Source organism: Rissa tridactyla, chromosome 2, assembly GCF_028500815.1.
Source record: "Rissa tridactyla isolate bRisTri1 chromosome 2, bRisTri1.patW.cur.20221130, whole genome shotgun sequence".
NCBI classification, from domain to species: Eukaryota; Metazoa; Chordata; class Aves; order Charadriiformes; family Laridae; genus Rissa; species Rissa tridactyla.
This window is the reverse complement of record NC_071467.1, coordinates 69,136,368-69,208,456: the sequence shown is the minus strand read 5'-3', so window position 1 is coordinate 69,208,456 and position 72,089 is coordinate 69,136,368.

Here is a 72,089-nt window from a genome sequence, read left to right as displayed (position 1 = left end):
AAGCTGCAGACAGTTTCCTACTAATTAATCTTATTCAATTTTGCTACCACGTACAGGTCTGGGGGAATTAAACTGGTACTGCTGTACTAATGACACACAAGTGTGCATGTAAGTCTGGGACAAATCTGCTACATTATGTTCCGCGGTTAAAGACATCTCCTGAAATTTGGAATGCATAAGTTTGTTCCAAAAGGGTTTACAATACTTTTTTTTTCTCTGAACACTGTTGTCACCCTTTAACGCCTGATTTTGCTTTGCTAATTAGAAAAGCTCCTGATTGCATCCCTTTTGGTGGTTTGCAGTGCTCATTGAGAAGTTGAGGAAAATATTCTTATTGTCCATTTAAATTTTTTAGAACAATGTGAAAGTTGCCATAGAAAGGATGGAAAATGCTTCATAAAGCATACTGCTTCATAAAGCAAAGAGATCTCAAACAGGAAAACTGAGTAAAAAAATGAGAACTCAGAGCCTCAGGAGTGTCAGAGTTTTTTCCTGGCTTTGCTGGAAGCTGCTTTGACAGGTTCAGATGTTGATTACGACCTTGGTCAGAACTGTCAAGCCACCTTTTTTTTAGGACTTTGAGTCAAGTACATGTTTATAAAGTAAAAACATAAAGTGTTTTGGATAGTCTGAATAAAAATCACTTACCTTCTCAAAGTTCTGTTTACATACTTTTCCTGTTACTGTAATCTTTCCAGTTCAGTTTATTGCTATGAACATTATCTTTAGCAGTCTTGTAGAATGGTTGAATATATTATTTAGATTGTTCTGAATCTGATTTTTCACTAACAAAAAAGTACTCCAAAAGTGTAAGAAATAGGGATAACTACTATGATTCAGACAGCTTTATAAGTCAATTGCAACTATTCCAAGAGCAGCTGCTGAGAAACTTCTTTGAATTCTTTTGATACAATATCCTGACATTAGAAAATCTGTCATTGTGATGTATCTTGAAGTGTGGAGTAAAATATAGTACAGGCTGCTTGCATGGTATGAAAAGTTTCAGTTTTATGACTATACTGTTATTCAGCCTTTCATCTGCAGTGCAGATCAACATTTCTGAATTTATTACATACATCTGTCTGAACTCTTGCTGCTCAGTGGGGAAAAACAACAGTTGAACATAGGAAACTAGAATTCCAGTTCTGGCAGGTTTTATTCTAAGTAATCAGAAAATATCATAATCTTGTTTGAGACAGATGAGCTAAAACAAAATGGAGCAAAATGAAACTAACAAACAAACAAACAAACAAAACAGCCATGTTTTCCCTTCTATAAAATTAACAGTAAAGGTCTTTCTTTTTCTCCCTTGGAAAGAGTTTGAGTTTGCATGATTTTGGTTCTAAGCTCCATGACCTTATGCTCATGATCTTATTTTTAATCATTTTCCCTTGCATGTCTGAAAATCATCCAAAAAATTGGCATTGCCATCTTCTATTTTTAACCTCTTTTAAAAGGTAACAAGACTAAGGAAAGATGAATTAGGTAATTAGGTAATTGCAGTAGAACTTTAAAAAGTAGAATTTTCTGCTTTAGTTTATTCTCCAAACCTCAATGTCTTTCTGTGAGGTTGGTTAAAATACCCTAGATAGCTTATAGTCTACATAGACAAAACAGGCAGTGGTGTAAAGGAACGGGATGTTGCATAGAAACAAAAGCAAAAAGTTGTTCTTTCGTCAACTTAATAAGGATGTTGGATGAGAATAAGAAGGCAGAGGTGCAGCAGGGGGGCAAATGGGGAGATGAGCCAGAATCAACAACTGAACTACAAGGAGTGAAAACAAGCAGCTTCTAAAGCAAAGCCTGCTGAGTCACTTGTACCCAGAGACGCCTTTGCACCTAGATCTTTTCCTTCTGCTGTTGTACTGGCTTCAGCTCTTAATGGAAAGCAGAGTGTGTGTGTTCGTGTTAAATATCACTCCAGAACTCTCTTTCTTCCACAGCCTGTATAAACGGGGAAGAGCATAAAAGACGGAGCATAACACAAATCTCTAAAAAGGCAGGCAGTTTGGATGGCAGGGACATTTGCTTCAGGTTGCCTCTGTTTAGTCCATCATGAATGATATTTCCCGATGCAAGATTTTCCTATTAAAGAAAATTGTTTTCTGTCTATCTCTCCCTCCACACAGATATGACGCCAATCATCCAATATGAAAAGCTGCATAACACATTTCTTCAGAGGTCCCTTTGCAGTCCTCTTTTTGAGGGTTTTCCTTTTCATTCTTCACATCTGGTCTCTAACAACCCACTTCTATATTAATTTTATTATCACCTGCTGTGTATTCAGTCCCATAACTGAAATGCTTCCTCTTATTCCTCTCCTTCTTTCACTGAATGTTCTGGTTTCGACAAGAGTATAGCAAATTCTTTTTTTCTCTTTTCTTCTAGATCACCCTGGTCTTCTTTCTCCACCACAACAGGTGAATCTACCATACCTTCCTTCTAGATCCAGATTTCTCTTCCTTGTCCTTGCATGATATTTCTCTTCTTCACATACAACATACAGATTATATCCAGGAAATGAACCTTATTTATTTTTTAATATAACACTGATGCTGCTGCCTGAGCTGTCATGGAGTAGTTTCCTGCCTAATTACTGATCTCTTTTTTTTTCTAAATGATCATTCCTATCTGAAATATTCATTCCATACTTATCTCTGTCTTCTGGTACTCACATTACACTTTACAAAGTCCACCTGTCACATCTCTCCGCATCAAATTGAGTTGTCATCATGGTCAGGACTCTGTAATTTAATTCTATATTGTCTTTCCAGTGTTCATCTAAGCACCATCATAAATTCACTTTCTTCATTATCCATTTCAAACATTGAAACACCATTTCCCATTAAACTCCACCTCTTTCACATTCTGTAACAATATGTAATAGAATAATTATAAATCTGACATTTGGTATATTAGATGAGGATTTCTGCAAACTAAAACATGGCATAGTTATATATTCATCACAAGCAGAAATACAGTGACTTAAAAATGTTTAAAAGTTAGATATTAGTCTGTATGTGAAAGCTCACTAGTAGTATGTATAAATACATTTTATCTTTTTGATTTAAGTATTGTCTATGAATCCTAGCAGACTAATTTATAAACACGTTTTTATTTCCCTCTAAAATAGGACAAATTAGTTAGTTTTCTTTCTTCAGAAATACAAATCTAGTCTAAAAGTTTTAGAAATTGCTACCTTTATTTTGAATGCGAATGTTTTTTTTTTATTTATTTTTGTACGCATCATCTTTTCAAGGACATTATCAGGGACTAGCTAATAATCTAAGGCAAAAGATGTCGAGCTTTGTTTAATTCACATTTTTGCAGTCAACTTACAAGCCACAGTGCCCTCAGCCTGTGAGCAGGACTCGAGAATGCTAAATGCTGAACACGTATGAAATATAATCCCAGGAGCCTAGGTTTGTCCCCACTAGGAAAAGGTGACCGTCTTTTACAGTTTAAATAGTGATTCCTGAATTTGTGTCCTGCATAATTTCCTACAGTTATTTTTAAAAGAACAGATAAATATACCCTCGTCTTATCGCTTTATTGCACTTTTATATTTGTTGATGGAAGGAGATCCAGATGAATTTATATGGACATCATCAGACTTGAACAGGGTTAATCTACTTAGGCTCAGGTGAGTTCATTTTAGTCTTGATTCACTTCATTGCACATCTATAATGGTTATTAACAAGCTTAAGGACCTTTGGGAGCTTATGGATAACAATGCAGCACCATGGAAGGTGGGAAATCATTATCCTAATAAGGCTGGTGTAATAATTTGCAGTCACACACAGTTTCCATACTAATCCTTGGGGTTGGGATAGGTCACTAGGTCTGTAAACCTTTCATCAACTTTATACATTTTTTGCTCTTGCTCTTTAATTAATGAATATATAGTAACATAAAAGTAGATGTAAAGAATTTAACATATAAGGTCTTTTTTTCATGCATCACTGGCAAATTTTACTGCCTGTATGTGTGTATTCATTTTAAATACAAGGCTTATGATGAATTTTTTTACGCCATCATATTTATTCACTGCCTATCCCATGGTAATTGATACATAATATTTAAGAATGGCAAAAAGCTCTACTGACAATCTTAAAATTAATGATAATTTTGGATCTTATGTCTTACCATATTTATTTAGTTCAAACTTCTTAATGTATTTGGATAATAACAGGTGTCAGAATAATTCTATATGTAAAAAAGATGTTTACTCTGCAAAAATTATTTTAATATGCAAGTACTAATGCTGAAAATAAATCTATATATTAATTTTATAATAAATTGTGATTATCTAATGTTCAAAACATGTACGTATTGAATACCGTGTTTCTCCACGTATTTTCAAATAATAGGTCATGATAGGAGGATATTGTGTGCTTTCTAAGACAGCAGAAGTTCTGTAAGGTTGAAATTCTGAGAGTGAATTTTAATTTCTGTATCTGTCATGCAAACAGCAAATACAGCTTTGCATACTTTCATAATGTTAAATTTTGTAATGTAGCACATTTTTTCCCCCAGATTTATGATATTCTTATTCCTTTTAGTCTGAGCAGGAATGCCATGAAACATGATTTAGTAAAATAATCAGCTCAGGTGTTTTATAGTCACCAGCTTCTGGAAGACAGGGAAGTTGGAAGAGCTATACATTTCTACCATTTTTGTCCTTTTGGCAAATTTTTACACATTGGATCCATAACTCAATCTGAAACAACATGCTATAGAGGAAGTAGCATCGGAGACTGTATCCAAAGCAGCCAAAATGTTGAGAAGGGAACTGTTCAGAGCTACTTAGGAAGCTAATCACAACTTGAGCAACTCCCCTATGACTCTCAGGCTCACAGACCACACCATTTCAGAAGAAATGAAGATGACCCACTCATTTCTTCCTCACTCAGAAAGTGGAAAAAGTCAGACTATTTTCACTTCCCATCTTTTATGGTGTAGTCTAGTAGTTAGAAATTTGTTAAGGAAGACATTAATCAATATTCTACTCTGCTTAAGTGCTCCAAACCAACTGTTCCATATTGTGCTTCTCTGGAAAGTGTCTTTTAGCTTCTTCTAGGTTGCATGTTAATTAGGGAAGACAGAGACAGATGTTACGCTCCTTTTGAGGCTGTATCCTAAAGTAACAAAGAAGTCAGGGGTCAGAAAGAGAACATGCGAGAGAGGAGAATCACCCGGTAGTAATTAGAAGATGCAGGAAAGAGAAGGGAAACAACACGGTTCCTAAATTTCGGTGCTGACTCTCAAAACTCAACTTTATGTTGGATAAAGTGTGCTACATCAAAACGAATATAGAGACATTTCTCAGAAAGTTTCCAGAACCTTACAAACTGTTACTAGTAGGCAACAAAATTTTTGGCTAGAGAAAGCCACACACCTTCTCATGGAAATAATCAGGGACTATAGCCTCTGCCCTCTCATATGATTGGACCTATGCCAGGACACTGTCCAAAATGAAGATATTCCGCATCATTGTAATGGATGCATGTTTGATTAGTCAAAGGGACATGGTAGCAGCCTCCAGTGATATGACCTGATGCATATGCAGTCTTCTATTACCTAATCAGACATGATTTTGTCATATGAAGGGAGATGCCTGAATTTTGGATGATCAGATATGCAGTTAGGAAAGAAGGTACAAGACCGAAGGCTGTCATTGAGCTAGAGTCTTTGGGTATAATTTCCAACTCAGTCTTTCATTGAGTACAACCTTTTATAATTATTTGTATGCTAATACATTTTTTAGACTGCTTGGCAGCTACTAGACAATCTGAACTAAGGCAAAGTTTTGCATCTTATTTTCAAAAAGGAAGCCAACAATTTCTGGTGAAGAAACAGTAACATGCTGCCTTTGGGGGCTGGTGTGTGTAGCATAACCTATTGTTTCACTGGAAATTAGAAAGCGTGGGTATCTCTCCTGGCTACACTCCAGTGAAATGTGTTAGTTTGGACAAATCACTTAGCTTCCGTGTGCTTCACTTACTCCATCTGTAAAATGGAGATAATTATGGTATATGCCTCTCAAGGATGTTACAGTACTTAATTAGTGAATTTTTAATTCCTTGGAGGTCTTCAGAGGAAAGATATTATATGTTAAATACGTCTAAAGCATATTCAAATAATTTAAAAATTATTATAATAATTCCCTATTTAAAACTTTTTTTTTTCTTTGAAGTTATCGAGCTTTGGGACAAAGAATGAGAGCTTCTTAAGAAGGTAAGAAAAAATATTTTTACCTGTTTCTCAAATGCTTGTTGGTCACCTGAGTACTTGAAAGGCTTTCTTCATTCACTCTAGCAAAGAGAAGGCTAAGTAAGGTTAGAACTGCTCATATCTTCCAATCTGTTGCAGAAAAATATTAGACGGGGGGGAAACAAGTAATGCCAAAGAACAATGTTTGTACAATAACAAAAGGCTATGGACTGGCCATGAATTAGTGTAGGCCAGAAACTGAAAGCAGGTTTCTTAGCACAATCAAGTTCCAGAAGCAATGGGATTTGAACCAATGTTAGCAAAAATCATAACAAAAAAACTTTAGATGATGATCAGGCGGTAACTGAAAAGTGTTATACATTGCAGTGACTGAAGTAATAGGAGGCCATACTCAAACCCTGAGAAACTACAGGTTACTACAAGCTGAGTAAGCTTTGCAGTACCTAGCAAATACAAATGTTATAGTATGTCATGGACACAGCGGCAGAGCAGCAGCCCCTAGACAGGCTAGTCACATCTCTGTTATGCGAGTGGAACCCGTATAAGCAACTCTGTCAGATCTGATATACAGCAAGGAAATAGTGCCACATGAAGGAAGTTGTTCATACTGCTCTGTGACATTCACAAAAAGATGATCATATGTTTTATCAGCTTTAAGTTCCTCATGACATTCAGTTTCTGCCCAAGACATATGTAATATTGCATTTTTTAATTTTAGGACTGAGCAAATGAAGGAATCATCTGCCTTTTTCAACTACTGAAGTGATAATTAATCTATGCAATATAAAGTGTAGTTAGAATAACAGCCCATACAACCATACATTGACCTAAATGCTTGATGTGTAGAATTAAATCTCCCTGAGCACCCTCTTCTCAGTAGCATTTGGGGCATCTGTTTTAGATTGAACCTGGTTTCAGGTTGAGCAGATGTAACAAAGAGCTAATAATGTTTGCTAAACTGTGGGAAATTAATTTTCTCTTTTGCTTTTCTTCAATAAGTTAATAATAGAGATAGATACATAGTAGATCTAATTCTCATCTTTGATGCATCATATACTTCATTAGAGAAAAAAAGATTCTAAAATGTCAATTAAAATATAAGAAATAAACTAACTGAAACATTCTGTAACAAGAGCTTTCAATATGACAACATATTGTCAATGATTGTGTGTAGATTTGCATTTTGTTTGAGAACAACACTGCAGCTTGGAAGCAAATTCCCTGACCAAAGCATTTGCTGCAGGTTGATTTTGCTGCATGCAACTGGATTTTTTTCAGAGGAAAAAAGTTCTGCACCTGTTGCACACCAAATGCAACTCCAAAGCCCAGTAAAGGCTTAAGCATCCATACTTATGACTTATACTTCAGATAGCTAGGAACCAATTACACAGTGAGGACAGGTCAGTGCAGGGAACCAAACCAAATTCATCACAGAGTTAGACCCTGACTGAAATACCATTAAGGTGTAGGAACCACAGCAGCAACTGCTTTCATCTGCTAACTCCTCCCATTGCACCAAATCACTTGTTAGCATAGACATGGCCAATATTATCCTGACCACAAATAATTTTTCATGTAGAATGTAATTTTTTCACGTAATTTTTCACCTATTCATTTTAACTTGATATGTGATTTTATGTATATATAAACACACACACATATACAAGCATGTATATAAGAAAATATGTCCTGTATGCTTTAAGGTAGAACTGTCTGGATTTTTTGGGAATAAAAATACACAGGAAAAAATCTGAAGTTTTTTTCTCATTTTAGTGACAACACGGTTAGAGTTAAAGTTCTTATTCAGAAAATGCAACTTAGGCAGAAAAGTTCAGTTGTACAAGGTTGTCCAAGATTCTCATCAGCTGGAAACTTCTGTAAAATGGATTACAGAAGTAAATTACTGGTGAGTGGTAAACCAGCTCGTATTCAACTGGTGTGTTATCAGGATGTTGATTTGCAATAACCCTATGAACACTAAGGACATTCCAGAGGACTGGACGAAAGATAATACCATGCTTAAAAAGACTAAATGAACCAACCCACATAATTATAGGGTTGTCAGCATGACACCGATCCTAGGCGAAATAATAGAGTGACTGATATGGGACTCTGTTACCAAAGAATTAAAGGAGGAAAATAGAATGGATGCCAATCAACATAAGCATATGGAAAGTAGATCCTGTCAAAATAACTTTCTTTTGTGTATAACTACTTTGGTTTCAAAATGGAATTGTGTTGATATAAGGTACCTAGGTTTCTATAAGACATGTCATGTCTTATAGACATGTATATATGATAAGTACATAGTTATATACATAATTTTGGTTCAAAAAATAGCAATTCAGGATTAACAAGGTACACAGTGAAAGAAGTTATCTTACAGGTCCTAACTTGTAAACAGAGTTATCGCTGAACATGTGAGGTTTGAGCTGAATCTTGCAGGTACTTTTTTCATTGTCCTAATCTATTTAATACTTTGTATTAGTGACCAGAAACAAAAGTATTAAGAATTGCTGTATTTCCATTATTTCCAATGGTGATAAAGTTTGGAGAGATAGCTAAGGAACAGGGTAGGTTTCTGCAGCAGAATAATCTGTTTATTGTGGTTATGTGAGTGCAAGCAAATCATAGGATTTATTGTGGTGAGTTAGAGAGTAGAACACCAAGGACCAATGCTATGTGACAGGGTTATACGTTTGGTTGTTTTCATCACATCCAGACCACAAGGAACAATGGGATTGTTTTTTGTTTTCCAGACATTTAGAAGGGATGGGATGAGGAGAAACATGGGAAGCAGTGAAGCTATGCTCACTGACTACCAGGAACCAACCCAGGAGACGTTACAGTTTCCATACTTTTCTACAGCCAGAACCTGCTGGCAACATCTTCCATTCCCATCCTCTGTGACAGGGCTCTTCAAGAGATATTTTATCACTCACAGCCTTCCATTGTGGCCTCCCTTCTTTGGCCTCCAGAAGTCCTAGGACTTTTGTGTTCTTTCTCCCCTTAGAGTGTCCCATAAGTGACATTTTGTAGTTTTGTGTGACAGCAATGAGCAGAACTCAGTTGCTCAGGAACTACCTGTGTATCGCATGCTCTTAACACTAAAGATGATAACTACATTCAAAATCATGGAGGTAAATGGAGTTCGATAGGGCCCTATAGCAAATCACAAAATATTGTACGTGCCTATACATTAAGTGTGTAGCCTGGGTCTTGGACTATGACTCTGAGTTAGCCAAGTACCTCACACACTCTCCAGGGAGAGTTACTTGCCTTACAGTGGGATCTGGAAGAAACAGAATACTGTTATCAGCCTGTGAAACACAGAAATCCCTGGAAAACAGTACCGTGCAAATAATTGACGGTGGGAAGCATACTTCTTTACTTTCCTTCTTAACCTCTATTTGAACATTTTAATTTTCTGTGGCTGCAGCCAACAGAAATGTGTCTCAGGGGCTGCATGCAGCCACTGAGTTAGAGGAAAAGCAACTTTGATTTTTTTTTATTCTTAAGTAAGACAATATTAGAGGTAAATTGAGCCTTACCTCATAACTTCTTGGCCTGTTCCACAAAGCACACAGACATTTGATAAAGGAAAGAGCAAGTTAGTAGTTTTCAGAGGAATTCAGTGCTGCTGCTGTTTTCAATTAGTGAGATAAAACATAAAATTTAGAAAATATAAAATTTAGGTTCAGATTTGCTCAGGCATGTGGATCAGATTCTCAACTGATGTAAAGCAACATAATTTTCTGTAGTTACAGTTGAATAACTTTCTTTAAAATCAGCTGAGAATCTGGCAGCTATTATTTATTTTAACTTTCAGTAAGACATGAAACTATTCTGAGATACTTCTCTCTTCTCATTCAACCATAATCCAACATCCAGAGTACAAATGTTTGGTGATAAATTTTTCTTACCACTGGAATTTAGACTAGATACAAATGTAATTTAGCTGGTACTTTATTTTACAGCTCAGGGGATTTGTTGGGTACTTACTATGGGCAAAAGTGTTTAGTTTAGATATTGACACCAGCAATACTGTCATCTGGCAAACACTGTAGCACATATAGTACTTAGGAGAATTATATTTAGTAAATAAAAAAGAAGTGTAAGTGTAAAATATGTTGATTGCAGTATAGGCTGATATTTTAAACAATCACAGATGGTGATGTACTAGCCGGTTATTGACAGCAATATCAGCTTTAGAAAGGGTTTTGACAGGTCTCATTGTACAATGATTAATTACTGCAAGGCACTCCAATTTCCTCCCTTGTTCAGCTCATGGCTCAGGGTAAAATCTGTTGCTCTTATTACACTCTACAACACAGGAAATATCTTCTCACTACTGTATCCAAGGACCAATCAAAAGTGCAAAAGTCAGTCAAATAAGACCCACAGTCAATGCTGGAAAGGCTTTTCCTCAAGGGATCAAGGAAGGAAGGAAGCTAATGTGGCTTTGCTCTCTGTGTTTTAATTTCTTTTAAATGACCAATGCGTAGGACAGATGAATAAATTTTCTGAGGAGAGCAGGTGGGTACTAGTCAGGTCAGTTATGTATAAAATGATATAGGTGAAAAAGGAACAACTGTGAGATGAAGCAAAAGGTATTAGTGCCCATGCTTAAATTGTATGCACTTTCCACTAAAAAAGAACAAGAAGGACAATAATGGAAACAAACAAGACCTACCTCTTTTCCTGAGACCGTTCTTAAAGAAGAGACATTGCCTATTTGAAGGGTTGGTCCTGTGTTCCTGGTGTTGAATACACAGCAATACTGTATGTAAACTGGTCATTGAGATTTCCTAGAAAAGGTCAGGATTCAGTCCTGCCCTTTCAGTGTTCAGGAAAATATCCAGCAAGTAGCTGTTGTCAAGAAGGGGTACAGCGGTTTTTAATAATGCAAAGGAGATGCTACGTTGCCAGATACTGAATGTGTTTAATGTCTAAAAGTTGTTCCTTGCGTGACCTGAAACAATAGGAAGCATGTATGAGGGGTGAGCCGCCTTACAGTGGGAATTCTGTTTAAGATTTTCATGCTAGCTCCAGATGAGGTGGTAGATCTACACATCTGTACAATGCTGAACAGAAATTGTACTCTGGGCCCTGGAAGCAACGCAGACACATCATTGCTGCGCTGCATTATGCTTTGGCTAGCGTAGTTATGCTGACGTGGCTATGCTGCTTCCAGTCTTAGCCTTATCCTGAGCTAGCTTAGATCTCCCTGCCCTGTAATGCAAACTTATCTACAGTCTTCATCTTTACCAGAATCTAGAAATGTTGATGCTTCAAATATACCATCTGTTGTACCTGCAAAACAGGATGGCAGCTCTCAGGGATATGTCCAGCTGTAATTAGCAAGCTCTACTTTGAGGTGGGCATCCTCTTTATTTTTCCTGGCCTTCCTCATGTCAGAGATCGACTACAACTAGACATAGGACAATAGGTCACTCAGAACTGTACTTCGAGTTAGCAAAGACAAACCGCTTTCTTTAGTTCCTGGTGGCTGTGGTTTGCTTCAAGGTTAAGTATTGGGCTGATTGTCTGAAGAGGGTCAAACCTGATTTAGATTGACAGGGATCTAGATGGGGCTGGGGGTGGAGGTGGGTGGTGCGCCAAGGGGGGAAAGGTGTTTTTGACTTCCTCTGCAACATAGGATGTGGTTCAGCTTTTGGGAATCATCAGGGCAGCTCTCACTTCGTCAGTTTTCTAACATCAAAGGATCCTTTGGCATTACTAATGCCTTGATCTCCTCTTCTCTGTCTGTAGCACAGCGTTTATTCTGAAACTCTTTGGTCTAATTAAATCCTTAGGTTTTGTATGAAACTGAGTGACATATAAGGTTTGTGATATAAAAAAGGGAGAAGAGAAGACCATATGATCATCAGGTTTTGTGATTTGGTGATCTTTGCTGACATTATGGTCTACAGGTCTTCGTCTGCTCCCTGTGGAACAAAACAAGGTAAGAATATTATAGATATCCAAGAGCTTTAAAACTATAAAGAAGCCTGCCTTGAATTTATTTTAAAAGCTTGGTAGCTCTGAGGAGTTTTTAACTTCACCTGGGTGTAGGTGGCTTACTCAGTATACTTCTTCAGCATAGTTTCTGATTGAGTCAGTATGCTTTCTGCTTTTTACCCTTTTATCTGTTTGGTAAAGTAACTGGTGAGAAACTTCCTGATTATTTTGGCAGGTTTCTTTAGTGTGGAAGTGTTTCAGTGAATGGTTGCAGGGATAAATGTGAAGCCTGAATGCTATTCTCACCTAAATGCTATTCACTGATCAAAAGTGAAACAGCTTTAGTTTAGTGTTGCCTTTTAGAGCTGATTACCATTGTTGAATTGTGAGTGTGATCACATTGCAACAGTAAAACAGATAGACAGTAGTTTGACGTGTCTTAATTGTCGAGAGCATGGGAGCACCCCACAAAATTACTTCACCCGAGTGCAGTTGATGCAGTTATGAAGACAGGCCTGCAGAGACGGAAGAGCACAGAGGCAGGTGCTGTCACTTGCACAGTCTTTTGCTTGGCATGATTTGTTTCTAACACGTAAAAAAGAGTACACAGCCAGGAGTCACTAAAGAGAAAAAACGAACCTTAGAAACAGATGCAAAATTTCCCACTATTGAAGGGAAATGAAGAGACCAGGAAAAAAGTCAGATTAACAGAAATAGTATAAAAGGGAAAAAAGTTTGAACAGAAAGAACAATAAAGGATCAAATTAGTTTCCATAAAAGTCAGATGCCTGAACTCTGGATATTTACCATTTTTCTAGAATGGAGTGCCCTGGGTGACAAAAAATTTGCTTTTTTTTTTTTAACACTTAGGAATACCATAGTTTTAACAGAGTCCTCCTTACTCAGCGCCTAACTTGTTAGGCCCCCAAGACGCACAGTAGTGGCTGACACACTTCCTTGGAACACTAAAGGAAGACTTTTTTCCCTGTCTTCCATATATAGTCCGTAATACAATCACTCATACTGACCATGTCAGAAAGCACTTTAATATACCAAAGGAAACACAGCCTTTTGATCCTCAGAGGAATGTTATAAATATGACTCTTGATTCTTTGGGGAGAAAGTTGAATTCAGTACTATTCCAGGGCAACCTTATCCATGGTATTGGAAAAAAAATCAATATTCCTTGGGTAGGGGTACAAAGGCGAATACGAGATAACTTACTACATTCCTAATGAGGGGATATTAGAAATCTTTTTTGTTTTCCTCAGGTCTAAAGGTGGCAAGATTTCTCTCTTTTTAAATAAGCTCTGGCTGTGGCAGACCATGGTACAGGTAGTACACTTATTAGGTGATTTGGTCTTGGAAGACAAAGACCTATTGGTAGGCTGTGACAGATACCCATTGGTTAAGAACTTAATATAGAGGAAAGGTAAAAGAAGGAACTGGGAAATGTAGGGATGGTTGCTGACTTTGTGTTGTCTATACTCGTTCCTGATGAAACCATCCAGTGCATCTCAGAAGTATGCATCAAACTAAGGCCCATTTTTCTACACAAGCACAAACCCAGTAACTGTCCACACTCCGTGTCCCTGTGTCCACTCCAGCTGCAGTGAGTTTCAGAGAAGAGTAAGGGGAAATCTAAGCCAATGTGCTTCCCTGTCCTACTATATTGCCTACACATGTGGGCCAGAAACAAATGTGTGTCCTGACATGCCTGACTTTGTAGCCTGTCTGGTCACAGATACCCAATGTCACTGAAGTCAGGCTAACGAGATATCACCTCACGTGATGATAAGTGGGATTTGTAGGCTCAGACTCCACCCGTATAATGCAGTTGCAGGAAGCCTGAATCCCAGGTGGAACACACACAGCACTGGAGTCTCACAGAGCTCTGCTCAGCAGTGTGCAGGGCAAAGACTTGCTTTTTGGCCTGGTCTTCTAAAGGCAGTGTAGATATTCTTTACAACTCCTTTCATTGCCTGGACAGATTTGTTTGGTTGTATAACTACCATACCTAGACATCTAAATAGACATCTAAATTTGTTCACAAGTACCTTGCATTTGTCTAGTGGTTGCTTGCATTCATGCAGTAGGACTGTTAGCTACCTGTGATGTGATGTAGCATCCTTGCTTAGTGTAAATAAGACTCCTTACTATGAGAATAGTTTTCCTTCCTTGATCAGTTTGCAAATTGTTGCTAATCAATATCAAATTTGCAAAATCAGTTTGAAAATTCAATCCAGTATCACTCCCCACGCAAACTTCACCTGATAACATTTTCCAGTGTGCTTGCTTTTACTGAGCATTTAAGATGTTTTTTCTGTTGTTTATTATTACTATTAACAATACAGCTAAATGTAGTAAATCAGTTTAGATCATTGATCTAATACCTCAACATAAATATGGTAATAGCATATCTGGTGGTTTTCATCTGCAGGGTCTTAAGAGCTTCTGGATATTCTAAAGTTACATCAAACTTTCTCTTTTCATTTAGAAATATCTATGGCATCTTATTCCTTTGTCCTTCAGCCTTCAGGTAGCAGTAATCTTTTATCTGGCCTTACTGGTTGTATATAACTACAATTGTATAAGGAAAAGGACTGACCAAAAGTAATATACTCATGGAAATGATATGAGTATCACCACTGTATTTACAAGATAGTGTGTGTGTATATATATATATTTATAAAATAACCACATATCATATTTACCGGATACCTAGCTAGATATTTGTTATATCAACTTTTATATCTGAATTTTATCCATAATTCTTATTGAATTTTAAAATTAACATTTTATAGTTCTAGTAGTCTTAATACCCTTGTTCTCCAACTGAAAATGTTTTATACTAACATTTTTTTCTTAAAGTTGAGGTCATATAAAACCAGACCTAAACCATGTTAAATAATGAAAGCAAATCAATATAGTTTCGAAGACTAGAAACCACCTGCTGTTTAACTTATCTATCAATAAGCTGCTGTTTAATCACTTGCTGTCTAACGGATTATCATCTCCTTTCTCTTTACAGGCAATGGGCGAAAAATCTGTGTTGCTGTTTTTCAAAACTTAAAACATAGTGGACAGCACATCAAAGAAAATTCGTTCTTCTAGTGGGATTCTTAGGAACCACTCAACCACATTTTCAAGAAAAATATGCATAGATGACTTTACACGCTGCTTAGCAGCTGGAAGTAGGTGTTGAGAAGCTCTCCCAAGGTGTTACTATATATTGATAGATAACAGCAAGAAATATTTTGTTGAAAGCTTTATGATACCCAGGACATGGAGGGAAAGATAGACAGCACTTTTGCTTCAATCCCCAGTTTATTTTTATTATTTACAATATGGAGTCTACTGAATGAACATGAACACTGAAGTCAATGCCATGCTCTCTATTGAATAGGATTTCTCAATCCTGTAGCAAAGGAAACATTTGTGCCTACAAAGCACTTAAAGAGTTAACATTTTTGTCCAATTACATTGTAACTTCAGACTATGAAACTGCTGCAGTTTTAAGACAGTGGCTGCTAGAATTATCACGTGTTTCTCTGGTCTCTCTGCCTTAGTTTCAGACATAACTTGAGGTGGGATCAGAAGCGGATCCTGTCTCCAATAAAAGGGAAGAATAGTGAGAAGAAGGGAAGAGTCAATTACATTGCTTGGTAACAACAGATTGTTCTTGTACATGGGCACAGTCCTCAGAACAGAGGATCTCAAAAAGCAGGGGCAACTAAAGTGTTTCTTATTGTACCTCTGCAAGTATTTACATCTGCGGAGTTAAATCTTTCTGTGGATACCATCATGGAGCTACAGCGTGACAGGTTCTTGAACCCATGGCTATTGCACAGCTTTGGTGAACAGCACTGATGCAATATTAAGGCTACATGTCTGCATCAGAACTACAAGACTTGAAAGGAAAAACAACATTCACTTTCATGTTGTCTGCAGAGACTATCAGATTTGTGTAGAAATTGGAAAGCTGGAGATGGTGGAAGAAGAAAGCATTTAATATAAAGAATGACTCACAGGGCTGTTGGAAAGAGAAGGGAAGGAAAAGAGAAAAGAAGCAAAAAAGAAGCCTAAAAAGTGAAAGATGTTAACCACATGGCAGCTCACCAGCATAATTTATAAATATATGATAACAAAAGACAGTAGAGCTTGGTATATTTTCTTTTTACTACCCTAAATAACACCCATCCTACTTGGCAACAAGCTGTTTATCAAAAAAAAAAAAAAGAAAAACAAATAAACCCCTTCCTCCTTTTTAACAAATATTTAATAGCAACCACTTTTTAAGATCCAGGAAATATGTTTTGAGGGGTGCTATCAGTTCTTTGGTTTTTAAAGAACTTTTTTGTATTAATATTATTTCCTCATATGCTAAACCCAAAATTTTCAATGTCTGTTGGTCATTGAATGTAAAATGCAAAACACAAAACATTTAAGTTTTTCTCTATGGCTCAGAAGCTAGTGGCACAGAATAAAACACAGCCAAAGCCATTCTAGAAACAGCATATGAACAAAAAGGTAGGTAAAAAGAAGACATAATGTTTAGCTTGTGACCTGGTAAGAGCATTAAAACAGAGCTCAGTAATAAAAGAGAGCTCCTTTATACAATATATTACCCCTTGCTGAGGGTAGGCAGAGCTGGTGGACAACCTGTTTCTGCCAGCAGTGATGCAAGATCAAGCTCATGCCCAATCCTAGCCTCCACAAGGGAGCTTCAAGTACAAAATATCAGAATTTCTTCATATTGGACTAAATTTTCACCTTTTTAAGGCTTCCTTACTCCCTGCTGCAACTTCCTTCAACTGCTCGTGTTACCTATGACATTATTTAATGCTTTCCATACCAGGACATCATTGAATATGATTTTATCCCTTGTCTGGTCAACAGTGGAAATAACATGCATCGATTTTTGGTAATATGACTAAGAACTGGGTTTTAGTAAAGTAAAAAATCATAAAGTTTTACATGAAGACTCAGACATATTATCATATTTTCCCCACTATTATTTTTTGGTTCTTTTTGCTGTTCTGCCTGTTCTGTGACAAACATGACTGGATAAATTGCCTGAATTTTGGAGCTAACTAGGTAATGTCTCTAATACATTTCCTCCCTAGAAAATATTTATTTGTGCAATAAGAGAAAGAATATTAAGATTCTTTGAAAATATAGGTAAAAAGATACTGACTTTTCAGAAAGAAACTAGACCATGCACACATGCATTTGATTAAAAAGAGAGAAAAGTTGTTAGCTGAGGTGTTTTATTGCTTGAAACCTGTTTTAGACTAGGAAGAGATGGTAATGTCCCTGGGTACAATCACATATTTTGAAGAACAAGACAAAATGATAGTTTTATTAATAACAGTAGAGTGAACCTGGTGGAGTTTCATATGTATGGTTATTCCTGACATATTGTTATTTGGTGGTGTTTTTTTTCCACATTCTGTAAATTCCACATGGGAAGATTTCTGCTAAGTATAGCTGTCACAGGGAGACCTGGTGAGGAGATGATGCTGTATGCAAGGTTTAGCAGCCAGTGGGAAATCAGCAATGAATATGAGTGGAGACTTCAGAGGACAGGTAGCGTAGTGTTCAATGAGAGCAGGACTGTTGAGTAAAAGGTGTCAGCTGGGGCTCTGACCTCTAGAGATCATGGAATTTGGCTGACGGAATTTAGAGTTAGTTTATGTAAAAAGGCAGTGATGCTTTGAAACAGGAGGATTTGCAAGACAGAGGTCTAGCAGAAATACATCTTTCGCCAGGAAGAATGAGGGAAGTTGGGTTTGAAGGTCCCTGAAGTGTGAAGGGATTTTTGGCATGAAATTTTGGGGTGTCACCATTAGCCATTCTTATCCCTTATTCTCCCTTTGTAGGTGTAGTGACCCACACTCAGGCTGTTATAAGTGTGGTAGGCTTTACTGTGCCCTCTGAACCCTTAGGTTTGAGAAGGTTAGCATAACCTTCCCAGTCATGCAAGGGAAAATGTGGGGAAAGTATGTTGTACTTCTGTATGTCTTTCATACTAGAGAATGAGGAATATGTGGAACGTTCCCTTTGTTACCCAAAAGAGGTGAGTTAGAATGATAATGTGCAACCTGTGTAACTAATCTTGTGTGTTGGAAAAATACACTGTGGTGTGTAAGCAGTGACAGACAATTATTTTCATAGCTAGAAAAAAGAGGACCAGAAAACCCCAACTTCTCTGCATTAGATCAGTAATTTAGGCTTATCTTATATTGAGTTATTATGCTTGATCAAAGGCATATTGCAAAGGCATAGTCATGCCTGGAAGTAATATGGTGTCTACACATCCTTCCATGCCCTATTCCTGGACAGTCAAAGACCTCCTGCTACTGGAAATACTTGTTATCACCTTTTATAGCCGAGGAGATTTCCCTCCTTAGTACATAGTACTGAACATGAATGCAACCCTACTACTTTTTCCAACTCAGCACAGCATTTCTGGCACTGAAAGAGATTTAGGGAAATTCTGAGTGGTGCGATGGGCAGCATCTTTTCATCTAACCAACAAAATAAGTGAAACGCACACCAGAGTTTCATGCATTGCACAAAAGCACAGCTAGACCCTCTCTCAGTAAAATGATGGGGAACAGGCTGATTACCATCTAGGGTGTGGGTAATTCCTGTGCTCTCTGAAGAGTGATAGGACATCAGAGTATCAGGCATAATAGTACTGTCTTATAAAGCTACTGCATAATGCAACCAGTAGAGTAGCCCATAAAGGGCAGCATGATTTTAAAGTCAATCTGTTGCTCTGTGATGAACTAAGGATGTTTCAAGATGAATAGGTCAATGCAAAATCTGGTTCTAGTATGCATGCTTGCTGCAACATGCATTTAATACACATGCAGGACTACATGTGTTCCTGTATAAAGATGTAAGAAAGATGTGGGGAGACAGCTGGAGACGTTCCAGTCTGAAGTGGCAAAGACAGGCATTTTGCATCTTCTATGACCAGGAAGCAGTGCAGGTATCGTGCTAGTAAATACATTCAAGCGATGCTAAGAAAGCTTGATGGAACAATTGTTATCTTTAAAGGAAAGCTTTAAATAAAGGACTCCAAAAACCTCGGCATGTCTTGACAATCAAAAGGAATTTTCATTGGCAACAACAGAAAAGAGAACAGTTGACAAGAGAAATGAATAATATTTTGGCTGTTTTGTTGTTTGCTGTTTTTTTTTTTTTAATTTTATTTCAATGGCAGATCAGAAAATCATTTTTACAGAGAACTTTGGCTGGATTGAATAAAGAAAAATGTACAAATGATACACTCCCATGTGCATATGATGTCACTTACATTGCATGTAGATCAGATCCCTGCTTACACTAATTTTGGCTCATACTATATTGAGCTATTACAGCTTGATCCCCTCCCCCCTTCCAAGTTTGTGCCAAGTGAAAACCATTATAAAACAGACATGAATCTAACCCAAGACAGAGACCCCTCCAACCTCAGACTGCAATTTGGAAGCATTATATGCAAGACAATACCTGACTGTAATTCACCATTCATATCATTTGCTGAGAGATGTTTCTGAAGCTGAATGGTAAACACTCCCTTACTGACCCTTGACAAGTAAGGTGTTGGGATACGAGGGGAAAAATAACGAGGCTTTTATTAGAGATGCTAGAGTTCTTAAAGGTTAAGTGGACTGCTACTTATTTAGGTAAACTAGGAGAGTACACTGATCAGCAATACTGGTGATAATAGAGCTTACAGCACTCAGTCTTTAAGGAAGAAGAGTTTTTCTGGCAAAATGTCAAGCGAAAAGTTGGTACTCAGTAGCTCAAGGATGACATCCACAATCTGTGCAATAGTTAATAAAGAACCAGGTGTCTTTGGTAAAAGAGTACTAGGAAGGAAGGAGGGGGTGGAGGGAAGGGTGACTAATGGAACATAATTGCGTATGGATATTGGATATGGATTTTGTTCACTCTACACAGCAACTAGGGATATTTTCATACATGTTTGAAAAATTGTCCTAGGGGACAAATGTCTGCTCCTCAGGATTTAAAAGAAAATACGGCTGTACAAAAACAATTTTGCACAACTGGTGAAACCAATGAAAATCCTATTTCTGTGGGGAAGCAAATTCCTCCATCGCCTAGTTTCTTATCTCACCCACTTTGCTGTAAGAGAAAGATACATAATTATGTGGCTGCTTGTCCATACAGTTGTGGTAAATTGTATGCCTTTACTTCTAGTGTATATAAGAGAGTGCTGCTTGTCAGTTATTATAGGCAGGATTGTAGCATCATGTCATTAGTAATATTAAAATTAATATTATCAATAATTTTCACTATCAGTCCCCATTATAAGTCCCTATTATTCAGTTGCTTATAACTTGGCACAACTTCAGTCCTTTGGGTGGAAATTTCTCCATGTTTTGTGTCAGCCTCAGGCTAAGATGTTTTATTTTTGCATTTTATTTTAATTTTGAACAAAGTAGTTCAGCAATACATTATTTTTGTCATGTTTCTTTGAACAGCGGCCCCCTCCTTTCCAACAGAGACTTGAAATATGGGTCAGGGATGTGTTTTTTGCTGGCCCCTTCAAAATCTGTTGAAATTTGGCCAAATAATAAACATTTGATATATATGCTCAGCCAACTTCCTTCATATTAAAAAGCTAAAATTTCAAACGACTCTTCCTCCCCAAGCATGTGCTATCCTTTCACAGTGTCTACTGCTAGTTGAATGGTATGTGGCCTCTTTCAGAGAAGGTGAGTCAATATCCTGGATCCTATCACTGGTCAGAGAGTCTTCCCTTTTACTTGCTGCCTCATGCATGCCAAGTGTAGGGTAGGAACCAATGTCAGAATTAAGGTCAAGTTGTCCTGTGTTTTCTGTGTTGTGAGTGTCCCCCAGCTACCACTCAAGCAACCTGGAGAAAGGAGGGGTTCAAAAGGCAGATCTGGGGAAAGACAAGGATTCAGCCAACAAGTCTTGTGAGAGGGAATCTGGAGTGTGAATCAGAGTCTCTCTCAAGGTATTATAAGAAGGAAAGACTTGCAATGAAGTGAGGCGTGGAAATGTGATGAAGGTCCAGTGAGAGGAAAGGATTGGGATGAAGGGAAGCAGATTACGATTGGGTGAAAGACGATTGGTAATTAGCAAAACTAGAACCAGGATTAGGACAGGTTAGTAAAAGATTAGGTTAAGAATATTACTGAACAGAAGCTGGGATACAAAGACAATCGTGGTTAAACAAGGAGTAACATGGAAACAAGACAGAAATAAATGGGTGACAGGTTGGAGCAAGTACATTTGAGTGCACTCTGAAGTAAAGAGAAAATGCAGCTCTATCTCCACACCTATCCCTTCTTTGATCTTGTGGCAAATATTAATAAATCAAATCTAATGTAACTTGGCTGTGGACAAAACTCTTGGTTGTCAATATATCAATTTTTTCGCTTGGTCTTCAAAATAAAAACCTTTAGGGCTGCATATAACTGGAAAAAATGGTTAAAAGAATGCATTTAAAGATGCAAGGATAACATTTATGTGACAGGAAATAATAGATAACATTTTCAATATGACATTAGCCTGAGTGATTGAGTTCATCATTTCCAGCTTAGTCTTTAATGATTCTTTTTTCTTTTTTCTTTTTTTTTTCTTTTTGTGTGAGATTAGCCTGACCTGAGAATGAGGTAGAGCTTTTTTGTTGTAGGCAATTTTAAGTTATTGAAACTACAATTTCAACGCAAGATTTCTGTTGTAGGTAAACTCAGTTGGAGATACTGGCTTTGCAAGAGATTGCTTAGATTGCCTGTATTTTTATACTAGATTTTAGGAAGTATCAGATGGAAGGTTCTGTGATACTAGGAAGATACCTTTAAGCCACAGCTTCCTTTCCTTTTTCATCTACAGCAATTTCTTTTTGAGGTGTTCTTTTAGTCACTAACTCCACCACAAATTTAGTTGTCTGATCTATGGTACAAATGCATTTATCATGTGTGTTATATTCTTTTTTGAAGAACACTGGTTAACTGACCTGTGATTTCTAACCTGTTCTGCACAGGTTATCATCACACTGCAAGAGCAGGGTAAACTCTAAATCCTATGAAGATTATTTCTTGTCTGCAGTCATTTCTGCACTCTCACTCAATCGTGTATTAATTGCTATATTGTATGTTGCATTTTTTATACTCAAACTTTTGTCAGATTTTCATAAAACACTATGAAGTCTGACTATGTCACATCATTTACCTTTATTAATCATATTTTTAATTATGTAAACAAATCATATTGAGTTGATTTGTACATGAGCTGTTCTGGATGAAATTATGGAGTGTTACTATCCTCCCATATTTCCCAGATGACCAGGATAACCAGCTTTTATTTATTCATCCTTTTTGCCCTTTTGAAAGATTGGCACACTAGATTTTTTCCCACTCTTATGAAATTTCCCCAGTACTTACTTGAGGTCAGCATTAAAGATTCAAAAGAGTCTCTTCATTGCTGTAACTTTAAGACCTTTACCTAAATGGTAAAGGCTGACTCAGAGTCTGTGAGAATATACCTGAAATAAGGGTTATCACTTTTCCATATGCATCTTTACGTATATATACACCTTCAATGAATTTTGTCTACCATTTTATTGCCCAGTCCCTGAAGGTACAATACAGTTCCAGGTTAAGAGTAAGAAGTGTCTGCAGTATCTGAATTCCAGGAGCACTATCTGCACTTCTTCACAGTCAGCCCTTTTTTCTGCTGCCTAAAATAGCTTAGTATCATAAGGAAATGTTGACACTTTATATTCACCCTCTCTGCCTTCCTGTTATTTAGAAATGCGTTGAGCAGTACGAGACCCAAAAACATGGCTGTAGAGCTCCACAGGGATCCTCTTTCTACATTGAGAACGGACTCCTAATCTCTGTTTCCAATCTTTTAACCAATTATTTATACATGCAAGAATCTTTAATCTTCTGGCTTCTCAGATTCTTTAAGAGCCCTTGGTAAGGGATCTTGTCAAATGCCTTCTGGAAATCCAAATAATCTGTATCATCAGGGTGAATCTTATTCATTCTCTTGTGTTTCTTGTATTGATTTGTGAGACATTATTTCTCTTTATAGAAGTAGTTGTAACTCCTTTCTATTATATGTTATTTATTAATATGTCCATTCATTCTATTCTTTATAATAGTTCCTGCTGAATTGCCCTATACAGATATTGGAGTAACTGGTCTGTAGTTCCTTCAATATCCATAAGAAGCCTTTAAAAAAAAAAAATTGTTTCCACCGTTACCTAGTTAATAAATTATTTCAAACTGAAATTGTGCATCACAATTCAGATAGTTCATTCAGGTAGGTACTGTCTCATGCTAGTGACTTGGTACAGTTAATTTTATCTTTTTGTCTGACAAACTGTTTTAGAAACATTTCATTTTGAGGTGGACTTTCTGTTGACCCATTATTAAGAAGAATTGTAGATTATGAATATCTCCAGGTTTTTTCATATAAAACACTAATAAGGAGAATTTTATTTTATTATTTTATTTTATTTTATTTTATTTTATTTTATTTTATTTTATTTTATTTTATTTTTTTTTTATTTTATTTTATTTTATTTTATTTTATTTTATTTTATTTTATTTTATTTTATTTTATTTTATTTTATTTTTTAACTGTTGCATTTTCTTCCCTTCATTTTCTTTTTATGTCCTGGTCACCTACATTCTCTACCCATTCCTTGGCACATTTCTCAACTCCCATATGTTTGAAAAAAGCTTTATGAAAGTTTTTTGTACTTTTTGAAAGTTATTCCTCAAACTTTTGTTTGGACTGTCATGTAGTTTTTACATTTACCTTGCCAAACTTTATGATGTGTTCCCTTTTGCTTGTTTACACTCTATCATGAGTCTTATGAGAAAGGGAAACCGAGAGAATCTTTCCCCTTACCTGCTTTTCTGCCGTGGGGTTTTTTTTTGGATGTCTTTCTTCTCCCATTTTTCCCCTATGGGAGGAAGCAGCAAAATGAACTTTCCTTCACTACAAAGTTCTCCAGTTAAGTTAGAAACTTCCCTGTTCTGTTAGTTCCTCTGGAAAATATCAAGTTCTCCAAGACCAAAGATTAAATTGCCAGAAACAAGCAAAGAGATCACAACGGAGAGTGGCAGTGAAATGCAGTGTTTCAAAACAGCTCCTGCATAAAGAGGATGTTCAGATGGTTCAGCCTCTTCTGACTCTTCCAGAGCGACGTTCATTTGGTGACAAGCAACTTATGCCTGCCACAGAATATGTAGGGTGTTTGTGTGCTGAGCACCATTTGATGCTCAGAAACGCCTCTAAAGTGACTGATATTTCTGTAGCAGTTTTCCTGTCATTAAAAACAAACAAACAAACAAACAAAAACAAGAGCCAGAAAGAGAGATGGAGACAGACTTAGTCAAATTTTAGCAAATTCTCTGTGTCTGCATGCATATATCTGTATCATGCATATTATTGAAGTAGCACTTTCTCTCTAAATCATACACTTCACCTTTTTCTGTTTTAATTTTTAATAAAGTATTCAACAAATTTGGAGAGCTGCTTTTATGATAAGGCTGGTAAAATACAGCTGTGAGCAGCTTTAGGCTAAAGATATAATATTGTACTGTTGTCACAAGATGACAATGTTGCTTTCAACAAAGTTAACAACACTAATTGCTCGAGGTTGGAACTTGAGAATTTCTGAACTGAAGATAGACAAAGCTTGGTTTCACAGAACTCCCCGAAGCTTTGCAAGATTTCTGTGTGTTAAAACACAGTAAACTAATGACTCCATAGTCTTATATTTATTAAAGGGCTAAGTGTGATAGATCTATATGTATTCAGTCTCATGAAGATCTCATGAAGAAACATATTTTGTTAAAAGGTCTTATTCTGCTGGGTAGCTATAAGTACCAGTTCTTTTCTACCCACTTGTGATGTGTTTAATTCATCGATATCATATCTTTATAGGCTTCTCAGAAGCACCTTCTGAGGCAATCCTTCTAATTATTTTTAACCTAAAATTTATCAAGAAATCTTTATTATACATTCCTTACTCATTTTAGGCAGTCAGCCAATATTTGTCAGCATGTTACTTCTTTTATTATCCCGTGATATAAGTTGTTAGAATAAAACAGTTTTTATTCGTTGTTATCCATTATTTCTGTTTTCTAGATGCTTCCTTTAATTTCTGCTGCTGCCATTCTGTTTATCTCCTCCCACTCTTGCTTCTGCTGTTGCTATTCTTCTACCCTTCCTTTTTCTACACTTGTGGTGCTCTAAATCTGTCAACCAGATGTAACTTTCGGGAGTCCTGATTACAAGCAGATTTGCAAGCCCTTGTATGTTACTTTCTATTTTAAAAAGTTGACTTGGGAGTTGGAAAAAGCTCCCCATTTAGTTCTTTAAATAGAAAGAAAATACTGTAACTCAATATTGGCTGCTGGTAAGCACTACTGAAACCAGCTCATGGCTGGAAACAGATTTGTGACATTGTTTGGCTTTATATATGATGATTTATTTTAATGCTATTAGAAAGTGTGTGTAGAAGAGAGTTTGTTTTCATTTTAAGCATTTCTAAAGGTGTGAGGCCTTGTGGTGCCAGGGAAGGAGACAAGGGAAGACTGTCTGGGCTTCTGAAAAAAATATCCCAGCCAGTTTCAATGATCTGCATGGTAGCTGTATTTCAACTGTAGGGCTGTTCTAAGTTGTTGCATTAGCCTAGGAAGTGCATTTTGCTATTCCCTCCCTAACACTCACAGAGCTAACTGCACTAACTAACCAAAAAGCTGCATGACAAAAATGTTGCCTCTTCCCAGTCTCATATTATGTCTTCAGTGGCAACGGGAGCCTGCTCAACTGAACAGTCTTCATGCCAATGCAACCTGTTGTGATAAGCAGCATGCAAAACACCTCTTCCTCCCCTCCTCATATCCACACAAACCTGCCCATGGGCGGGCAGCAGGCAGAGGCTGGGTGTACTTCTACTGCAGGGCAAGAGACTCTCAGCTGGATATCAGTGTCCAAAGACAGAGAAGAAATGGGACCTAGTCATGAGAAAAGAGGCAATGAGACAAAGTGAGGCATACCTCTGAACAGCAGTTGCCGCAGTGTGACAGCATGTCTTTATTGACCGTCAAGTAATGACAGTATTTGAACTGTAGCTTGTCAACAGAGAAGTGGAGGTGAACAGTGGTGTATGGTTCCAGGGGCCTTTTGAAACACACCGTGTGCATGAGGTGTGTGCACTGTGGTTGGTACCGTGGAGGTATTCCAGGAACATGTGGTACTCTCCTTCTCTTTGACTTCACAAAAGTGCCACAAGGTACCTACCTCTCATTGGACCTGATGTAAAGCCCACTGAAGTCAGTTAGTGGCTAGCCTGGTTAGTGACAGCCCTGGAATCAAGTCCAGATTTTGCTGACCAAAGTGAATAGTTTCACTCTAGGAGATAACCAGTACCAGTCACCTCTGCATTCCAATGTAATCCAGTTTATTCAATAAAATTGTGGCTAAAAGGGAGTATTTCTTTGCCTCCAAAAGAAGTTAAGGAATAGTTTTACATTAAAAGAAAAACAGGATTTTCACATCTGTGGTAAAGACAGAGGAAACAGCACTGACAGGGGATTAAAATTAGCTTTAAATTGACAGCTGTAATCTTACCTTCCCCATCATCTAGTTTCTTATGAACCATGAAACAGACGACCATCATGCCACAGAAAACATTGCATATACTTTGAACGTACTTGAAAAAAAATATAAAATTTGTAAAAAAAACAGTCCTCAGTATTTTAGGTGATGATTGTGTATTTTGGGCCAATCTGCACATAGGAGGTATTTAGGACAATGTATCCATCTGCCCAAAGTGATGATCATTCCCTTAAAGGTGTAGTGAAAACGACTGAACATGGTTTTAGCTCTGCTCTCTTCCTTCTGCCTCAGGAGAAATGAGTAATTTTAGTGGCAAAACAGATCCAGAATTATCTTGAGACCAAAGACTGCAGTCGTAAGGGGCTCTTCCATAGATTGCTCAAGTTTGGGAGGACGTTTATTACAATATCCTGCAGAGCAAGCCAAAGCTATTTGCAATTCATATTACTTTAGTTTATGTTTTACAAAGCGTAATCATTGTACAGACTCTGCAGCTTTTCCCACACCTTGAGTGTAACAAAATAATCTACCACTTCTCAGTAGATTATCCTGTCTGAGGAAATGTATGTGACTTTCTAAAATGATAGCATTCCCATTCCTAGTTATTTGTATATTACTACTATTTGTATTTATTCACAGAATGGGCCAATCCTTCATGTATTTGACAAATAGACACATCATGTTTGTTATGGTGTTGTCATGAAGTGGAAATCCGCAATAAAATCATTATAACAGTCACAAAATGCTTGCAGAACTGAAGTTATCATCAGCTGCAATCTAAAAAGAAATACATTGGCATATTATCAGTGCAAGTTTTGAAACCAAAACCCAATAAAGGTGTTTCTACTGTCAACCTAGAACAGAGTAAGTACTTCATTGACAAGAGGGCTATCTATTTCTGTGGCATGTGAGAATGCCTATAGAGCATTTATAGCAGCAAATATTAATCATGGTTATTCTAGATGTTAAAGGAAAACGTATATTTTCTCTCCCTGCAATTTTATTTTACTGGTTTTTCTCATGTTCATAAGATTGTATGTTGCAGTCCTTTGATTAGTTGCTCTTGGACATTAATGGATATTAGCTAATATTTGGTTATTAATATTCGGTTATTAATATTCAGGGATTTAAAGGCATTATATAAATTTATGCTTAGTATTGAAAACATCAGCACCAGAACTTTAAAGTACGCATAACTGAACACAAAAAATTATGTAAACCTGTATTATGCTTTTAACTAACATAGGCTCCAACATAAATAGTTTGCATGAATTTCATTTAGAACCTAGTCTAAAGTGGTTGGGTTTGTTCTTTTCTTTTGCATTCTCCAAACCAGGTAACCTCATTGGTATTTTATGCATGAAGCAGTTTATATCTCCCAAGCCTGCAACAGTACTATTCCCTTCTTGAAGATAATTCTGGCTGCATTCTAACCAGCTTTAGTCCTATATGGACTTTGTTTTTCCACATGGAAAAAAAACCCTGCTGAACTGGTAAGTTAAGCATATTTTGAAGTCTTTTGTAGATCAAAATTTTTACAAACAGTAGCTATACATTTATGACTGGCACTTTGATTTAAGTCATTAATATCTGGTGCCTAAGTAAAGCTAAGTACGTGATTTTAAAATGTGACTTGATTGGTAGCAAAAAAAGTAAACCTCATCATTTTACAATCCATTTTGTCACATTTGAATGGTGCTAGACAGGCCTCACATGACCTGTTCATAATCAGCATATTTGAAAAGATAATGCAACATTGATTCTTTCTATTTGCTTTTCGATTTCAGTGTAGTGTCTTAGGAGACACTCAAGATTTATTTTCAAGATTTTCTTTGCCAGGAGGGTTAAAATGTACTTTCAAAAATATTTCAGTAGAGGTTCATGGCTCCACAAAGTATCTCTACCTGCACAATAATCAGTTTCACTTCTTTATGTCACAGGAGCATATGGTCTCCTAACCTGTAATTACTATAGAGTTAATGGGGAACATGTATTACACAAACAGTAAAGTTGGAAAATTACAAACCATATTAGAAAATCACTCCTTTTGAAATTTCCAGACTGTTGGCAATAACATAAGCAAGTGGAGACATGAGTCATTCAATGGTATAATTTTCAAATATACCCTATTTTATGTCAGATTCTCAATTGTTTTATTTTAGCTGAAATGCTTGTATTTTTAAATGGTATCTGAAACTGAAATATAGAAGCAAGGCTAGATATCACAGTTAAGAAGCTTATGAACAAACTTTCACATTTCATTGCATGTGGGACCTCTAAGAGTTAGGAAAGGAACTGCAGGTAGAGGAGGGAAACAATCATGTAGGAAAAGAGGGGGAAGTCTGGAAATGAAACTGATGGCAGAGAAACTAAGGCAGCCTTTTACAGTTTTGGAGACAGTTTGCCTTTGGTATGAGTTTATGTTTACATGTATGCAATGTTGTATTGGCTGTCATTTTATTGGAGCCATGAGAGTTCCCAGCTCTTATCTTCTGCCCCTGGTTTCCCTCCTGTAGTCTATTCTGATTGCCTTTGCCAGTTGTGGGCTTTATCTCCAATCCTTTTCTCTCCTTCTGTATGTATTTCTTGCAAAAGGATGTGCCCCAGTATTTCCAACCAAGTCTCTGCAGTGGTAATTCCGGATGCATTGACCCTCCTCTGCTCCTTGCTCACAGCACCTTGGAGGTATGGTTGTTTTGGGAAGGTTAGTTCTGTGGATTTCTCTGTCATCTACAGTGGACTGCTGGCTACCACCCAGTGTCTCATGATGGGTACAGATATGCATTGGGCAAATTCAAGGGTCTCTCCAGTTAAATAAGAAAAGCGAATGAGTGCTTGGCGGGACAGATTTCTTGCAGATCGCTTTTTCCATTGGCAAAACAAAATAATTGCTGACATAGTTAGGACTTTTTATGTGTTTATTTACAAAATGAGCTTCCAGTGCATTTGTTTGAGAAGTGATAACAAACAATCAGAAATTTCCCAAAGGACACATGTGATCTCAAAAGCCAACAAATTTATCTTAGAATTTAAAAATGCCCATAAAAATTTGCCTGGAAATGCCGAGCCTAACAAAAAAAAATATACAACAAGCTTCAAGACTTTTATGGAAAGGAACAAGGAACTGAGGAACTGAGCATTACAAAAAGCTCGAAATAGGGTGAATGTGGGGCATTTTTATTTTGCATCAACAATTTGCATAATAAAGGATAGACTGACAAAAGAAGTGATTTAAAACAAAAAGGGTTAGTTGAATAATTAAAAAGCACATTATAACAACCAAACTTAAATGTAGCAAGATGAATAGCTCTTACATGCTATGGTGAGGTGGTACATAAAATCCTCAGATAGAAGCAAAGCGAATATGAAAATAAACTGCAAAAAAGAAATCATGTTTCGAGGTTGCTTTTTTTTTCAGGAAGACAGAATGACGTAGCTGCATGTATACATTTTTATATATATTTTTTTTTTTATAAAGTCATTTGTATTTCTATCTAATATGTCTGCCCTAAGGGTCTAACAAATACAAATGGGAAAATATAATTAATACAGAATTATAAAACCAACTGTGAAATGTATTTTCTTTATTTCCTCATGATAACTGGGGAGAAAGAAAAGCAAAGGGTACGACTGACATTCCTTGTTTAATGCAGCTTACTTAGTGACTGGCATAATGATAAGTGATGGTAATTTACCTTAAAAACCTTAATGAGTGGATCATTACTATAGAGAAATGGGAAGAAAACTTTAATCCCACAGAGGCAGAGCTCCATGGTTGGCTGTGCAATAACCAGACAGAACTCTGAATGAGATTCCCAAGCTTCTGTTCCCTAGATAAAATTTTCTCTCACTCCACTTTTGCAAAGGTAATGAGGAGGTAATGAGGCTTGACTTGAATTTTTTCAGCACTTGATTCCCTTCATTCCCCAGCAGGTTCCCATAGGATAGAGTAAGATGTTGGATTTATATAAAAGCTGTGCTGATAGATAGGTGGAGGAGGTGAGCCATGCTATTTGGTTTTGGATTCTGTCTGTATGAGAAGGGGTTCAGATAAATTTCAAGTTCTTTCAGCACTGTCAATTCACTCTGATAGTTTCCACAGAATAAGACAATTTGACGACATGCAGACCTTGTCAGGGCTGTTGACTGTTTATTTTGTCACTTTATTGATACTAAGCACTGACCTTTCTGTGCCACCTTTTCTTCCTCTTTCCCCCCCATTTTTCACTAGCTTAATACATACATCTGAGTAAATAATAAAACCCAAAAAGGTAGGCAGATACGTTGTATTAGATCATTAGCTTAATTTGAGCTGAAAGGTCTTTGTTGTAAGTTGGGGGTGGGAAGGGACCTGGGGACCTTTGCAAAGTATTTTGCTGGCAAGCTTGTTGAGATTTGATTGCCTTTGTTGTGATAATCTGAAATTAATTTGCACTTGAACCCATCTTTCTTCTGGGCTCAATTTAAACACGGTTATAATTATGCGCCCTGCATGAAATTGAGAACAGACACTGATATGACAAGTCTGAATTTTTTAATTCCCCAGGTACTAAAGGCTTTTTTCCCCACTTATCTCACAAGGTAATAAAACAAAATGTTCCAGTGAAGCACATGCTTAAGAGAGAGGTATTTGCCTGAGGGGAAACAGTAATAATCAGTGTATTGCTACACATTTACTCATGTACTTTCTCAGTAGGTCAATCTCTTTCTTTTAAAGTGATGTTAAACTTCTGCTAATATTAGTTGATTTGTACCTGGTACAATATAAAAAAGTAGAAATGATATGTTTTATTCTATTTTAGCAGCTCCTCATCTGAGAGGCTTTTTCTCAAACATCCATTTTGATAGATATTTTAAAAAAACCCACACCACTATTGAAGACTACCTCCTAACATCCACAATTGATCTTAGCAGTGCACCTTTCTTGTTCTCAGTATGAGCTGTAATATCCTTATCAGCATTCTTTTAGTTTTAACCCAGATTAGTGTTTTTGGTGAGGAATCTCATTAACTACAGTAAGCCCATCTTCTTTTGTGATTTCCTTTGGAATTGTAATGTACGAAAAGGCCACCAAGGTCAATGCCCTGGGCACAAATTCCTCTTTAAATCATCATTCAGCTCAGAGTAACAACATTCTCCTTAGAAATAGACATTTTTAAAGATCTGGAAAAAACTGCTCAGTTTCTTGGAAGTGAAAATCATCCGGAAGCGGAGTAGAAATTAAGAGCACAGGAAATTAAGTGCAGGGATCCACAGAATAACTATTTGTTAGATCCATCCATTTTCTTTTAGCCGGTATAATTCTTCTCTCTGCCTCCTAAATTTGTATACTGTGTCTTTTTGAATGAAAGAGAGGGCATTTTTTAGTTAAACTGTGCTACATTTTAACACAGGTTTTGAAGGTATTGATGATGCTACTGAGGTAACGTCTTTTAAGATTTAGCAGTAGCAATTGTGCTGTCCCCAAAAAGTTGTAGACTGCATTCAGCTGAGTTTCTTGAGCAAATTAAATAACTAAAAAAAAAATATAATCCCGTGTTTTTGACTAGTAAAGCAAGGGTGCTATTTCTGCCATACTATTTTACTAGGAGCAATGTAAAAAACAAGCCCAGTACACATGTTGAATATTTCACCATTCTCATTCAAATCTTTATTGCTATTGCACAAAACCAAATTAAGTGAAATAACTGAATAGCACCTCATTGTGGCTAAAAAGGAGTTTGGCCTTTGCCTTCTTAAAGGACTCAGTATTCATTTGAATGAAAAATTTTTTGACAGCTAACATTTTAACTAATGATGGTTTTCATGCTAACTGTAATGAAAATAAAAATGAAAATAGGTGGTGCAAAATTAATATTTATCCTACTCTGCCTTATGAAAAGAAGTATTGTGACCAGACTGGTACAGTTTGAAGGTAAAAGAGCAAAGCTACAAAAAGTAATATACGGAGTCATGATTTTTCTACATTGACAATAATGTTGGTTTCAGTTAGGTTTGTCAGAAATTTACTTTTTATTTTAAAACTTGTGTATTCTTAGTTTTTTTCAAATACCAATCTGCTGAGATGAAGGGGGAGTGGAAGTGATGTTAGATAATTTCGGTGAGGGTCTACCCTAATTGCAAAATGTGATATGAAAGTAGTCACTACATGATTGTTTTGTACTGAAATATCAGCGTCAATATCTATCATGAGGTGGATTTCCTAGAGTAGGCCTCTATGCATAAAATCTTATTAAAAAATTCTAAATGTATCTTCTGGTGTGTTCCCTGCCTCTCTACCACTTTGTTCAGAAATAAGTTTAGAAACAACAGAAACAACAAGTCAACTACACAACAAACTTTTACTCCACAACATGCCTACTGAAAAATACAGTAGCTCAAAGCAACAAAAAGTCACTAGAATGGAGAAATAAATAGGGGTTTTTTGTATCTTGAAACCTAGCAATCCCACGGTATCTTTAAACTGTAAGGTAGAAATGTGCTTAGTGTAGGACCAGCTACGTGACATCTAAAATGCAGTAATAATAATATGGGATGACACGCTAGGAGGGTACGTATGATAAGAACTGTGTGGCCACACATGGTGTGGTACATTTTCACCCCTTAGTTTATGTGTTTTGCTTTCCACTGCCACATTTTCTGGTGACTTTATCTAGTCTCGTTCAATCATGCTGTGCACATCACAGTCACTTACTGACAAGCAGCCCTAGCTGAAGCATTCAGAGAAACAACCTTCCACAAACAAAGCAGGCAAGTCCTGTTTCTCTTAAGATAAAATCTGCTGATCTCATTATTGATTGTCTGCTTTCAGGGGTTTTGTTTCCTGAAAGTTTGATATGGGGCAACAGAGGTGACAAAAGATTGGCACTGCGACCTGGAAATTAAATGGTCGACTATTAGATCAACGTCAAATAGGGTGAGGCTGAAGTGTTTGGCAAAAGCATTAGATGCTGTCTTGACTTAATCTCTCTCTCCCTCTTTCTCTCTCTTTCCTTTATCTTGAATCTGTTTTGAACCCTCCCAGGCAATTTACTATCCTTGTCATTGATTTTTATCACCTAATGTGCCCCTATGAAGAATTACTTTTTGAATGATAAATCAGCTTCCTCATTTAAACAATTGTATACCTCACCTTAATGTGAAAATAGCCACTGAAAGAAAAAAAAATATAGTAAGTATTAACATTAATCACTGACCAGTGGAACCCTTGTGATTTTGAAAGGAGCACCAGATTTTCTTTTATTACGGAGGGGATAACTGTACTCGAAATAAATGATGAACCCTCTCTTTTATTAAACTGTAACTGTTAAGAAATAAATTACAGTGGCAAAATGCAGTCAGAGAGCTGGAGGGGGGGAAAAAAAAAGAAAAGAAAGGAAGGAACTGCTTAGTAAAGCAAACTTGTAATCATTATCCAGTGTTTTCTGCAAATAGATAGCCTGTAATATGCTCAGACGCACTCCTCATTTCACAGGTGTTATGGTCATGTATTTAAGAAGTGTTTTAAGGAAGACCACAGTGATAATGAGTAACGGAATGGCCTTTTCTAATAGTCCTTTATCCTCCATCTTTCTGTATCACTTTTTCCCCACATGGCCGGCCCTCTATAATTATCTGAAAATCTCTCCTTTTTCCGGTTGGAGGTCCTGAACAGAAGTATACACTATCAGGTATTGAATGAAAGCATGTGTTGTATTATTTGCCACTTTTTAAAAATTTTTATTTTTCATTTTTTAATTATGGTGTCCAAAGGAAGATACGTTTTTTCACAGAGAAGAGTTAGTGGTACTATTTAGTATTGATATTTTCCTTGCTTAAGTGACTAAGTATATCAGAGAAAGTTTACTGGTTTGGTTAGCATTTTAGTACGCATATCAACCCTGATATTCTTGTAGTGAAAATGTTCAGAAAAAGTCCAAATGAAAGCTCTGAATCCAAGTAACCATTTATTGTTTTTAAGTGAAATGGGTGTATGAAAGGATTTAGTGTAAGTGCTCATTCAGCATGGGTCCCACTTGGAGAACATTTTAGAACCAAAACTTGTTAAAGAAGAAAAAATTATTTCTCGGTTCAGAAGGAAAATGTAGCCTGGGAGTTCTTCATTCATTGATGTTCATCTCATTTTAACCTGTGCTTTATAGTTTTTTGAAAAAAGGTTTCTGGACTATTTACGATACAGACATCCACAATCTCCATTGAAAAAAAAAGGAGAGAGGGGGATCCATAAACTGAAAACCACACTGTTTTAGCTGACCTCTGACAAATATAGGCTAAAGCTACTGCTGCTAATTCTCATCATTTTATCATGCATCTGATAATGCTTGATATTTTTCTTAAAGCTTCCTTTCCTGGAGTCTCATGAATACAAGACAATATGAGGTTTACTAATTTCACCTCCCTCCCGCCCCGTAATTTCCTGGTCATTCAACTGGTCTTTGCTTCATGTATATTATAAAATAATAGATCTATCATGTTAATATTATAAAAATTGATAGGTATTCCATACAATACTCAAAAATTACTGGTTTATCATGCAGTCTCACTTTTTTGGTGGCCTGAATGAATGATCTCTGATCCACGGGGGGCTGGTCACACACCAAGGGTTGATATTTAGTCAGTTCCACAGATAATGTATTTGTCCACTTCCCCAAGAGACAACTGTAAGGAAAACACTGATCTAGTTCTCTTTTTTCTCCTGCCTGAAGTATGGAAGAGGGAAGGAAATGGATCAAGGCCTTACAAACCCTAGCCACAGGAATAAAAAATTAATGTAGTGAAGAGTTTGGAAGAGACATTTTGCAGAGTCTGTAACAATTGCATGAAAGTAGATGGTTTTACTTTGTCACTGGAAAGGAAAACATTTCTGAGGCTTTCCATACCGACTTGTCTCTAGAACATACATTAGTTCTTCAAATATATTGTCACTGAATGTTTTTTTGTAAGTCATATGACTGAAAATTGACTTCAGAAGTTCATTTCAGTAGCTCTTTCAGACACCCTGGTTGTATTAGATGGTAGAATATCTATGTATGTTGGTCCTAAGATGTCAGCACTACCAGTTGAAAAAGTTGTTTGGGATGTTAAAGTGGTGACGCTGTAACAGTGACAACTTCAGAGCTCTCTAATGTGAAACTAAGTCTTAACTGCTAGTCTCTTGAATCAATATGTGTTGCATCAATTCCCTCCATTCTGGAGTAACTCAAGAGAGCGTACATGTTCATCAATCCCTCCTTGTCACCTCTGCTCTCACTCTCCATATGTTATATAGAGAATGAAGCACACTTAAAACATTTCATTTCTAGTCCATAGAACATTTTGTCATTATATTCTCTCAACAGCTCTGGTTTTCTTGTGCTGAGGCACTGCATTCTTCATTTTTCTTGTTTCCTTGACAAGAAAAGTAATACAATGCTTTTCCAAAATGAACAATTAGAACCACACTTCAGTCCTTTGAACTAGTATATAAAGGTTTGTGGTTGAGTTGCCTATATATTCCTCTTGTCTGCAAGTACTTACAGGGCCTTCTTGGCATTCTGAAGTTTGAAGCTTTGTATTATATTGCATGTATCATCCTGCAGAAGACACTTGGAGTCACATATGGCTTTTTATGTATCCAAATCCAAGGTCATCCAGAATTTCTATTATTTTTTCTTCTAGTATAGTGCAATTCTGTATCAAAAACTGCAGGAAAAAAACTTATCATAATCCTATTTAAAATTATCCCATGAACAATTGAAAGCCATTCATTTGCAACAAAGTATTGAAAACTAAATGAAAACTGCATACTAAATCCCTGAATCTTTACTTATGGTCACGTAGTTTAACTAAACACTGCTTTTCATCTGCATTCTTTTGTATGGGGCAAAAAGTAAAAGCTACTTGTCAAGTAAAAGCTACTTGTCAAGTAAAAGAAAAATATACCTGCTACTTTAAGAGTAAGTAAATCTGAGTAGCTGTTTCTCAGTCAAATATGCTGCCTTTTCTTTACGCTATACTAAATCTGAGAGAACTCAGATTTCAAGTTTAACAGATGAAAAAATTGTAGGACATCTTGAGTGGTCCATAAGACCAAATAAACTGAGTGAGTAGAGATAATACACGTGATAATACACATTCACATTCTGACTCTTCTGTGCACAGGCAGAAGTGCAAAATCGTTCACCTTAAATCCCATGCTTCATTTTTAGCTAAGCCTGATTGTAATTTAACTGGGTTTTTTGTACGTTTTCTAATGAAGTGTTCTGTTGACCAGTGCAGGCACAGGACAGCTAAAACACAGAATATTTAAGCTGTGATTGGGCAGGCTAAATATTATCATCCAGATAACAAGTTAGGGAGTAACTACAAGCGCTCTTATGCCTGCAAATCCGAGAGGGGGGTACCCCTAAGGAGGGGAGCAACGGCAGGCAGCTGGGACAGGCTGAGGACAGAAACTTCTTGACTCCGTTTAGCTGAAACGAGAACAATGTGTCTGCTTATAGCTATTGCACTTCACCTGCCCTAAAATGTTTTTTTTTTGTGTTGGAGTCTTCAGCTGACAACTTTGCAGAACTGCTATGGTGGCTGTGCTGCCTCCAGAAATGGCCTCTGGGATGAGGAAATTTCCCTGAAGGAGGAGAGCATCTTGTCGAACATTTAAATTGGCACACTGGTAAAGTCCCTGCTAAGGAAACATTTTTTAGTCTATATTATTTATGCAACTTAATGAAATCAATAAATATGAGCAATTTCATTACTTGCAGTTATTATTTATGAGGTTTAAATTTTGCCTTTTACCCACTATCCATGCCAAGGCTGATAGGAGTCCCAAGAGCACCCAAATGAGGGTAATTTGAAAAATAATAGCATAGTTGTAAATATGTAAGAAATATTTCCTTCTTTTTGACCTGTATCTATGCTTGCACAGGTTTTCATGTGCTTTAGAGCAATCTTGAAGCTTCTGTATTTTTTTTCTGGCTGGGAGCAGAACTCAAGAGATTGCCAGATCTCATCTCAAATTGAGATGAGATTGAGATTGCATTTTAAACTGCCTACCTATTGAATTTGTGGTGGCTTAGGGATTACCTATGCCATCTGACTGCTCCTTCAGTCTGAGAAAGTTGTGTTGTGATCCTGATATTTTCCAGTGAGCTCAATAGCAATGAGTACACTTGCTAAGTCATTCTGATGCTGAGAAAAATAAAAATTAGTGTGTAGGATCATATCTTCAGGATCTTGTCTTCAAGCATGTGGGCTTTACTATATCCTTTTTGAGAGTTTTAAAATGTAATTTTCTGAAGGCTGCAGTTCACATGTATAAAACATGTTTGTGTTCACATGTAGTTCACATTATATATGTATAGGTATATGACATAGCCTTAATTACTTTAAGAAACACTGGACTCCAAGCAGCCCAAGTGATTTTCATGAGAATTTTTATTCTGTGATGGACTGTTCAACATTTATTATTATTATATCTTATTTTCATTTTTATGTTTTCCACAACAGTATTGCTATCGGTGTATACATGGAGTTGGTGCAAAGTTGGATATTCATTTTTAAGGAGAAAGGGTTGGTTTTGTTTGTTTGTTTGTTTGTTTTAGTTGTGTTTTTTTTTTTTTTTAATTAATCATGCTGTGGCCCTGTGGGAACATTTCTGGTCACAGATACCTCATCTTTTTGAGAAAGTAAAGTAGATTGTTTTGCTTGGCTTTGATAAAGGTTTGTCTAGGCAGATCCATCTGCTCTTCTCACTACAATTAGTCTCTTCACAAAGATTTTTTGGCTGCGCCATCCTCGTCTCAATGGAGGTGCCCAATCCCCAGGGCTGGGGCTGCCCTGGCTGCATGCTGACTCCCTGTCTGCAGGGCTGCACCCCGACATACGGAACAGAGAACCGACTGTTGTGCAAAAAGAGCTGAATTAAGTGATAATTTGTAATTTATGGAGGATAAATTCCTTTGTACAGCAAGTCATGCCTATTTCACACAAACTCACCTGTTGGATCAGTACATAGTCTTAGTAAATCTATTGTGCCCCATTGCGGATGACAATACCATAATGACAAAGAAAACACATTTATGAAGTTTTCTTCTGAGGATGACATGGCTACATACAGTAACATGCACAGGAAGCCAGAAAAAATATTTTTTGAAAGAGCAGTACATTACACGTTTCTACTGAGGATAAAGAAACAAATATACCATTTTTGGCTAACAGGTGAGAGATCAATGGACAACAAACTTAGAGCTGTGTTTCAAATGTGTTTTCATAGATAATGAATATGTGTTGAAACTGAACACTCTATACTTGTTTGAATGATGTTACTTACATTTTCTCTATCTTGGTTCTCATTAGAAGAAAGTAATTTATAATGATACTTTAAAAGTTAAAAAAACTCAGAATTTCAGCAATATAAATGTTTTTAAATGGCTAGTCTTTTCCTCCCGAGGACATTCCCATTCGAATGGGATTTTATAGCTTTTCTCAAGACTCTTGTGTTTTCATAAACATTGATTTAGTATGCTGTCCTGTTGTTTGCAAGAGTGTAGAAGAATTTCTTTTCATTTCTGATCATATTTTGCTTTTGGACTAATTCCTTTCAGATCACGTGTTTGATGCATTGTTTTAGAACTGGAAGAAAATATTTGAGGAGAAAGGCAGAGCTGAACCACCTTCTGCTTCTACAGGCGTAAAAGTCAAGAGCTGTTGACCCCTCAGCCAAAGGTAAGTATAGCATTAGCTTGACACCTACTGAAATCTGTCAACTGATTTTGGTGGATGTGGAGCGTCCTGCCATCAGGTCTCCAGTGTTCTCAAGACCTAACAAAATAAGAAGGTAAAGGAATGATTGTCTGAAGAAGAAAGTCATCAAACAACAACAAAAGAGTGTGATTTGATCCATTCAGGAAAGAGGGGCAAATATAGACAAACTTTGGCTTTGAAGGTTGTGTCTGACCTCAACAGAGCTGAGCTAGAGTAAACCATGCACACAATAAGCAGATGAGTTAAAAAGCACTACCAGTGTGGAAATTCCACCGTATCAGGCATAGCAATTGTTTAGATGTGCACACTGACATCTGCCACTATGCATATTTGTTTTGCGCTGGCTCCTGTTGTGCTGCTTCATGCATGCATTGGATGGAGCCAGGAGGGAACAGAGTAGACAAACCACTCCTGATGCCCGTTGTCTTTCTCCTGGCAACTTCGTGGTATTACTGAAAGAGGCAATGGTTCTTCATCTTACATTCCACTCCCTCACTGCCTCGTGTATATTTGTAGTGTGCTTTCCCCGGTGACAAAATGCTGAATAGCTCCAAACACACATTTCCTTGTATTTTCTGACTGGATTTTTGGCTTCCAACAGTACATGGTAATTTCAGCCAAGAAGGAAAATAATATCCTTTAGATGTGATGTTCCACTAGTAAAGAGTCAATTTTCTTTATCCAGCTGCAAATTGTTTTGGACTGTGAATTATGCAGATTGTGCAATAAAGGCATATAACACTCATGTCACATGTCCCTAGAAAATAGATCTGTTTTATAGGGATATAACTCAGTTTGAATGTGGTCCTTGGTATTCTTCACTGGTCTCTACCAATTCATTAGTATTTAAATTTATGTTAATTTCATCAAGGTGTGAAAAGATCTTTTTTTGCATATACATGAACCAACGATATTACTATTCAACCAGCTATTTTCCTTTTTTTACCCTGGAGAAGCTTGTTGTATGTTAACAGAAAGAGAAAAGGGGAGATTATAAAAGCCCATTTTTGAAAACTCAGGAAAGGTAGCCATTGAACCTGTTTTTAAAGGAGCTATCCAGTATTCTTGTTCCTGGTCTGAGTGAAAATTTTGAATGGTATCTCCATGGCATGCTACACTTCTGGAACATATATACAGAGAACATGTGTATTACTCTATAAGGTTACCCTCCTGGGACATTCCAGTGTTGTACTATAACTATGAAAAATCTATACAAAGGCAACTGTGCTGGTAGAACATATAAATGTTTATTACATTTCAGAGTTCAATAAAGAGTGGTTCTCAAATTTTTTAAGGTCCGTATTTTCTTCAGAAATAACAACGCAAATCCAAATTTTTTGGAGAAAGCAGCTCACAACTTTAATCAGGAAACAACTATAATTTTCTGTTAAAACTACTGTCAATTCAAAATAATCTTAGGATACTCTTGTTACTCCCTTTGACTGTTGTCTTCTATTTAATTCTATTTCTGGATCAAGGTACTATTTCTGCTGGGCCAAAATAAATAATCACCGTCATATATGGAATTAGTATTTATGAACTAAATCCTTTTATTGACTGAACGAAAACAAAAGGTATACTCAGTGCATTTCCAAAGACCTTTTAAGTGGTTCAACAAAGCACATAATACAGGCCTTGTCTTACATGTCTGTGATGATACAGTTTAATAGTGTTATAAGGCTATGTTGGTGTGTAGTTGTCATGATGGTAGATTGTGCTGGTCTGTATAGATTTACTGTCATTCTTTGGGCTTTTCATACATGACAGAGGTTGTCTGAAGCACAGCAGGAACATGAAGCTTGCAGGGGTTAAGTGTTACTTGCCTCCTGGCTCGCTACATAGTCCTTTCTGCACACATACAGAGATGAGGTGCAGGGTACATCCGTCACTGGGCCGATGACATGATGGATTACTCGTGTCATTGTCAGTACAGTCAAAATCACTCTGCTGCCGATAAGGTGGTCCCTTTTCTTTACTCTGTTTGAGTGAAGCTATTTTTCCCTCTGGTTTTAAATCTGTAGCTCTCACAAACCTCCCTTAAATCAAAGATGGAAAAGGCTATTTTTAATTTTACAAAGTAGCTTTGGGCCATAGGAGACAAATTCCTTTGAAAATTACTTTCAAAATGGACAGATGCATTTTAAATATTTTACATCACTTCTTCTTTTCCGATCCTGAAAATAAAATACTTTTAGAGAGACACTGACTGTTTTCCTGAACACATTCTTCCTCGCGATTTATCAGAGAGACAGGCTCGGGTTTGAATTGCTGGCATTGCTTCCTGATTCTTCTTCTGTGTGGGGTACACGTGAAAACAGACAGCTATCTTTGTAGTAGCACTGGAGGAGAAAAAAGCACTGGAAAACGGCAGGGCTTTGGGAATGTTTGGAGGAGAGCTTTGCGAGAGCAGGGCAGCGGCAATAAAAAATTCAACAGGGGCCCTAATGCTGCCCAGCTCTCAGTTAGTCACAAACTCTTCTGCGTGCAGTGCTTGGTGCTGCAGTCTTTCCCCCATGCCAGCTGGTTCAGTAAAACATAAAGGGGACGATCTGGGGAAGAGACAGTAAATACAGCTCGTACAGAGGTACTGAAATCTCGGCTGCAGAAGAGGAGTGCTGACCATAGCATCTATTTTCCTGGAAAACTGCTGTCACTGAGAATTCAGTGACAGTTATCGCCACAGCCTTCCCTGACACAAAGTTTTGCTCCATAATGCCTTTCCCACCCTATCCCCGCAAGCCTAAAGGCGGAATTAAGGCTTGAACTCGCTCTTTACTGAAGTTGTGTAAGAGATAGAGCCAATCCACAAATAAGTAAACACATTTGGCAGGCAAGTGTGAAAAAGCCTTGCTGGGCTTCTGACGCCACGCGAGCACCGCTTCTATCCCAGGATGGATATTAGGAGGCTTTCGTGGCACACAGGGGTGCTGCCCCATGCACAATGGCATGGTGACAACTCAGCCTAATTGTTTCTTACATTCTGATCCCAAAGCCAAAAATTTCACTGGAGAAATTGTGCTTGGGAGAAGGAAATTGTAGTCACTGTTTGGTTACTGGGTATAGAAAAAAGTTGGGGTGAAGTGTGTGCAGGCGTGTATGCAACTGCAATAATATTTTTTACTGTTCAAGCCTTTTTGAAGCCTGTGCTCTTAACCTGAAATATACGGCATAATTTCCATCCCACTGTAGATTCCATTTTATTTGCACTTTCATTCCAGTTTGTGTGCATCTATGTGCACACACAAAGCATAAACATAGTGTGTTGTCTGTATATATCGTCTCTGCAAATAATCAGAGAGAGTACAAAAATTTACTGAATTATTTCTGTCTTAAAACCAGAAATTCTTTCAAAAACACATGATCACACTTGCCTACGAACAGGAAAATCTTCCTACAGAAGCTACATGGCAGCTGACTGACTTAAAGAAAAACAAAACAACCGAAGTCTTGTGCATGCATATCAAGAGCACAAAAGATACATACTCTCCCATACTTACACACCCATGTATGCTGATACATCTAAATAGCTTTGTTTTGAAGTTTTAATCAGATTTAAATGGAAAGTTATTGAAGAGAACTGTGTGGTCTGAATTTTAATCCCTGAACCCACCAGCTTCTTTTTTATTGCATGTGGTGTGGCCTTGAATTGCAGAATGTTTTAAACATACATAATGAGCTCAATGTCAAACTGTTGAGCCTTTTGTCTTTAACAATAAGCACTTAGCTCAACTAAATGAATAGAAATTGCTTTAGTGAATTACAAAAGCCAAGGTTTTACAGTGCACTAATACTGACATTAATTAATGTAGACACTGTCATATTTTACAAGTATATGGGATTAAAATAAAACGTTAGAAAAATATAACATACATCAGTAAACAGACCAAATTTCAGCAGTCATAGATGCTGGATAAAAATACTTCTTCTACCGTAAGTATTTTTTTCTACCATAATACTTTTTTTCTGATTTTTTCGCATTTACATAGGCTACGCTTAGGACATATACGGTACTGGTTGAATGGCAAGAATGGGAAAGAAATAATGTAAACACTATGTGTAATTTTTTTAACTTGGAAAGAGATTACATCTCCAATTCATAACAGACACTTTCTCCTATCGTATTGCCTACAGGGTGTTTGTAATAGGATAACTTTTCTAACGTTAGAAAATAAGAGAACTTATTTCCTTCCCCCCAAAACAGGAGCACTATTCAGAAATTTACAGTAAATGGCAATTCATCGTTTAGAAATCCCTTCAACCTAGTACTAGAGTTGCTGCCAGAGATCTGAATGCTTTTGCCTAAATCTCTGTAATCCAATAAGCTTTTGTGTTTAGCAGCTTGTTTTGAAACTTGTATAGCACCCCAGCCTGTGTCTCCGTATGTTCGTTTGCAGGCAGGTGAGTGCCCGAGGGCCTGATTATTATTCAAGCCAGGAGGCCTTCACAGCCCCAACCAGAATGTAATTTGTAATTAACTGTCATTTACTTCTGTCTGCACTGACTTGTTGTTCAAAAGACAATGTATCTGAGCTGGTCACTAGCTTCCCTTTGTTGTGGATATGATGTCTCTCAGATCTAGTTGTATTCATAATGTTTAGAAAACCAAGTGCTTGCACTGTTGAAACCAAAGTGGGAAGGGGATTTCACTGATTTTTCCTAAATAAATTAGGTATACGCAATTAAGAATACTTAGGTATGTAAAATGAAGTATTTGATGCTCTGGGATGAGTTTCTGAGCAGAATAGTTAAGTTCATATGAGACACATTTAATTGAACTCCATTAGGGATAGAGCTTTCATGATTTGAACTTATTAAAGTTGAGATCTGTAAAATGAAAGTGCATATTTAAGTTGTGGGAATTTTTCTTCACCCATTTTAAATGTTGCAACTGTATTTTCTCACTGAAGCGGGGCCACTAATGTATTCTGTGAATGTACCCATATCATGAATTTGTAATTGTCCCCATGGTAATCTTTTGTTAGCTGAAATAAACAAAAGAATAACGTAATATCCACATTTATTTCTTTAAGAATTGTGCTTAGAATTATTATTGACATAATTTTAATTCACAAACAGTAAAAAAAATTAAAATAAATCTTTTTCTGTTTAAACTCTGTTTCATGCACTTGTCTGTGAGAAAGCAGGCATGACATTGCAACAATAGGTATCCACACACAAAGGCACTTTAAAAACAGGTTAAACCTATCTAATCCCGACTTTTAGCTCAGCCTAAAAACACTCTGCTGCTATTTTGCCAGAGCAGAACTTTTGTCCCGCTTCATTTCTTTTGTCGCTGCTGCTGTTATTGCTGTTGACGATTTCTTCTTCCACCTTCGCAGGTGCCATTGCCATCCCTCGCCTGGGCAGCCGGGGTGAGGGACTCCGGGGACAGGGGCACCAGGAGACCCCCAGGGCTGATCCCAAGCCCCGGCCTGTCAGCACCTACGGGTAAAAGGAACATTTCCCTCTGGCTCAGCAGAGCTCTTGGCCTGCTCTGCCTTTCCCAGCACTATCACGTCAGATTGCATATTCTGGGCGGTATATGCTGGTCAAGGGGATGCATAAAAAGGCTCAATGGCATTCTTTTGTCGTACTTAAAAGGGGGGGTGGTGGAGAGAAAAGAAAGAGAAGAAAGAGCAACGTCTATAGGAACAGCTTTCCCCCCACAGTGATTTGCATAAAGTTGGATTAAATAGCGCTTCAAGCCCCAAAAGGCTGATTACTTACACTGGGCCTTATTAATTATTTCCTTCTTTATTTGAAACAATTACGGGGAGAAAACAAACACCACGTCACTATTTCTTTAAGGCCGGGGAGCAATAAAAGCGTGAGACCCTGAAGAAAGCCTGCTTTTTGTGGAGTGTTTTCTGTTCTCGCCAGCCACGTCGGGGCTAGCAATTCCCATGTGTTATCAAAAGAGACAAGAAGCAGCAGGCTTTAGCACCTAGCTGAGCGGGATTGCTACATGCCACTCTAAGTGCGATTAAGCTTCCTTTAGTGCACCGGTGACATCACTGATGGCTCAAAGCTGCAGCTACTCAAGAGTATTAGAATGCATTTCATGCTTGGCTTACTCAAAACTGCAGAGCTAAAATTTACACCTTATTTGATGTTCTTCTCCCTGCTGTTAATTGGTAAAGGGATCTCTGACCCTTTTGATCTCTGCTACAATCCTCTAAATGCCCAGGTCTGCTAAACTGTTCAGCAGGAGATGCTCAGCAGTTGCCCAGTAATGTGAAGTCTTTTTTTGGCTTTCTTGCCTTTGGTTTACATCCAAGTTGCACAGAAATAAGAGATGACAGTTGTTATAGATATGCCGGTTTAATTACTTGTCAGCTTATAGCTGATATCTCGGCTAGCCAACGTGGAAGCTTAACTTTCTTCTAGTAGCTTAAAGCATGACCAACTGCTAGTGCTTTAGTATTTAGCCATAAAACTCTGGATACATTTAAGATAAAAAATAAAATAGAGGAACAGCCTTTTTGATTTACTTGCAAAAGTGATCAGCTTTTGGTGCTCTCGATTTCATGTAGATCTTAGGTAACGTAAAATTATTTGGTCATATTGACATCTAAGTGGATATCAGGCTTGTTTTAATTCCAATTTATAATTGCATGGGGAACGCTGAATACACTTTTCCCCTGCTACCTTTGAAATGAGAGACTTAAAGTCTTTATGAGAATAAAGGAGAGGTGTATTGTGTTGACTCGACTACAAATATTACTATATAAAGCTTTACCAGCTTTCCTTGAAGAAGCATCCCTTTGAAAGGAGCCTAGCGCATATATTCTTAATGTATATGTGATTAAAAGCGATTAGCGTGCACACACCTCTGCATATGGCTGAATTAATTGCACGTAATACTGTGAATTTTAATGGAGGTGACGGTAGCCGTTAAGCACCTTTGAAGAATTTGCTTAGCGGAGAACAAATGAGGAATGCCGTAATAATTGTCGCCTATAGGTGAAGGCTGGCTAAAACGTGACCCCACGGTTGAGACACCACGCTCTCCCCCTCCAAACCCTGTCAGAGGTTTTTAGTGTTTATCCCAGGCTTTGTTATCCACCAAGATACATAGTTTCCATTGAAGTGAAACAGATTATTGGTTACTATAGTTTCCCTATTGCTCAATTCAGTGCTGTGAAAAGCCAGGCACAATAGGTTTAAAAGTCCAGTTAGGACAAATAAATCCATGTTGAGAAGAATGGGAGAGAAGATACCTGTTCTTCTGTCTTTGATGTATTCTTTATTTTGTAGGATAGAAGGGGAATTAGTGGAGGGTTAATTGTTTGGTGCTTAGAGCTCTGTCTTTCCAGTTTACTGCAGAATGAAATATAGTGCTATAAAGACAAAGTGAATATTGTTTGACTTCTTCCCCTCCCCCCTCCTTTCCAGTCTTCAAGATGTGCAAGATACTGTAGCTGTGCGGTGGAGACAGGAATACAGATTTGCGAGCTTAATCTCTGGCATTATATTTTCCCTGCGCCGAGTCGCGTCCGCACAGTGTTTGCCTCCTTCCCATGCCAAATGGTAAATGGTATTTTCTTATATCCTGAGAAAATTACTCCACCCAGAATTTGGAGGTTAAGCTACAGAAAATTTACATTAAGGGAAGTGAAAATGTCAGCTTTCACCAGGATACATCAAGAACCAACCATCTGATCACGCTGGCAAAATTAATGTATTCTAGAAGGCCAACACACAAATGTTAAGAAGGACTTGATGATACAGTGCAGATTAAAGCAGTGGCTTTTGTGCCTCTGGAAGCTATGTTTGCATTCAGCCCAGTATGACTAGGAAAAAAGTTAATTTGATTTGATAGCTGAAAAGGTCACACATTTTGTTCTGCGCCTTGCATGCTATTTCTCTTAACTAGATTTCTCCATTTCAGCCAGAGCTCACTTCTAAGGATTTCTGCTTTGCTATAGCCCTTGTTGAATCCTGCCAAGAAACAAGTTGTGGACAGCATTCTACATGCATAATACAATAGCAAAATGGAAAACCACTGAAGTCAAACTGTGTTCCAAGCTTATTTGGCTTCGTTTATCCTATATTTCTTATTCTTCTGTGCAAGCTCATGGGGAATAGGAAAAAGGATGGAGAGGAACAGAGTTAATCAAGCGCAGCCTGCAAAATACAGCACAGGTAAACTACAGAAAAGCTTAAATATTGGCAATCTCTACCAAAAGTGCAACCTTCTTCTCTGAAGGTGGTATTTGACATTGCTGAAGGTTTCATCTTGATTACTTTCAATAAAATCCAAAGTAAGGATGACTGTCTTGGCTCACTAAGCAACAAGGTTTTATCACTAATTACAATCCTTTATTACCAGTAGTTTAATAGGTTTATGATAGGTCATAAAACAATTCAGCATGGGAGTACATAAAAGGAATAGGTTATACAGCTGTGACATCTTAATATCTATTCATTGTAATCATTTTATGATCTTTAATGGTAGTATTTTTTAAATAAGTTTGTATGCTTTTACATGGAATAGATGGCCACCAAAAATGGGAGGTGGAGGAAAACCACATAAATATAGAGTAAAATACTTAATGAGGCATTTTGAAAACTTCTAATGTCAAAAGCATGTAGACTGTATCACGCATGTGGAGTCTCATTATGGGTAATTATAATAAAATTATAAGTGCTATAATAATTCTAACCTTGAAGGCACAATAAAGGATAGTTATATTTGCCTTCCTAGCCCACACATCTGAGACGTTTTCCTCATTAATTATATTTCATGTAAGTATAATTATGTAGTGTAAGACTAAAATTCGAAAGCATTTGCTAAATCGCTGTTAATGGCAGCCTTATTCTTCAGAGCTTTAATATAACTAATTATATCTAAAGTTATAGGCTGAAATAAGAAATGGAAACAAAGTAAAATTTACACTGTATGGGATTTTTTTCCCTACTGATTGTTTTAATCTGTAATGTAATTAATGAATGGAAAGTAAGTTAGTAGAGAAAATGGATTATTGTTTGAAACGATAGTAAAAGTCAATCCTAATTCCTCCAGTATAAGTTATTTTGACTTTGGCTTCACTGGAATCATGTTCATCTAAAACTCTACATTTTCTGTGACACAGAACATTATGTTATGAGTTTATAGGCATTTTTGGAGATGGTATGCCTACACAAACTATTCTGATGGTTTCTGTATTGCATAAAATATTTGACCATATTAAAATATCAAGTCACACTATTCATTACAACAGGAAAACAGCATTTTGAGGTGTTGTAATACTTAATTTGCTAGGATTTGGCTTGTCATATTTGTTCACAAGTCTATACCTTTATCCATCCACTGATGGCTACATTAGTAGCTTTGTTGGTAATACAATTATTTCAACTTTACCTTGAAAATAAATGTAAACTTAATACCTCAAGATGAAATAATACAATACAAAGATACAGAGGTTTTTCTTCTTCACTATGAGTATTTAATTAACTATGAACAGCACTACATATTGCAGGATAGAGAAGCAAATATATTTTCACGGACATAAAGGAGAACAAAAATTACTCAGAATGTAATGTAAGTTTTTAAATAACTTAGGGTAGCTACTGACTTTAAAAAATAATACTTAATATTCAAGGATTATTTTTTTTTAACGAAAAAAAAGGTTCAGCCACGGAATAGCTGGAGGGGGGCAACCTGAAGTTCTTTGCAATGATGAAAAATGATTTACAAGTTATTGTGACCTAGTTTTGAAGAGGGAAAATACACAGGGATTCAACATAAAATTAAAGCTATACATCTTAAAATTAAAGCTATGCATCTGTTTTCCTTCCTTTCCTTACCATAGTTTATTATGTATCACTACAAAACTGTAAATAGCTACAGAATGCATGTGAGAATTTAACACACCTAAGATAACATAAACTTGTTTATTTTACACGTGCACACACAAACACATACCTTTTCTTAAAGTATATATTCCCACATAAATTATATCGTGATTTCAGGCTTTATCAGGATCAATGATGCTCAGGGTGAGACATTCCATAAGAATATAGTAAACCATCTTTTAGTTCTCGCTGCTGGGTGTTTCATCTACTTGCACATCTGTTCCAAAGTGGATATTTAGATGCACATCACAGGTTTATACACTTTTGACGTTCCAGACAATAGGACTTCTTTAAAGAGCAGTGCTTTGAAGTACTTTATAATGGAAGAGGAATACTTCAGGCCTGATACATTTCTTCTATCCGCAAGGAGGACAGTAGGATGTAGGGGAAAAAAAAAAAGAGCAAAATCCGGAGAATGGACTACTTTTGTTTTGTAATCTGTGTAGATGCTACAATCATCTATTCCTGTGTTGTATTAAAGCACCAAGCTTTAGGTGAGGTTATAACCTAGAAAACAGTGGAAGCAAGACTAACAGGGAGAAGAACCTAAGATTTAAGCACCCTAAATATTTGTCCACTTGTTTGCAAGGACTGCTTCATCTTTTCTAGATGGAAATCATATCTGGTTCGTTCAATGGATAAGAAAAGGGATATTTTTCCATTCAGAAATCCCTTTCTTTCTATGCTGTCCTGGTCAAGTTGCAATTCATAGAGCTGTTAGAAAACCGAGGTCTTCTGGACTTAAAATAGAAGGGGCTGCAGTAAAACAGAAGGAATCCTGACATTGCAGAAATCTCTCCCTGTTGTTGTCCTTAGCCCCTTTTCCTTCCAGAGACACACTGCTGCAGGTCTAAGTCAATTTAGGTGGGGTTTGTGAGAGAGGATTTGAGGAGTTGTACTGAAGTACAAAGCTGGTGTTGTAGTGTTTGGATTTACATTGAGGCTTCCTATGCGATTAGTTAATAGTTTCAGCTGATACGGTGTTTGTAATTTAACTACGGTATTTGGAATGCCAGGCACCTATCTTTTCGTATATGTTTTATAAAATAAAAGAATAACGATGTCATTTATGCACCCACGTCCCTGTTACGCATTTAAATGGGAAGATCTTATTGTGCCTATCAGTCTCCCTTTGCACAGAATGCAATTATTAAATTGTTGTTATTCTGTTTCTGATAAAATGAATAATTTCCCTAAGCAAATAGTCAGTAATAAGTGAAATGGCTTCAATTACTTTGATGCCATAGTGACAATTGCTTTTCTTTTCTTTTTGGATGTTCTCATTACTAAGGGTCTTTCTACGAGGACAAGTTAGGGGCTGTTGCTAATAGGGCATGTTGCTAATAAAATCTTTTCCATTCTTTCTTCTCATTTTACATCCTACTTTGGGCAATGTTTTGACAGAGGTTTTGTGGAAACAGAGTATCACAGTATGGTGCTATCTTTTGCTTTCTGAGTCCCGTTTTTATTTGCTTTTTGACTGTTTTGCACATCCTGTACTAAAGGATAAAGCCACAGGAGGATTCAGGTGTGATAAAAGTTAAGTGTTGCCATAAATTAGATCCAGTGAATAATGTTAAGCACCAACAAATTAATCAAAGCAGCAGCTAACTTTTCAGTGCCTGGCCCTCAGACAATAATTAAAACCCAATGTTCCTAATATCCCTCTAAAGGGTATGGGCTGATTGGCAAGTAATCCTGAACACCCACATGTGGAGTGAGGAGCCAGCTGAAGCAGCTGATAAGAAACATAATGTGATGCTTGAGTCTGATATCTCAAGCTGTTTCTCTCTAGAGTTTATCTGAGGGAAGATGGCAGGATGGCGCTGTCCTTAGGATATCTGTGTTTTGGAAGTCCCTCTTGAGCATCGCTGAGGGACAAGGCTACCTCTGAGTAGGACACTGAGATGGACTGAGATGGACAAGGCTACCTCTTTTCAAAATGTCATTGTCAAGATGATAGGACCGCTATTAATAGATTTATTACATTCATTGCTATTTAAAAACAAGCGTGCTAAGCTTAATTTTACTTGGAGCAAATCACCTTGTTTTAATGTAACTGGAATGAATTTTCACCTGTGAGGCATAAACTGTCAGAGCTCTTTCATGTCACAAATTCTTTCACTTTTGAGAGAAATGAAGGAATCTTCCTTCAATCCAAGAAGAACTAATGCAACAAGAATATTCAAGTCCAGTCACTTAATGGTTTTATTTAACAATTACTTCAGAGTTTTGCCTCTATTCTCTATTTGTTCACAAGTCCTCTTTTTCTGGAAACTCCTTTGGATTTCGTAAGACCTTTTTTCTACATGCATTAGTGTAAATAGTTTACATGGCCATCATCAGCAAAAAAACACACATTTTTTTGTGTTCTTTCCTTTTTTTTTTTGTTAATCAAAAATGTATAGACTACCTTGTCCCTTAATGCTTTATTACCACCTCCTTAAATGTCAAGGGCTTAGAAAAGTTGTCTAGCTAGTGATATTCAACTGAGTGTTCCTATAGGGAATCAACATCAAATGTCTCCTTGAAATCTTGTTCCTTTAACACGCACAGAGATAAGTAGAATTAAGTCTGAGGTCCATGCCTTTCAAAGAAATGATGCACCTTAAAGACAATGCTAACAGTGTAAAATTATAGAAGTACAAGTCTTAGCATAAAAAGTGCAGCATGGTACAACTTATATCTTCCAGTATTAGGATTAATACAAATAAAGCATTTCACTTACCTCAAAGTCTTTCCTCATTATGTTATTCATTATCTAGTGCAAATCTACTCGTCTCTTCATCTCTGTTTTCTTGCCTTTGATTAACATAAATAACTTCATGTATGTTTTTTTAATCTTTTCATAATTTGATGCTTAACTCATTTTCAGCATTTGTACCTGCTCTTTACTAGAGACAGCACCCAGCATTTTAGAAGTTCAACCAAATTGGTCTCATGCAGTCAAATTGTCGTCTCATGTAGTTTCCTCCCAAGTACAGAAAATGCCCACCTGAAACATTAATTTCACATCCTTGTCATGAGTAACAAAACTACATTTGGAGTTGTATCAAAATAGTTACTGGAAGACAAAAAACTTTCCCTACTTCCAAGATGTAATATACTCCAAATTTCCACTAAAACTTCCTTTAAATAAAGGTAAAGTATCAGTAAAACTTGTGCATGAATCAAGTTTGGATTCCAATCAAGATTTGGATTGGTTTCCTATGCAACTGTTGTCTGACTCAGTATTCAGAGTTGAAACGAATTTTACCTTTGAAAGAAAAGTTGTAATCATCAACCTGCTTGAATATGACTACAGAATGAGATGTTCGTATCTGATTCAGGATATCAAGTTGGTCCAGATAGTGCTGGTTTACATTAGTACTATTAAATTTCAAAAACACTCTTTAATGGATTTTTGAAGCCTACCAGCATCAGATTTTATACACATATCAACTACTTGTACTTATTTACAATTACCCCATGAAATGATTTTCAAAACTCTGTTTTCTTGTTTTGGAGTATGAATAACCACAAAATCACTTAATTTTAAAAAATGTAATTGAACACTTCTCAGTTTTTACTGTATATTGGAATGTTGTCTGCTAGGTACTTTAAATAATAATCTTAACTCAAATGCTTTGATTACAGAAATTTCTCTTATATACTTGAAATGTTAATTCCATACAGAACTGAGAGAAAAAGAAAAAAATATAAAAAAAAAAGGAAAAGAAAGAAAGCACAGTGTATATTCATTGCATCCATTTAAAAGCTCTTGATTCTGTTCCTGAGGGTGATTCTATCCTCCCCAGACATATGGTATAGTTTATTTCATAGCTAGGGATTTAAATCATTTAAATAAAATTTTGAACAATCTTTTGGGCCTAAATTATTCTCTACAAAAGACAGTCAGAGAATTCAGGAAGGTCCCATACTATGTGAATGAGACCGCTGCCATGTCAGAGAAAGAAGAGGATGAAACCAGTTAAGAGTAGAACTCCCCTGACCTTGGCAAAGCATTACAGCTATCTTCTTTCTGAAAACTCTGGATTCAATATTGGACATAAAAGACATATGGGAAGTTTTACTTGTTTCCTTGACTTGCACACTGTTTCCATTGGTGGCATCTTGTTTTCATTAGCCAATTTTCTTGAACCAGCTTGCAGTCACCTCTCTTGTCCACTGTCTACCAGACCCCGACACTAGCGCAGTCGTCTCCCTTCACTCAAGCCACAAGTTAGTGCCCATGTACCTTTAGGGTTAAATGTCACATGAAAGAGGAACTTGAGCCCGAGCACTCCAGTTTAATCCAGTCTTCTGTGTATACCGATACATTGGAAACCCATTACTTGCATTCATAAGTAGTTTCTCTTGTTAGTAGCCCTAGCAACCACTATGAGCAAAGGACATTTCAATCTGGCTCATAATTATTTATTATTCCTCTCAAATCCTCTGTGTTTCGTTTGATATATTAACAGAAACATCCTTAGGAGACCAAGGAGAGGAGAGACTTGGGATACTGCTTGTTGTCTGTGGGACAGAAGCACTGAGGGAAGGGTGGAAATGTTGGCAACCTTGAAATCATCTCCACTCCACAGAGCTCCAGACTTGCTAGACATTAAATATCATTACTCTGCCCTTCTTAATGCAATCCCACAAGTTGGACAACATGCTTTATTAGAGCTGAGAGACTTAAAATTTGACATCAGATGTAACTAGCACAACTGCACTGGTTCCCAGTCTCATTTGATTCATACCCAAATTAATACCTCTTGGGCAGGATCTGAGCCAAAAGCCTCAGCATGCCATTCAACTGGGTCTCGAGGGTTTCATACATGCTCAGATTATGCATGACTTTAATCCTATTGCACATTAAACAGCATGAATAGGACAACATCTTGGTCAGCTGAAATCCTAAAACAATATTTAGATCAGACTAACTGGTACTAAGCATCTTGTACTTAGCTGCTCTCCCAAACACAGTGTTTTTTCCTGACAAGTCTTTCCTTGCCCACTGGGTCAGGGATCAAAAAGACTAAAACTTACAAATGATCCCCTGCTGGCTTCCAAATCCCAGCCACAGAATCTGTGTTAAAAATCCTTTGGAAGAGCAGAAGTAGTCACTGAGGTGCAGCTGTCAATCAAAATTTTCTCACTATTATCTTTTATTCACCTCATCTGTTTGGATTTACACACTACTGTCGCTCAAACTGTATTTGACTCCAAGCTGAAACAGCATTTTGCCATAGTTGTACACTCATGCAAGTGAGTGCTGTGCACTCATTGGCACTCTTAGAAACTACAGTACAAATAAAATATCAATTGCAGGCCGCAAGAATTACCTATCTTTCCCACTCACTGGGGGCTATTATGATTTTGGGGGGCAATTATGATTTCTTAGAACAATATAAGGTACTGCCATTACTGAGGACATAAAAGTACCTTGAAGGAATTTTATAGCTTAGTTGATCAGAGTGACAGAAAGAGGATGGAAGTTATGAACGTAATGTGGTGGGTTTGGGTCCAGAAAACAAGAATTTTGGGGACTGGGGTCTTACCAATTGGACTAATGAAATGGAGGAAAACTTTGGTGTATGTCTTTTCTCAACAAGTGTATGTCAAAAGACATACACTTTGGTGTATGTCTTTTCCTCAACTTTTCACAACGCAGCTGTGAAAAAGAATGGTGAGTTCTCATGATACATTAGACCAGGTTATTTTATCACAGACCAGGTTTACTAGTACTGTCAGGGAAACCAATCATAAGACTTCATTAGAAATGTTATTTGCAGGACTAGTTATCTGTATTCGGGAAATACAGACCTAAAGGCGGGGGATATTAATTAGGGACATGCAGTAGCTAATTTATGAAAACAGATTAAAAAGATCTAGCTTTTTTAGAATTATTAAAAGAGGGTTTAGAGGGAATATAATAACTCTGAAATGCAGTCAGGGGTAAATACTCATGAGGAAGAAGAGTTTTTAAATAAAATAATTAAATCAACATAAGAGAAATTATAATAAATTGTTCATAAATACATTTAGATTGCTAGCCAGATGATATCTAACCATCCAAGAAATGAACCTCTAGTTTCCAAACAGACCAGTGGAGTAGGAACTTAAGTGTAAGATAGTGATAAGAAGGAATGATTTTAAAACTCACAAAGAGAATTCTGGGAAAAAAGAGATTAGGTTTGTGATAGGAATTATTAGGTGCCAAGGGGGTTGAAATGAGACTGAGTGCTGTCTATTTACGCTGCATATAGACTGCATTAATCTTGTGCCTTGCATCTCTGACAGTCACCTCTGGAAGCAAGGAAGAAATATTTTCATATCTTGATAAACAAGTCTTTTTTCAGGAAGGAAAATTCTCTTTTCCGTGAAGTGTTCAAAATTGGCCATAATTAGAGAAAAGGCATTGGCAGGATATTCAGATGCTTCTACTGTTCTACTGCAATTAATGTTCAGTGCCATACTACTGTAGCTTTCTCATTTACATGAGGTAAAATGACCACTTGGTTTGGCTTTAGAAGAAAAGATTTCCCTTACTTGAAATTTGATGCACTTTTGTACTATGGAGTGCGGTGCTTGCTTTCTAGGATCACTTGAGAGTTTTATTTAATTGCTTCCCTGATAATGCAGGGACTATTGGAGGTGACTATAACCTGTGTCTTTTCTGCGTCATACCATACTTGTGAATTTTGCTGAAGATCTTAATCTTCCTTTGGTCCTGGGAAGTGCGCAGAATAGATGTTATGTGGATAAATCTAAAATAAAAATCTATCACATAGTTAGGTGAGATTCTGAACAAATGGACTCAATGGCCCGAGTGGTGCCTCTCAATCCAATCTTTCTGAATCTCCCAGGTCCCAGCCCCACGACTACAAGCGTTTAATCCTTCCCCTGTGCCACCAGTTCCCCATTAATCTCACAAATTCATCACTTGTTCAAATCCCACATAATTCTCACAAATACACAGAAGTATTTAACAATCCCCATCACCATCCTTCTCTGAACTAAAGATGTGCCTTGCAACTCTCAGGAAATTAATCACTTTTCCATCAAAACAGCATTACTCCCAACAAATGCAGCATATTTTCATACCCCACATACTAATTCTCCCATGCTACTAATCTTCCTTTCAGACTCATAAATTTTCTCTCACCCTTTATTAGAATCATCACCCACCCAAACCAATCCCTGTCTAAAAGTGAGTAAAATATATCCCATTACCATCAGACAGAAAGACCTCCTGTGTCTGGTCCAAGTAGTCCTTCTAAATAAATCACTCCAGCAGAGTTCTGACTTCATGTTCTTTTTCCATGTAAAATATTTTGCATTTCTTTTAACATATTGCCAGTACTTCTTGGGGATACGTCTTTCTCATCTCTGTGCTGGGAAACAAGTCCCTTTATGATCACATGAGGAAAGCTCATTCAAAATACAGAAATACCGAATATTGAATGATGAATACTGAAATAATACTTGGTTTCAGCTGCATGACGAAAAGCAGTGAACCCAATCTGAAACTCTAAAAAAAACCTTTCCAAACTGTATTGCCATTGTTACTGGCAAACAGACAGTGGGAAAATACTGTGATTAACTTTTGAGTGAGCTCTTAGTTACCTGAAAAGACTTAACACTGAGAATTTGTGCTCAAGGAGCATTTCCTAACTACGTTTTGTAAGAAAAAATGAATGTTTATCACTAGTCTTCTTGTAAGCAATCACTTGTTTAAGATGGACTGCCAGTACACTTTCAGTTATTAAAGAGGGAATGTTTTTAATGGACACTGGGAAGAAAACTGGGCTTAAATCCCACCTTTGCCATTCCCTGTGTTACCTAGGCAACACTTATATTCTTTTTATATGCGTTTCCTCCTGTGAATGTTTTCTATAATAATACTTAACTAATTCACAAGGGCGTTGTGATGTGAGCACTAATTAATTCACACCTTCACAGCATATTTAGATAAAAGATGATATGTAAGCATTATCACCATTATTTTTAACAATATCTGTTTATGCTATGTTAAAACCTTTCAGACAGTAACCTCTGATTTTACATTTTCCTTCAGGTTTCTCAAACTGACTTATCTAAACAGTAAGTAAGAAAATACTTATGCAGAAGGGACAAGAATAAGGGTGGCTACTTTTTAAAAGCAGACGTTTTGAAAGAAACATGTAAAATTCAGCAAAGCGAGGGGACAGATAGGGGTTTCTGTCAGGCTAGGATGATAAATGAAAGGGCTCTAGTGGCCCTTCTGTTTGTTTAGACCTCTTGTTCCTGCTACAACTCTGCACAAAACTAGCATTGAAGTGCTTACTGTTAAAACATAACATAACCTGACAATGATCAGCCCAGAGGGCTTTTCCAAGAGAAGGCCATATTGTTCTGCGTGGGGAAGTGCTCTAGCATGAGATGTCCTGAGACATGAAGGAAAGCACCGAGTGCGGAAGACTTTCCAGTACATTAGTAGTATATGAAAGGAGCTGACCACTCATACATTAATATTGCCTTGTCCCGGAGACCGACATATGGGAAAGCACTGCGGAAGATTCTCTATAGACAGCTTGTTTTCTCCTTGTTTTATAACAACAGGCACAAAGTGCAAAAGATACCAGATTTAACATTACAGGGCCCGAACGCATTTTGTGTATGGTTAAGATACTTAACTTTTATATTGTGCAGATGACTGAACAATTACAGATCCCATTATTTTTTTACTATGCACTATTTGTAAAGCCACTGCAGAATGTTTACCTTGGGAACAGCTTTAACATTAAGCATTTAATATACCAACCAACCCATTTGTAGTTAAGCAGTTTTCTGCTAATGGCTCTAAGGTACTCTGTTTTCAACTCCAGAGGATTTTTAAATGTCATGAAAGAGGCTGAGTTTTATTATATATTGAAGATCTTTATTCACATCTTAGATTTCAAATAAAGTAAATCAGTCTGATACTGAGTTGAAAACAAAATAAAAATTAAAGAAAATTATCATGAAAATTAATGAAAAAGTATAAGAAGAACCTATGTTTTCAAAATCTGTGCATAGAAATTTAAGCAATGTTGCTCTGAAATTTATTTAATTTTCTTTGTTTTTATTTCTTACCTGCTGTGGCTTTTTTCTATGTAGAATATTGACGTATCAAGATGTTTCAACTTATGCAGTGTAAAGAAACAGTAAGCATTGTATAACTTGATACCTCTGTGAAAATGCATCATGTGCAAACCTCTCTAGTTTGTACAGGTGGTTTTCACGTATGCCTGAATTTCACCAAAGTTCCCACATCCCAGGGAAGATTATGCTGCAGCCAGCAGGTTTTTCACAGCTTGATCATTTGGCTGATTCATTGATTCACTGCAGCTTTTTTTTTTTTTATACCAGCTCCACTAACATGAAAGAGCTGGAAAGGGTCCTCAGAGGTAATGCCTGGCAGATAGTTGGTGTAGCTTTAGTACTTCCCCACAAAAAATGAGAGTCTCTTCTGCCTCTGAGATGAGCAAACCTACGCCAAGCTGCTTCTGACCTTTAATAGCTCAGGGTATTGTTATGCTTGAGGAACAAATGAAGTTATGCGTGAGGAACAAAAACTGAGCTGCAATGAGAGCCAGCTACCTCTGTCCCACCCAGCATGAGGCAGAAATAAATACATCTGAAATCTGACTGACATTCGCGCTCCTCAGGCCCTATGGCATGGGAGAAGACTTGACTGATATGCACATTGGAAAATGATGCAGGAAAAAAAGAAAAGCTAATCTCCAGAAGAATGCTGCAGGACAGTTTAGTGGTTCCCCCCCTTATTTTTTTAATATTGAGAAGATTGAGCTAAAGTTGAAACACCATCAGTTTTATTTTAGGGTCAATTTTCAATTGATAAACAGTAATGCCAAACTAAGTGTCACTGTTGGCCAATATGACATTGTGGAAAGTGAACATTTTTCCAGATCCACACACAATGGTTCTCAAGAAATATTTTGATGACTATAATCTTATATTTCTCTGGGAAACCAAATTAGGAGAAAAAAAAATACTACCTATCTGTAGAAATATGAAGACATCTTCTCTTATGCTGACAGTCCTCAAAAAGAATTTAAATTTTAAAGGAATCCTCACAAACAACGTAATTTTCTCCCATATAATGAATATTCCCTCTGTTATTCACTAGATCAACCCATGCAGTCAGACATACAGTGAAAGGATCCAAGGTGCAGAGAAATTAGCAATAGAAAGAAATCAGCAAATCAACCTTTCTGCATTTAATAGACTGCTGCACATTCCCTCCAGTTTCAAGCTCTGCATGAGCATATGTTTCCTCTTTTTTTTTGTTTTCTAGAAAGCACTCAAGGGGCCTCTCTGAAAGTCGCAGGGGATGACACACAAGTTGAGTTTGCCAATACTCCCCCACGCAGGTGTTTCGCTCAGTTCGTGGACACTACACTACATGAGTGATTCCTTCTGTTTACATCTATCCTACAAAAGCACAAACTCAAGGAAAGTATCTGTGCCACTGATGGTTTTCCCCAATGTCTTAGAAATGATTAAATGTTCCCATTGAAGCAGATAATGAGGAACTCTGTGGGAAAAGAGGCTTCTTTTTTTTTTTTTTTTTTGCATTTACATGCAGATTGTTTGAGATGCCAAGAATATCATTATTAATGTGCATGTAAATATTCTTGATTCACACAACATATTTCAGGCATCAGCTCTAACTCAGATGTTGAAATCATGACCAGTTATCAGCAGGTGGTGACTAAGTGATTATGTGCTAATTACAGTTCTAAATGTCATTTTATTAATTTTGGCTTGATACAAGTTAGAAGGTGTTTAGCAAACATGTCTCAGTGCTGGAGATTATAATTGAGGAATGTATCTAATTTCTAGTTCTTGGTGTCTATATTTTAAGGGTTGACTTAATAGGGAGCCTAGCATGTGCAAGCCTCACCTAGGAGTCCCCCTGCTCTTTGTGGTATATTTTCACTTGCTGTCTAAAAAGTCTGCATAGTTTCTCTTCCTTCTGCTTCACAAAAGCCACATTAAGAGTGCAAAGAAAAAAAAGTTTTACTCGGTCAAAGACCTGGCCACTGACCCTTTGGAAATGCTGCATACAAACTTAGGACGCTTGCCACAGATCTTAGAGTTAGTACTCAGCCAATTGTCTACCCGGTTTCAACTGAATGTCAAGATCCAACAGGCAATGGGGAGGAATGCCCAAAAGTGTTTTCTTGATAATTACATTGTATATAAGTAATTAAATATGTATTGTAACGTGGATAAAAACATAGGTTATTACTTGTAGGGATCCTAAACCATCGGATGCTGAGTTCCTGCACCGCTGGATATTTAATGATGTCGAGCAGAGTGGAACAGAGGCAATAGGAGGGTATGACAAACACGCACACTCCTTGGAATACACTATTTGGTGTTGATGAGGCACTTCACAGAGGTATAGGAAATGTGAACTGAGGCTTGCTGAAGTAAAATAGGAATTTGATCTCTGGCCTCCCACATAGTGGGTCTGTATTTTAACAACCAGGGTACTGTAAAGAACGGGAATGCTTCTCTCTGGGGTCCCTTGTGAGACAGAGCTCATCAGACCCAGGCATAGAAACACAGGAAAAGACGACTGAGTATTCCAGATGGTCATAATATTCTGAATCGGATGAAAAAGGTGGTTTGAACCTCAGGCATGCTAGGCCCTATTTTGCTTCATTTAAGAATAGTTTACCTTAAAGGTTCTAGGATTTGGCTCCAGGACGCTAGGATTTCAACAGCTTCCTTTTCATGCTCTTCAAGTTCAATGTGAATTCTGGAAGCAGTCTTTTGTTTGAATTGCCTTGCAAAAGTAAATTTATTCCTGAAGATAGTTTCTTTCTGCTTCTTGTTGTTTAGGAACCAAACCTGCTAACTTCCTCACCACTTTTCAGTTTATGTATGTTCTCCTTTGACATTTTTCTATTTTAGCTAGACTTAAGTGAGACTGAAAAGGCAATGTTTAAACACCTGTCTACAAGAGTCATTCTTCTTAGATTTACTAGAGAATAATCCATCAGCTCTAGTCACAAAATTCAAATCTGATCTGACCCTAACTTGTCCTTGCAGACGCACCACAACCAAAAGAGTAATCTAGAGGAGATTCTAGTATATCATGAGTGTCGTTTAAAAGCAAATAAGCATACACTTCAGAAAGTTATGGTAGACTGTAGATACAGAGCCATGCTGAAAGGAAGACAACAGAATCTTTATTGCTGAGGGCAGAACTAGAGTGAAGAACAGTTATGAAGATGTGACAGAAAACCTAGTTCGGCCTGCATTTATAAATGGATGGAAAAATCTTATCCAGGTGTCAGAAAGTGTTATGTGTTTTTGTAAACTGAATAGTTTTGAGAACGGAATAGCTCAGTTATGAGAAACATAACATTTTGCTGTTCTGATGCGTTGTGGAGGAGTCACATGTAGTAAAAGGCAGAATCTAAAAATGTATGAAGTTGTATTTTTTTATGATACAGTAATTCTCAATGAGTCACATTCAAATATGAGAAGGTGGTAATTCATATGCTGAATGGTTTAAATTTATTGTAGCCAGGAATTTTAACAGGAAATAGGAAGAAAGCAGGATTATAAAATAGGTGTTGTGGTATTAAACCTCTCACTTTAAACTTCAGGCCATAACAGGAAGAGAATACTTACAGCGGGACACTACTGGGCCGTGACTTGTATTCTCCAGTAAAGAACTAGTGTTTGGAAAGCATGTGGGTACTAAACTATTAGAATTACAATGTTGTTTCAACATAAGTTGCCCTAAGAAAATGGGAAATGGGAGTTTTACCTTCCACTTCTGACCCCAATATTTTCTTCGTCTTCATTGAACATATTTAACAACAATGCAGAGAATCAGACTGTTGAGCAAAGCTATTCAGTGGTCAAATGTATGTTGTCAGGGAGTTCATGAAAAAGTCATTAGCTCTCCTCCCCTCCTCTTTCACTGTCAGGCAGAATCATGTCATAAATATAGCCACTTGTCTAGCAGGATATCAATCTATCCAGGTATCACCCACTTCCTGTCTCTGGCCATATGTTTCTGTTATTTATGTCAAGAAAATAGCATTTACACAACCGCTGCTAGTTGTTTACAGAAGTTTAACTCCTGTGATATAGTCCCGCTTGTGTTGCATGCTTTTAGCCCATAGATAATACATGAGATTGTACATTTTAAAATATGCTACCACATGCATGATAGAATAAACACAGACCTGAACTGACAGCACCATCTGCCAAACACAGTTGATGTCAGGGGAATGGTCTCTGCGCAATATTCTGCTGCTCCCCCATGAGATAAGGCTATTTTTTCTCATGGTATAACTACACTAAATTCAACTTGTTCATTTAGTACTCAAATTGTTAAAAATCTCAGAAGCAGAAGGAACTCAGGCCTCCTAAGAAACACTGCAGAGGAATAGTGGAAACTGAACAATTCTCTCATATGTTTTTCTTGTTCTTACCACTAGTCACGTTCTTGTTTACATACTTCCACCAGAAGTAAACCTGCAAGCAATGTATACACGACACCTAGATAGTCAGTGCTCTGAAGTCATGGAAAATTCATAACATTAATCTTTAAATGGCCCATCTGAAAATTATATAGGGCAATCTGCCTTCAGATGCAGTCTAGCTGTTTGCAGTGAGACATTAGCAATAGTTGCATTTTTTTCCATATTAGAAACCCACATTATTCACAGTCCCTACCGAAACAAAAAGGGAAAGGTAATACTTAATGTATTTCCCTTTTAGTATTTTAAAAGTCATAAACATTAACCTGTTCCTTTGGACTCAGGTGTTCAGTCTCAAGATATGGCTTTATTACCAGAATGCCTCCTGCAGGTAACTGCTAGGATTAGGAGGGAAAATGCCCTTTCACATATCCTACAACAGCAGCAAACTCAAAGCTGCAAGGTCCCTGAATATATGAAATTGAAACGGAGTCTTCACCAAATGTCTCGAGGAGAATATTTCTGCCTCACAAGCACCAAACCCTTCAGTGTTAATGGGCACAAGTGGCCAATGCTGTTACTTGATGTGGCTGGCTAGAAGCTAGAAGGCTATTTCCTGGAGCTTATTGACAATGACAGTTGTCCACATCCCACACTGTGATAATCTTAAAACCTTAGTTAGAATAGCTCATAGTTGGATCTATCACAGGCCTGGATTTTGCTGTGCATCCTCCTTATGCCACCCATGTATGGGCCCATGCAGAAGTCCTGGAGACACTGGCAGTGTCAATGTCCCAATGAATACTTCCACGTACGTGCTAAATGCCCAATGCATTCTGGCTGCGTCCAGCTCAATTGGCATGCACAAGTCATGGGTGCCAGGCATGATTGGCACACTTCAGGAATGCCTGGGCAAAAACATGAGAGGCCTCTTGGCAGCCAGAGGTTCGGGCTATCCACAGAGGAACTTGGAACTCTGTTTTCAAATCTTAGGTTTGCCTGATAGGAGCCACCTCTCTCACATTGGGAGTGCTGGATTCCCTGTAGTCATGGGATTGCCGGCTTTGTTTCTGACAAGCTGTCCCATCCTGGACCTGAAGAAACACTTACTAATGAAAATCTTTTTAGAAATGTTCCAGAGGAAAGTTTTAGTTTGAATGAATCAGCTTTTTCTCACAATAAAGTTTTATTGAAGAATACCTGACCATCCTGACTTGCTGTATCCAGATTTCCATTTTGCACAGTGAAATCACATTGGTTCTGCTATTGTCAAGGCCTCTCTCGCTCCAGATGGCTGTGGAACAAGGTTTGTGCTATTCTATATTATTATTTGAGGTAACATAAATGGATTTGAATGTAATGTTTTGTTTAATTTTAGGCATTCTTTGCTATTTATTGCAAATAAATTATATATTATTATTGTATGTATATTATTACATCAATACTAAATAAATTTGTAAGGAGATAGCAAATGAAAGACATAAACAGTTTTATCGTGATTCATTCTTAGCATTTTGCTGTACTATTTGTAAAATAAGTTATCTTTTAAACATCATCCTCTAAGAAAACCCCCAAGAGACCAAGGTTTTCTTGTTTTCTTATAGATGTAATTTATTTGGAAAGAAAAAAAAAGTTGAATCAGCATGCTCTCACATTAAAAAGTTGTAAAAAAATGCATAATTTCAATTTATTAATATATTACATTTTTTGAGCATTTTGAACATAACTATATTTAAGAATTTTATACCTGAAAGATGAATTCTGCCATAATTTGGTAACACATCATCTTTGGTATCATCTGCATCATTTGGAATATGTATACAGAGGCTACTGCAGACTAGGCTAAAACAGAATATAAAATAAATTGTGACTTGCCACTGTGAGAAATCAGTCTGATGACATGGAATTATTTGGCGTATGAATTTTTAAATTAAGTAGTTTCCTGACCTATTAAATAACAGCAAGGAAGAACTGTCGAATTAGGCATTGACTTTGGAAATATTTATTAAACTATTATGCTTTTAGATTAACTAATAATACTTTCTTTAATACTAAGCCCTATTGTTGAAGAATATTTCTGGTTTTGCTCACTTGAGTGTTTTTGTAGTATAAACCATTATTAACAAGCTGGACAAGGTGTATTTCATACCTATCTAAATATTGCTCTTTGTAGAATTTTTTCCTATCAATATAAGTTTTAAAATCCCTAATTTTCTTACTACTCATGTTCTCTGTTTTACTTCCTATTAACAAATTCAAACTAGCAAGACTTATTTTCATATTTGCTGCTAATTTGTGAGAACAATAATTTTATAATTTCCAGTTTTCAGTATTTTCTTGCCTTTGCAGTGGCAAATAATTTTCTGTTTGCTTTTTTTCTCTGATATTATTTTTTATCTTTTTTTGCTTTGACATCTTAACAAGGATTGCACAGGTCTGAAAGCAAAACCAAAGTTATTTGGAACTGGCACAGTACAGGAAAACAGAGCACGTAAACAGCAAGGTTTCAAATCCTGCCACTTCTCTTGACTTGGATTTTGGTGATAATATTATTTCTGCACCAGTACAAGTGCCCTAAATTTGCAAACATATATGTGTGTGTGTGTGTGTTTGTGTGTGTGTGTGTGCATTTGCCAATCCACTAAATGATTCACCATGACATTAGCATTTTGACTCTGGAGCCGTACTGTTTGGTTTTATACTTCAGAGATGATTATGGTTAAAATAGATCTTTTAATAGGTAGCTTCATCTGAAAATTAGAGGATACTTTCTGAACAGTCCAAGTGGTGCAATGAAGGCAAAGCCAATTGTGTATAGTCTGAATTTAGTGGGTATCACCATGTTCAAAAAATATATTTTAGATATATTCACTGATATGTGATATTCCTTATGTAGGCAACACTACATATTTGAACATCAAAGTGATGTTAAACAGCTGTTATTAAGAAAGCAGTCTTCCTCCTGATTGTATTACTCCTATAGATTTTAAATAATCTGTTAAAACTAATCGGAGTTCTCCATGAATAAAAGACACAAGTTGTTATAAAACAAAGAAACAAATAAACAAACAACCAAAATCTTCTTCACAGTTTTTTTTTCAACTATATGGGTGTTTATGAATTGGGTGCCAAACAGATAAATCGGTAAGACTGCATGTCACTAGAAACAGATTTCTTAGTAGATCACAGATTCAAATACATTTTTTAAATTTAAATTAGCTAAACCCTCAAATTACTACCTACTTGAACTCAGCTGTAAACACTCTAGAATTCAAAGTGCAGTCTTACTGTGTAAAGGGAAAAAAGACTATAGCGGGGGAAAGACCAGTGACAACTTCTTCCCGTAAATTAGGATTTTAAGGAATCCAAATTTTGGAAAGTCTTATATATCATATAATATCTGGTTGCTCGCAGTTTTTTCATTTTGTATTTTCTGTCAAATATCTTTTTTTCTTTTTTTGGAGGGGGAGGGAAGGGACAGGGGCATATGGTAACGGAGATTTGATAGTTCAGGGTTGTTTTTTCTTTTGTTTTTGAAGAATCGCTTTTGTGAAAGTGGTAGCATTTTCCAGAGCAGACATTTGTGGTTTTCTATTCTTCTAGACTTTCTTTTAGTCACAGAAATTGCAGAATTTTTGAAAAGAGAGGTTGAAGGAAACCTCTCTTCCAGCCTTCTACTCTATTAGGGCCAGATTCAAATTTCAAATTGATAAGGTTGCTCAGGGTCTTGTCTGAGCCCTGGATGATCACTTCTCAGCAGCTTCTTCCGTGGTAAATTACTATCGCTGGGAAACCTTTTTCCTTGTATCTAATTGGAATTTCTTATGTTGCACACTTAAACCATTGCCTCTTGTTCTTTTCCTGTGCATCTCAGAGAAGAGTCTGTCTCTCTTAATATTTGTAATTCCTACTTAAGGAAGTGGAAGACCTCAGTTAGATCTTCCCTTATTACCATTCTCTTTTCTAGGCTAAAAAAATGCAGAGCTTATGTTTCTCCTTAAGTATCATGTTCTCCAGCCCCAGGCAACTCGATGAAGAGTTTCAAGGAAATTGTACAAGTGCACACACACATGGTCCTACTTCTTCATCCTGAATTTTCTTAACATTGGTCCAGGTTTGGAAAGATAAAAAAAGAGTAGTGAAGTAGTTGAGGTTATTTTTGCTGTACTACCCTGTCAGTTTTCCAAAGCTAAAGAACGTGGAAACCACAGAGAAATGCAAGAAAAGAGAGACAGTGAGAGACAGAGAAAGGGGGACTTTGCCTTGCTTATTTTGTAAGGCCCAGTTCTAAAAAGGGGAAAAAGAAATCAACAGGGAGAGAAAAAAAAATTCCACCTGATTTTGGATTTCCCATTTAAAAAAAAAAAAAAGTAGGTTAGATTTAAAATAACATTGGATTCTGGTGACCTGGTGTTTCTAGGGATATTTTGACTTTGTGTAACTTGCATATTAATACACAGTTGTTTCTGTGTATCTCTTCTCAGGAAATGGGCTTCATGTGTCGGCTGTCTTCCCTTTACACCTAAGATTGCCTCATTATACAAGAAGAAAAAGGGCAGAAATTGAATTGTTCAAGAAGCAGTCATAATTACTGGGTGGTTATTAGAAGGGTGGGCCACATAGGCCAACTGCTGTTGCTCCAGAACGGTCCAGTTCACTCACAAATCCCAACTGAGTTTGGGCATACAGAACTCCAAAGAGGAAAGTCACCATAGCATAGCACAGGTGGTTGGTGAAATGGAACAATAGTTGCATTTCAGCAGGCATATGAGTCTTTCCACTTTTTGTGGGGGTTTTGTGCGGTTTTTTTGGTGGTAAAACTTTGGTTTTCCCTATCTGTTTTAGTGAAACAGCACAGAAACCTAAAGCTGTATGTAGATAAAGAGCCTTATACTTACGTTATTTAGAGCCATAGCACCAAAGGCAGACATGTAAGTGAACTATTTTAACTGCAACAATTGTCTGTGAAAATGTTGGTTGCTGTGGGAACCCTGCAGAGAGATCAGAGGGTAGGATCTGATCTTGAAGTGATCAACCGTTTTGGTGGTACAGTTTACTTAGATAAAACTTTAACTGGCACTTCTGAATCCATTATTCAACTTCATTATCTGTCTACATTATTTCAGGGGATAGGAATGTCCATGTAAACAATTCTAAGTAGGCTTGTCTATTATTTTAAATAAAATATCTTTTGATAATATAACAATACATCACACCAAGTTGCTGCTGCAGAGAAAATACAGGATCATGAGCTCAGGTCAGAAATATCTCCTTGTTTGTCCATTTCTCGTGTGCTGAGAAATGCTAGGGCACTGGGGATATTTTGCTTTGTAGTTTCATTTTATTTGCAGTATTGATTTTGACAAAGATTTTCAGAAGTAGAAGCCAAAGTTGAACTCTATAAACTCTGCTTCAACCTCTAAGTAAGCACAGTGATGTTTTGAACCATGCATTTGAAATAAAAACTGTCCCGTACATCTTGTTGGGACATTACTGTACATACTGTGCAAACCTAGCAACAGCAGTGTTAGCAACCATCTTATTCGTCTTTAAAACATATAAAAAGGTGACAGTCACAGGTCTGTGCAATGCCTATAGGTGTTCTATGGAGAAAGATGAGACTCCTGGGACTCAGATAGCAAGCCAAAATTTACCCTCTACATTTCCCTTTACCTCAAGCGTTCACACTTAACACATCTTTTTCCCTGTACTTTTGCACTATAACATTAAGACAGTTGCAATTAAAACTCAGTGTTAAATTTACTTTCTAAACACCATATTCAACAGCTAGATGAACACTACTGAAATTTGCACTAATCTCTATTTCCTCTAGGAACTTGACCAGTAATGCCTAGAGAGGACTCAATGAATATTGACTAAAATAAAATAAAACTTGACATTACCTTTTTTGTTTGACTACCAATCCTCAAAGTTAAACAAAAATAAATCTTGTCAACAAAAAAAGCAAAATCAAGAATGACTCCAAGAATTATTATTTTTTTCCTGTGGTAAACAGTTTTTTTGACTTTTCAGCTTTTGCAGCCCAGTCCATTTGCTACGCTATTACTGAGTCTTACATATTCATAGATCAGGGTGATTTCTGGCACTCCCTCATTAGGAGATTTCACTGAGATTATGCTGAGTTTCCAGATTCTCCTCAAATTCCAAGAATCTCACTAATAGTTTCTACCAATCTCAGGCTAGCGGTCAATTTTAAACAGGTATCCCGCTGGCCTTTGACTCCTCCTCCTGCAGTTCTAGTTCTTCAACACCCTCTTTCCCTTCTCAGCATTAGGGAGCACCATGCATTTCACAGCAGGACCACACCGAAATGGGTGAGAAAGTAGGGTAGGCAGCCAGGAAAGGCTGAGATTCAGCAGCACTGAATATGTAGCCCTGGGCCTTATTTACTTAACTCCATTTACCCTTTTCTGAATACTCAATTATTAATTTCCTTGTGGACTTTCCTTTCATGATTTTGGTCCCTCGATGTCAGCGTGAATAATTACACTGAAAGCTGTTCACAACCTCAGTCTCTTCATGATGCAACACAACTAGAAGAGAAAACCTGAGAAACTCCAACACTGGAAAGTTGCGAAGAGATGTTCAGAAGCACGTTTCTTATCTAACGTATATTTTCACAGAGATCACAAAAAGTATATTTTTGTGGTAGACTACCAAGTCTGGCAAATTTCAGCTCCAAATATTTCTAGATTAAAGTTTATCTGAAAAAATAAAATAAAATCAGCTTCTTGCAGATTCATGGCACAGAAAAATGCTACCCCATCAATTAGAAGAAGGCAATATCCCAAGTGACTAAACCCAAGATTTTAAAAGTAGAAGTGTCCAGCAACATGAATAAAATGTCATTTGTTGATGACATCTGGAAATATGCTTGTCTTCCTCCCCTTCATCACCTGCCAAGAAAAAAAACCCACGTTGTCCCTAAACATAGTTTCAGGATTACCTTTTTTTTTTGTTTTCTTTTTTGAGGGCGGGGGTAGGAGGCTTAAATAGCAGGTTTAAATCCTACCAACCTTTAAAGATTTTTATCAGCTGCAAGGATGGAAACAAAAAAGACTATACTAGGGAGTTCTGTTGGTTTCGCTAAGTACATATGAGAAAAGGCTGCCAAAAGCAGTTAAGATTTCACTCCTTTGTGGATGACAAGTATCCTTGCACATGACTTGTCTACACACCATATCTGACCAGCATCTCATTGATTTGACCACACAATTTGTCCCTCCTCCTCTAAGTTTTTCCTTGTCTACCTCTATGTTCAGGAGAACAAGCAAAGGTGGCAGGAGGATGTTTGGATGAACAAGGGTCTCCCAAAAAAAACTCAGACAGAAAAGGAAGGATACAAGATGGAAGCAGGATCAGGTCATCCAGTAGAAGTATAGAGAGGAGTCCAAGCATGCAGGGATGGGGTTAGAAAAGCCAAAGCCTGACTGGAATTGAATTTGGAGAGATCGTGAAAGGCAACGAGAAGGGCTTCCACAGGTCCATCACTAACAAAAGGAAGACTGAGGCAAATAAAGCCTGGGTGAGGTTCCTACTCTAATCAACTGAGAGAGACAGGGATGTCAGAAATTGAGTCATTCCACCAGTTTTAGACATCTGCCTCAGAATGGAATAAATCACCTTCTATTTATAACTTTCTCTTCATACTTGAAAAGCGAGTCTAGAAAAATGGTTAAGATTATATGCACTGCTTTTACATGACTAAAAATAGGTGAAATTAATTCCAAATTGAGTGTTTACAATAGTTCAACCCGATTTATTTTTGCAGTTTTGTGTTTGTTTTATTTTTCATTAAAATGAACCAAATTTCAGCAATGTCTGAGAGAGCAACATCTGCTCATAACATTTATCTACTTATTGATCCATCCAAGTTATTGATTTATGGTTTGAATACTACAAATAGAAGTCATAAATTAATCATAGAAAGTAAATTCTGAACATGTTCTTTAATTCATCCTTATTAAGGTCTTTCTCAAGTAATGCCTATTTAAAAGGGGTTCCCCCCCCTTATTTAAGACTTTCTTCTTAATAGATAGGCATAAAAAAATGAGTTTAATTTTGCTTTCTAAAAAAAACATTATAAAATGAGCATTAATGGAAATAATACACACTGAATACAAAAGAATTTTAGTACAGTTTTCAGTATTGTATTTCATTAAATCTTGATTGAAAAAAATAATATGAACCAGGCCAGGGAAGAGCACTTTTGAAAAATTTGGTCATAAAAAAAGACAAATGACAAAAACTAGTGTACCTTTCTGGAGAAGTGTTTGAGAAGGATGCAATAGCAATTTGTGTAAACTTATTTAACTCCTTCAATAAGGATCTGAAAGAGGCAGGAGGTAAAACTAATGAAATGCATTGACACAACTAAATCCTGAGGACTGCCAAAACCCAGACAAGGATGCTAACAGAAGTTTAAAACATGGTTAGAGAATATCAAACCAAAATGTTATCCATACAGTATTATCTAAGCCCATGGTATGAGAATAAAGTACTCTTAAGAAGAAATGAAGGAACTGATTGCATAACTAAAGAAATCGGTGAAGGACTAATCTACAGTACAGTCAACAACATAACACTGCAAGACTGCAAAATTGGTTGAACAGTGACACGGGACCACATTTGAGTCTATCTATGGAAATGTACTGTCCATTCTTGGCTCTTGCTAAATTCTTGGCCATGAGGATATTTTGCAGCAGTAGGTTTCACAGGCAATCTGTGAACTCAATGGAGACCTTTTTTGTTTTAAATTAGCTGCTTTATAATTTCATGAAATACCTGATTTTCATTTTGAGAATAGCTAACTAGATCTTTCTAATAATTCTTCAAATGATCTCTTTTTGACTGAGATGATATTCAGTAGTTCGTGGTGTGCTTATTTTCGGAAAAGAAATTGATGATACAAAATAGTTATACTTTTAGTGAAGCTCTTTCTGTTTACAAAGGAAATGAACAGTCTTTATTTTCCCAGAATATGGAAGAATTCAAGGAAAAAAAAAGAGGTGAAACAAGGCTTATGAGACAAATTCACTGAATAAGCTGATAGTGTCACCAGAAAAAAATAATCAACTGTTCCATTAGTACATTCAAGCAAATCACTGAAGAACCCATCTCCCATCCCAATATCTATAGTGT